The sequence below is a fragment of the Heptranchias perlo genome, chromosome 2 (genome assembly GCF_035084215.1).
Source record: "Heptranchias perlo isolate sHepPer1 chromosome 2, sHepPer1.hap1, whole genome shotgun sequence".
NCBI classification, from domain to species: Eukaryota; Metazoa; Chordata; class Chondrichthyes; order Hexanchiformes; family Hexanchidae; genus Heptranchias; species Heptranchias perlo.
Genome location: NC_090326.1, coordinates 141,250,424 through 141,322,512, shown reverse-complemented (window position 1 = coordinate 141,322,512; position 72,089 = coordinate 141,250,424).

The window sequence follows — 72,089 nt, the reverse complement described above, 5'->3', positions numbered from 1 at the left end:
CGTCGGCCTTAGGAATGTCAGCCAGCTGGGGGCGCTGGCAGAGGCCCACAGGTAGGTCCTTGGAGGGGAGGGGGGTGGGTGGGGGGAGGGATGGGCTAGTAGTCCTCCTGCTCCTTCCACCTCCGTAAAAGAAAAGTAATCAATTTTTTGGCCTTATCCTGATCGGAATGTCAGTACACATGGGCTGAGCGTGTGCATCGCAAGCCTCACCCATGTGACCCTTAAAATTGCAATCAGGGTCCTAACTACGTCATTGGGACCACGATTTGCTTGTTTCAAGGAGGCCCTTTGGCCACCCAGCAGTAGAGCCCATGAAAGTTGCAGTGGGCCGATTATCAGGATTAACGGGACGGTAAGTCTACCAGCCCCATTTTTAGGCCCTTCCTGCCCCGTTAACGCCGATTTTCCCAACTGTAAATCGGCCCCTGAATGTGGAGAAGATTGGGCTAGGCCGTAACATGGCCCAAAGCTGGATAACCTGTCGACACTTATTGCCAAGGCTCACATATGAATGATGGGTAAGCTTTGACAATGAATGTTGGCAGGGTTAGTTCTTTGGAACCATGCTCCAGTATAAATCACCACCATTAGGATAACAAGTTAAAAATGGGATAAAAAGGAAAAACTGCTTCCAAAAAGGGACTTTGATTTGTTTGCTTTTCTAATCACTTATCTGTCCCATGAATCAATGGTATCATGATCTGAGATTATATTGACGTCATACCTGATCAAATTTACTCACATTGTAGTTAATTGTAAACCAGCGTTAGTTTTTCTTTGCTCTAAATTAAATTCCAGTTTAATCAGGAGTTGCGGGAAGCAATTCTACAAAAAATAAATTTGGCTAGGCTTGTGCAGAGTGAAAGAATGATTTTGGTCAGGTAAATTTCTATTTGTGACTAAATTGTCCACATGTGAAGAATTTCCTTTGGAGAAAACTATACTGACAGGCCTGGTATATATTTAGTTCTTACTAGATAACAGGTAGAAGCTGTCGTATCCCATCAAAGCTTGAAAGAAATAAATAGCACTTTGACCTAATCACATGGTAGACAAGTGGGAACTGACTGTCTGTCCCTACCATGATATGTTCATTAGCAAGAAAAAAGGAAACCAGAAATGTGAAAATAGAAGGGTTGGAAGTAATTACATGGTGAGGACTAATACAAGAGAAGGTGGAAGGAAAAACAGATATCTGAGTGTGTTTCAAGGTAGTGAGGTTGAGAAGATCTTGTCAAATTGATTCAAAGCGCATTTGTGTTGTAAATGGAAGCAGTTCGACAGTAAAGTGGGATTCCTGCTATTCTGAATTCGCCCCCTTTACATTGTTGGATGGATTCAGAGCAGTGACAGCAGCACTTGAACAATTGTGCATGTGGAAGATTTACATACCTGCAGATGCTTAAGGGGGGATAATTTTAACCTAACCCACCTGGTAGAAAATGAATGGGACTGAGTCAGCCACCCAATTTGACTTCTCATTGAAGTCAGTAATCAGAAGATCCTGGTTGGAGATATGGGCGGAAGGGGGACTCCGACTTTCAGCTCCAGTTTTCTCAGAGTCAAAATGGAGATGGTCTGCAAATCGTATTGCATTTGGCATCTCTCTTCACTCTCCTGGTTCCAAAAATATATATGAATGCCAACTGTTCCAGATAGTCCATCTGTATCCCTGATTATTTGTATTTTCTCTTAGAGCTGGCTGCCCCATCTGCCAGGTTGAAGTCTGGAGCCACATTTTCTGGCTTCCCAGCTGCTTCAGGAGCCAAGCAGCCAAGTCCCCCAGTCGAGTGAACCCTAGTCCTCCACATCAAGGTGATGAATTACTCACCTAAGGATCCACAGCCAGATTTCTGCTGTGATAAAGGTCCATGACAAGTTGGCCAAATAAATTAGTCCCTCAGGTAACTGTAGTGAACAGATTCCAATTTACGGCCTAACGCTGCAAAAAAACACAATGCTGGCCTGCGCAGGCGGACTGAGCCCATCCGATTATAAAAAAACCCGGTGGCAAGCAGCAGTTTGTGTTGCTACATATGGCCGCTTACATTTGCTGTCAGCAGTGCTTTGTTTATAGAGGTAGGGCACAAAGTCACCTCATAAGACCTGTGCTCCAGCTCAGTTATACTGTCCAACTGCCTCCGACTGCAAGTTCTTGACGTCGTGTGAGTGTGAGATTTGCTGTCACAGTTTTTGATGTCATGCCAACCCCTTGATATGTTACTGTCTTGTCACTCACTCCAGGTCAAGTGTTAACCAATATATAGTTCTCCAAAGATATTGCTGAGAGAGAAAATAATTAGCACGCTCTATGAAAATTGAGTTTGTTGCCAATTCTACTCTTCTTCTTGTATCCCTTTATATATTCTTTCTTACTTTCTGCTTTATTTGATTATTTTCCCCTTCTGAGTTTTTTCTGTCCTTTTATTCTATTCCGGTTTGTTCCTCCTTGATTTTATTGTAGTGTTCTCGAGCTCTGTTTTATTACTTCGGTGTATTTTGTTTTTGTCTTGCTTGTTTCTCTTTGTTTCTATTGTGCGTTTTTGTTTTCGAGTTATCTTATTTTAAATATGGTGGAGGCAATTTTATCCTAACCCGCCCGTCGGGATCACTTGCAGCACTGGTTTTACACCCCGCCCGATTTTACTCTCTATTGAAGTCAGTGGAGAGTGATATTGGACGGGGTGTAAAACTGACGTTCCACCCGATCCCATAGGTTTCCCGCCTGTCTTTCGAGCTGCACTTAAATGTTCTGATTGTTGGAATGTGATCTGATGTTCCATGAGCAGTAGCAGGAGCCAAGGCATAAGACCAGGGTTGGAGCACTTTATTCAGGTCTGTTCAAGGAGCTGGAATAGTGGCAAAATTGGTGGTGAGAGCAGAGGTGCTATGGTTAGCAATGGCAACAGTACGGATTGAAACCTGAGCAATGCATCCCTGCTCTCAGAGTAAGATCCACTTAGAATGTCACATGAATACATCGGAAGAGACGCCTTTAAAAACAGCTGGAAAAGAGAATTAGAGCTAAAATAAATGAGAGCTTTGGAAGAGTGGAAATTAAAGGACCATAGCTCGAAGAGAACAAATGAAATATGTTGGAGGAAGAGAGAAAAATCACAACAAAGGGCATTAAAAGAAGACTAGTCTGAGATGAGATCCGCCACGAGTCATGGTGGGAACTTGGGACCCAACCTCAGCTAGCGAAGGGGCCATACAGGCTTGCTCCAGGCAACTATATTGGCGAGTATTTGAGGCCTGGCATTAGGCAGTAGTAGCAGCCGAAACCCGGGGACCAGCCTCTCTCTTCTGGTGGAGGCAAGGCACAGTAAGTGTTGGTCTGGGAGAGAAGGAGGGAGGCCACAGGCAATGGGAAAGCTCCTACAGAGTGGTGTTGGTTCATAGTAATCACATGACTGTTTAATACTAACAAACATGAGTGAATCAGATGGCCAGGACTCAATCTGAAAATACTTTAATAAGTCAACTGCAATGACAGAAATTTACAAAGATTTTGAGCAGAGTTTTAAGCTGAACATTGTTATGTGCAGAATATTCTGAGTGCAAATTTCAACATGTATCCCAACAAAGAAAGAACTAGCACTTATATAGTGCCTTTGATGACCTCAGGATGTCCCAAAGCGCTTTACAGCCAATGAAGTACTTTTGAAGTGTAGTCACTGTTGTAATGTAGAAAACAAAGTGAGGGGCTTATTACATATTTCGTCATACCACACTGCCCATCAATGTTAATTGCATACATTTTAACATGGATGACCTGTGAGCTTAAAATAAATCATAATGATGTACTGTGATGCATAAAACAGGATAATTGTCAAAGGAAGAAAATTCTTCGGGGAGAAATAGGGTGAAACTCAGATATTTAATTGGTTTCAGAATGGAAGATTTCTACAGCCAAAAGCCAAACAGAAAGAAGTTGTACCTGTTCTTCGAAGCAGCGCAGCTGTGGTATTTACTCATGATTTCCTAGGGCTACATTCCTCTGTAGTTTCCATGGGAAACTGCCACTTGTTGATGTTTTTATTGGAATAAATCTGTATGGGAAAAAGCCAGATCCCCTCGGGGGCTTGAAACGTCCCTGCGAGAAGTAGATATTACAATAATATCGTACCTAAGCAGACTTGTCAGTGTAATACTCTTAATACAGCATGCCCTGTTTCCTGAACTGCTGCCAAATCCCTTTTCATCCCAGATCTCTGTGTGATTTGCTGCGCCCAGAACCAGTAGATCTGATTGCTTGAAGGTAAATTTAATAAAGTTTAAATGCCAGCGTTTTTTGTGAAAACAAGAACAATTTTCTTGTAATCATAAACCGCAATAAATTATATGTGATAGCTCAGATTTTAGAAGCCTCTAAATGTTGGCATAAATGTTATTTGAAACATAATTAAATATTCTGAACCTCTTAAGGGTCATAGTGTTCTTTATCTGAAATGTCACAAGTGAACACTACATGAAAAGATCATAAAGGTTTATTCAGATGCTTTAGAAAAGAAAACATTTTTTATTTTTGACATTCCTCTTCACATCAAGAAGAATAATTTTACAGAATGTATTATTTTTACACTGCACTCCACCCTCATTATAATGTTTTTCATTGGGAACTGAGCAGTTTGCATGTTATAAAAAAATGTATGCTTTAATCAATGTCCCAGCACTGAATCTCACATGACAAAGTCAGGAGCTAAGGTCCAGCAGGCTTAAAGTGATATCATTAAGAGCCTCGAACTGAAAATGGCTCATCTCACAAAATAAAGCACATCCATAGACACTAGCCTGTAAACAGAATATAGTATGGTGGAACATTATGTACCCAAAGTAATTAACTGCCTCAGGCCTAAAATCATTGCCCACACCAGGATCCACATGTACAGTCCAGTGTTATCCATTAAACAGAAGTTGGTTCAGTGTGATGTTGTGGTGAACTGGAATCTTATCCTCCCTTCCTATACATTCAAGTATCCACCCCCGGTTTTTAGTCCGAACAGAAAGTGTGATATCCCATTGACTAATAGTAGAAGCCCAGAAATTACTATTGGTCATATAAGCAAATTAATACTTAATATTTACGATAGTGTAGTGGTTATGTTACTGGACTAGACAATGGGGTAAATTTTAATGGGTGGGTTGGGGATGGGTGGGGAGTAAAATCCTCCATTTTCAGAGCGGGACCGCATCCTGACTCCAACACTCCCACTTCTGGGTTTAACCCAGGCAGGTCTGTGTGCGTGCGGACAGCAGACACCAGGATATCCCACCCCCACTTAAAAGGGCAATGTACCTCATTGAGATACTTGAGGTACTTAATATTTTGTGTATTGGACAATTAAAATGAATTTAACCTTACCTGTTTGGGTTTCCAATCGCTTCCCATTCACATCAAGTGAAAGCAGGCGGGAAGGACTGGATCCATGAGGAGAGCCTGGAGGAGCAGGAGTGGTTCAACCAGGCCCAACAAGCTCACCTGGCCAACAGGACTCCCGCGATCGGCCGACCCCCACCTCCCCCCCCACCGATGGTGGACCCTCACCTACCTCCGACTCTTCACCCGACCTCCAATCTTCTTCCCGGCCCCCCGACCTTCTTCCCAGCAGCCCCCCACCCGATCTTCTTCCTGGCCCCTCCTCCCCCGATCTCTTCCTCAGCCCGCTGGTCTTCTCCCTGGCCCATGATCCTCCCCTCCTCACCCTCCCTCCGATCCCTGGCTGCTGCAGCAGGCCTCCCTGCCCAAGAGCCAGCCAGTCTGTCAATCAGGCTGGCTGCTGGGCGCGAAACCCGGAAGTGCGATTGATTGGCCTCATTAAGGTCGGGATCGCCCACTTACCTTTCGGGTTTTGCACCTGGAAATCTTCCCCCCCCCCCCACCACCACTCCCTTCCTGAATCGCAGTTAAAATTTACCCCTGTGAGTTCAAATCCCATCATGGAAGTTTGAGAATTTGAATTCAGTTTTAAAAATCTGGAAATAAAAAGCTGGTATCAGTAAAGGTGACCGTAAAACTGTCGGATTGTCATAAAAACCCATCTGGTTCACTAATGTGCTTTTAGGAAATGAAACCCACCATTCTTAACCAGTCTGGCCCACGTGTGACTCCAGTCCCACACCAGTGTGGTTGACTCTTAACTGCCTTCTGAACTGGCCCAGCAAGCCACTCAGTTGTATCAAACAGTTCCAGTTCATAAGAAGGCCCACCACCACCTTCTCAGGGCAATTAGGGATGGCAATAAATGCCAGCCTTGCTAGCGATACCCACATCCCAAGAATAAATAATAAAAATTTGCATGCGGCATTGCCCTGTCTGCTATTTTAATACAGGGGTGAACCACTTTATTTTAAAAGGGTTAACATTTCTGTTAAAATAGAGAAATTTCATACGAATGCAACAAGCATCCATTGCTAATATCGCACACAGTGATTTTTAGGCAATAACTTTCAGCCTGGACTTTAGACCGTGCTAAAAATTCAAAAATTCAAAAAAGCTTATGGCCATTATAACAACAGAGCAGTTTACGAATTGATAGACAGAGGCCAGGAATTTCCTCGGAGCTGCTCCTACTTTGTAAGTTCAACGCAAGTGCGGCCAAAATCCCGTCCATGCGCGCAAGTTGGGTTTCCACCGCACCTCCGGCGAAGTTACGGCGGCAAAGCAGCAGCAGCTCCGAGGAAAATCCCTAGCCAAAGTTTGAGTCGCTTCTTATATCCATTCATGTATTTTACTTTCATGCTGTGGATTGCTGTTGATTAGGTGGCAGGCTATGAATTTAGATTTACAACACAGTATTCAAGCACTATCTTGAACCTGACATATTTTCCTTTCAAAAGCACAAAATAACAAATTATAAGTTGAGAAATGCAAAGTATAAATTACATCAAACTTGTCGAACTGTTGCTGGCCATGCAATTGTTGCCAGCATAAACAACCCAATGTTGCATTTTTTCCATGCAAGTCAACAGACCTATGACTCAGTTCACAAATCAAGATAATAGACTACAATCACAGCATTTAGAGTGGCTTATATGGGACTACGTTCAAAGCAGTTCTTAACTGTGTTCAAAAGCAGCAAGCACACTGGGCTAACTACTATGTCACAGTTTCCTAAACACCCTGAGGGAAATGATTCATACAGCCCTTGAAAAGAGCTGAAAACTCTTCATTTACACGACGCTCTCAGTGGGGACGGGCCTTTTAAGTTACTTTCTTGTTTGCAGAGTACAGCAAGACTACTTCAAGCAAAATTAGGAACTGAGACATATAGGGTTCCACAGCCTGCCCATCTGCAAATATACATTGGAAGTTAGTCCTATGAAATAGACACCTTTCAATTTCCTTTCACTTCACCTTATAACTGATCAAATATTTACTTAAGTTGATTTAACCATGTTGCCATATCTTTTGGCAGAAATAAAGCTCTGGAGTTAGTTAAATATAAAAACCTTGTTGTCCCATTGTTTGTTTTGCTTGCAGAACAACGCTCTTTTAACATTTACTTCACAACAGTTGACAGTCATTTTCAGCTGCTTTATTAAGGGACAGCTAACTGATCTTCCCCACATAGCATTGTAGGTAAATGCACTGCTCACTGTGGGACTAAGCCATACAGACTGGGATCAGCCCAGGTTTGATCCTTGGCCTGTGCTGAGTAAACTGATCTCAACCAGGGTGGCAGTGGGAAGCACTGTGATTAGCCTCAGCTGGAAAGGAAAAAAATAGTCTGGGTTCCTGCTTCTGATCATTTTCCAGTGCTCACAGCACTGTCTCTGTATGTCTGTGTGTCTGTGTTTGTGTCTGTCTTTGTGTGTGCCTGTCTGTCTTTGTGTGTGTGTGTCTGTGTGCGCGCACAAGTGTATGGGTCTGTCTGTCTGCCTTTGTGTGTGTGTGTGTGTGTGTGTCTGCCTGTCTTTATGTGTGTGTATTTGTCTTTGTGTGTGTCTCTCTCTTTGTGAGTGTTGTCTGTCTTTGTGTATATGTGCGTGTGTCTGTCTTTGTCTATGTGTGTGTATCTGTCTGTCTTTGTGAGTGTGTGTGTGTCTATCTTTGTGTGTGTGTCTGTGTGGGTGTGGGTGTGCCTGTGTGTGTATGTGTGCGTCTGTGTGTACGTGAGTGTGCCTGTGTGTGTGTATTTGGTGCCTATGTATGCGTGTGTGTGCCTGTGTGCGTGTACGTGTGCGTGGGTGTGCATGGATGTGCCTATATGTGTGTGTGCCTGTCTACATGCACATGTGACATTGGGTGAGAAAAAGTTTAGGCTCAGTTGTGATGCTCCCTGATACAATAGCTCCCCATACTCAGTGTTTAGGTTCAAGATTGACCAATTTATTGAAGGCTGGTGACTCCTGTGGAACAAGCATAATTCACCGCTTTCAGCAGAATAGGGCAGAAAATTAGGGGAAAAATAAAAACATTTACAGGAAATTATATAATTTTTCTGTAATAAAGCTTCATGTTGAAGTTATCCCGTATTTGTTACAAACTCAAACCAATATAAGACAGCCTTCTGGAAGAGATCTCACATCTCATGGCTTTAGTCTGCTTGGTAGTCTCTCATGTTACACTGTCAAATTTGTATCGATGCTCAGCCAAAACCACTTTACATTGACACAAAAGTGACGGCATAATTGCGCCCTTAGAATTAATATAACGCAGAATTGAAACTTTATGAAAGAAGCCAAATGTGATAGGGTATCGAGAATTACATATAATTACATAGAATGTACAGCACAGAAACAGGCCATTCAGCCCAATTTGTCCATGCCGATGTTTATGCTCCATGCGAGCCACCTCCCACCCCTCTTCATCTAACTCTATCAGCATAACCTTCTGTTCCTTTCTTCCTCCCCTTAATGCATTGATGCTATTCTCCTAAACTACTCCTTAAGTTCCACATTCTAACCACTAGGTAAAGAGGTTTCTCCTGAATTCCCTGTTGGGTTTATTAGTTGGGAAATGATCCACTGACCAACAATTACCCCGAGGTGACACCATTTCATCGAAAAAATGACATTTAGAAATGACCGCTTAGTCATCATTGCAAATGAGATATTATTGTGACACTATCAGTGATACGCTAAAAGTCTAGGCAATTTGTTAAATTATCAACATTTTACACTGGCTACTGAAGTGAAGGATAAGATTAAACTGGGCCCACAAAACCAAAGTAAATATTAATCACATTGGATGTATCACACAAGTGTTTTGGTCCTGCAAAATCCTCAATTAAAATAATTTTCAGAAAGTCATGGAATGATGCAGCACAGAAGGAGGCCATTTGGACCATTGTGCCTGTGCCTGTTCTTTGAAAGAGCTATCCAATTAGTCTCACTCCCCTGCTCTTTCCCCATAGCCCTGTAAATTTTTCCACTTCAAGTATTTATCCAATTCCCTTTTGAAAGTTATTATTGAATCTGTATCCACCACCCTGTCAGGCAGATCATAACGACTCGCTCCATAATTTTTTTTTCCTCATGTCACCTCTGGTTCTTTTGCCAATCACCTTAAATCTGTGTCCTCTGGTTATTGACCCTTCTGCCACTGGAAACAGATTCTCCTTATTTATTCTATCAAAAGCCTTCATGAGTTTGAACACCTCTATCAAATCTCCCCTTAACCTTCTCTGCTCTAAGGAGAACAACCCCAGTTCTCTCGTCTCTCCATGTAACTGAAGCTTTTCATCCCTGGTACCATTCTATTAATTTTGGTGTAAATTCAACAGCTGACTTTTAATGCAGTTTTGAATGGTGAGGTTCGCTCCATTGCTCAGTACAGCTGTAAAGTGTAAGGACTGTAAGCTGGCCCAGGTTATGAGTTTGGTAATGAGTTGCCCAATGTGCTGGATATGAAATGCAAACCAGCTGTTGGAGAGAACTGCTTGTATTTGGAATCGACCGGGTGCAGCAAACACGGTGTAGTATGACAGGCTACTGTGCGGTATTTTCTGCAGACAAAAGGTCCAGTGATTCAAACATCTTTTAGCCAATTACCCAAATGCTGTAACTTGAGCAAGTAATTTATTATGACAGTCCAGTGTGACACAAAGAGAGTGTCGTACAGTTAGAGGCACTGTCCTTCAGATGATGGTGGATCCAGTGGACGTTAAAGATCCCATGGCAGTGTTCGAAGAAATAAGGAGTTCTCCTGGTGTTCTGGCCAAAATTTATCTCTCAGTGAGCAGAACCAAAAACAAATGAACTGGTCATTCATCTCATTGTTGTTACTAGAGTCTTGTGTGCAAACAGCCTTCAATTTCTACGGGTGGGGTACCTTCCACTCATCCACTGGAGATCTCTGCATCATCATGCAGGGAGCTGCGAGGGCCTGCATTCGGCAGATGACAGATTTTCATCGCTTCACCTTTGGCAGCCTCGGCCCTAAACTCTGGAATTCCCTCTCTAAATCTCTCCGCTTCTCTATCTCTCTCTCCTCTTTTAAGACGTTCCTTAAAACCTACATCTTTGACCAAGTTTTTGGTCACCTGTCCTTATATCTGTCCATATATATTTGGCTTGGTGTCAAATTTTGTTTGATGGTGCTCCTGTGAACGCCTTGGGAGGTTTTACTACATTAAAGGCACTATATAAATGCAAGTTGCTGTTGTAGTTGTTGTTAGTACTATTTTGCACATGAAACATAGTTCAGCAAATATGCTACATTGTTAAATTTAGAAATAATTTTAAACCATCTTTTTCTGTAGGAACACAGTAATGGGCAGGTAATAAATAAGAGAATTACATTAATAGTGGAGAAACACTTATTTCACTCCTGAGACAAACTTCATCATTCATTCAGATCTCCAGCATTCATGAATTATGAGTCACTCATGAATTAAACCCAGTAACACCAGTATTCTCCAGATGTTAAAAAAAAATTAAGCTACTGTTTTCCCTGAGTAACGCTAGAGGGTTCAATTTGATGTTGACATCACATTGCTCCACTCAGCAATTTCCAATTCCTAGAATTCAACTCAACTCAGTTTTTTCAGTCTTTTCCTTGAGGGGGACTTTAATATTCATTAGTCACAGGGGCATTTCTAACAAAGGCAATTAACTTGTGTCACATGGTCAGAATGAGCTAGATGCTTTTACGGTCAAACCTCACAGGGCGCATATATCAACTAGCTATACTTTAACTCTACTTGGAGATCAGTCAATATTCCCAATGCACTTGGCCTCTTTTTCAAATCGATTAGGCCACTCTCTACACAATGGGATGTAGATCAAAGACACAGTTTATCTCCCAGTGTGATGCAGCCTATTAACTGTGGCTTAAGCGAGTCTACAGTTCCTTCACAAACACTTTGCTCCTCTCTTTTGATCTCCTCCCACCCACAATACCAAGTATTTCAATTTTCAATAGTATGGATACCAAATATTATACTTGCTCTGTAACAACAGAACATTGTGGGGGCAATTTTAAATGGGTGTGAAATTGGTGGAGCAGCTGTTCTGCCCACACTTTCATGCCGGCATGAGGCATGAGCCATTTTGAGGCCTGGGTCTCCTGGTCCTGCCAGAAAAATATTACGTTTCTGGGGCTGTTTCTTGAGTCGCCTCCAGTAGCCCTTTTAAGGACCAGAAAGAACAGAAGTGGCCCCCAGGGCCCTGCCTCCCCAGCCCCAAACTTGTCTCTTCCTCCCAATACCAGCATTGGCTGCAAAATCCCCTCACCAACTTTAACTTTATACGAGGGACTATTTCTTTGGGTCCCCAGCCTCCTCGGGCTCCCAGCTTGATTTTTGCTCTTGCCCATTGATGCTGATGTCACTCCCACACTGCTAAATGAGGCCCATGTGTTAAAATGGACTAGGCCTCCCACTGCAGTTCTGGTGCTTGTGGCCTATGTACCCTGCCAGCTTCCCACCAGGGAATTAAAATTCCCCCTCAAGGATGATTCTCATAGATGTTCTGTGTATCGCCTCCAGGATCTGATTGTCTTGTTTTTGTCTTGGTAACCAGAATTAAACACAGTGTTCAAAGTGTAGTCTGACGAGAACACTGTACAGTTTAAGCATGAGGTCCTCTGACTTGTACTCTATTGTTTTGGCTCTGTAATTCACCATTCTACTTGCGGTGTTGATTACTAATCCATAGTGATTACACATGCAAGTCTAATAATGGTCCAGATTTTCCTAGAGACACGCATAATTATAATGGCGCATCTTTGTTGCGGAACCCTTGAAGAGCGCACATAAAGGGGAAATTATGGACTAAGTGACATACGCCAACATTTATGGCCAACATTTATGGCGTTCCATATTTTCTTGCGACTTTTACGCCTCTCCGCCATTACCCCACGTCAATAACAAATAGAAGCTCATTTTCATAGCCCCGCATCCCGCACCGAAAACAACCGCGATTGCGAATTTGCTGGATTTTTCATCATTTTTTATAGCTAATAGATTTTTTTTTACATCTAAGTTACATGGAAACTACAACACAGAAACAGGCCATTTGGCCCAGCTGGCCTATGCCACCACATATGCTCCACACGAACCTCCTCCCTCCCTACTTCATCTAACCCTATCAGGTTACCCTTCTATTCCTTTCTCCTTCATGTGCTTATCTAGCTGCCCCATAAATGATTCTATGCTATTTGCCTCAACTAGTCCTTGTGGTAGTGCGTTCCACATTCTTACCACTCTTTGGGTAAAGAAGTTTCCCCTGAATTCCCTATTGGATTTATTAGTGACTGTTTTAGATTTACGGCCTCTAGTTTTGGGCTCCCCCACAAGTGGAAACATGTTAAAATTAATTGCTGAAATGATTAAATACGGGCCGGTGCGAGGCTAGGGAACAGGTTTAGCACACCCGCGGAATCTCCACACTCAAATTCATGGCATACTCTCAATGGAAGCAGGCAGACCGATTGCACAGTGAAGAGATTGGCCTTGGTGGGAGGAGCACTTTGGATGAGCACCATACTTGGGATTCTCATTAAAAGACCATTTTAAAACTTAAAATTGCCGCCCAGTCAACATATGTGTGGAATTGTTGGGGAAAAGATGGCCGCGCTGCTTCTGTTTTGCCGGCAACCTCGCTGCGGCATAGTCCAATTACAAATGCAGGAAACTATGGAGGAACGTAGCAACGGCGAGATTGGGCCCTAGACGGCTAAATTTACAGTCTAAGTTGTTGATCCGGCTGTTGCAGAAAAATCTAGGCCAATGTCTCTCATCTTCTCTCTTAGCCATTGCAGCACAATTCCTGAAGTACTTATATCACCTTTTATTTCCCCCCTTTTTGCAGTACATTACATTTGTCTGTATTAAACTTCATTTGCCATTGCTCTCACAAAACTGTCTAGCACATTTTATGTTTGACCTCCTCCCATTCAACTGTCCCTTCCATTTTATTATCTTCTGTGAATTTGAGCAGTTTGCATTGGGCTCTTATTTGAGCACAGGGAATCAAACCAGGGACCTTACTGGTCCAAATGAATCAGCAGCGGTATATTTAACCACTAATCCATTAGAGGAAGCTTCTTAATTATCATCTTTACTTAGGTTTTAATGAACATCATATACCATGTAATGATACCCAATGTCTGCTCCTCAGACATCTACAAGGGAGCAGTTAATGAACTTTCAGAAGCAAATAAATAACATCAAAAATTTAAAAAAACAACAACGATAAGGGAATTAGAAGTTACTAAGATTTATTCAGGAGCTAATGGCATTTTAATTTTCTTCAATTTTCGACCGAAGTACTTAGAGGGTCCATGAAAGGTATTGCTGTCTCTCTAATGTGTATGGTAATGCTTCAGTTAATTTAATACTATGTGCACAGCCTGCACATCGTTCATCACCGCTTTGCAATCTGATGTGCTTTCACCGCTAGTGAATGCGGTGATGCTTTCAAACCTGCCGGATTCAAAAGACAATTACAAAATGCCTTTCCTTGATTCGGACTCTACGGAGGTCATTTTAAACTATGCCGCTAATCGGGTAGACGGTGGGCCGCTACACCCGCCCGATGGCACCAGTCGGAGGCCCGAACCATTTTCATAGCCGGGCATCACCTGCAAATTTATCTGTTCAATGAGCACTGACAGGTAGCTTGCCATTCGGAGGGGGTGGGGAGGGGGAGACTAATCTGGCGGTTTCTTTGCAGGGCTGAGCTGGAAGTCAGCTCTTAAATAGAGTTGGGGGTGGAGGGCCCAGTAGCGGGCTGGAAGATACTTGTGGGGCTAGGATGAGCATTCTGAGGATGCAGCTCTGGAAATAAAATAAACAAAACAAAACGTAATATAAGCGCACAAAAATCAATGCCTCAAGATCCATGTAAGAGTTTCCCGAGCTGCCTGCTTCAGTCCCTTTGATGACCGCTGGTTCGCCCATACAATGCACAGTTCTATCGGGCGGAGTGTGCGCTCCATCTGGTGGAACACCCAAATCGCATTGGGGTCCTACAAAATAAGGTTTCCGCCTGTTTCAGGCTGGAGTGCTAGCTGCCCATTTCAAGGCCTGTTCGAACATTGAGTCGAATGGACCTTGGGATGGCCATTGAGAGAGATTTTTTAATAAATAATTAATGTGATTACCTTCATGTTTTCTAGCATAAACGGTAGGCAGATGAAAATCGCCTTCTACTTATCTTTTTGTACATAGATGCATCCATACAGGCACTTCTAACAAAATGATTGAACTTTATAGGAGCTTGGGGATTAGATACATTCTTTTATTGCAGAAACGTTTTATCACACTCAATTCCCTTTAGGGTCAGGATGTTTTATCATACTTCTCGTATTTAATCTGGATATACCATCCCTCCATATAATTATTCAGAATAGTTACCCTTAGGCCAATACTTACTGCACCTGCCTGACCTTTCCTGGGCCTCTAATGGGTATAGTTTGACATTCTCTGACCCAACACTGCAAGTGATGCAAATGCATTGCTATTGTTGCTGGGAACTGGAATAAACCTGTTCACTGAAGCAAAGCCATACATGGTTATTAATCCTTTGATGAACGCAGTAATAGTTCAGGAATATTAAAAGATTACAGTCTTCCAGTGTTATTTTATGAGGGATGGTCAATTCTGACAAAGCATCTGTACCCAAGATGTTAAACGTCAACCTGCTGTATATTTCTAACATTTTCCATTTTTATTTCAGATTTCCAACAGGTGCAGTTTTTTTTATTTTCTTTTTGCATCGATGGTGTGCATTTTGCTATTTAGGAATTTTTTGTAGCCGTTAAATGGAAGAAATAACGTGCATATTTTGAAAGCTAAAAAAGGTCTCCCAGGGCCTACAGGATGAATTACTTCCCTTTTGCAGTTTATAGACTAATGGAAGGTTGGGAAGGACAACAGAGGTGTGCCCAGTCCTGAGCTGGGCTTAAGCCAAAGAAATACTTCACATGCCTATTACAGATCTATTCCTGACTGCCTGTTGTGTTAATACAGCACAGTTTTTTTTTTAAATGACCATGTACAGAGATTCCAAGGAAGATGAAAATCACATTTAACAACAACATCAGCAAGCAGTTATTTTCAGAGGATAAACAGTACAAAGAAAACCTATACATTGGCTTCCATTACTGGCTGATTACGATTCGGTGAAGCGCCTTGGGATAATTTTCTACGTTAACGGCGGCAAGACGTTGTTGTATTTTGTTGAGAATGTGTCTCAGCTGTTGTAAACAGGAAGGGGTAGACTCTCTGCGATACGTGTGGATGTGAGCAGAATGTTGAGGCAAGGGCTTTGCGCCTGCCTGAGTAGGACACAATTAGCGTTGACAAACCTTCTGGGGTTGGCAGATATTCACTGTGAACACACAGTTGCAATCGCTGGGAAATCGCAACTTCCCGGATCGGATATCTGGCCCCTGCTCCTGCTATTGAAAGGGCTGCATGAGCCTTTTAAAGGGGAAGGGAATTTTTTGAACATCAAAATTTTTTTAGAAAAGATGTTCTACTTTAGAGTGGGACTGACGAGGAATACACGGATGTATGGATGCATCAGTTGAGGTACTGAGTCAAGAAGTTTCTCACTCCTGTGTATGCTCCCTGTAGTAAGCCATGCATTGTGCAAATGCAGTCTCCAGTGGTGGCATCAAATTAGGAAGATATTTTTGGACCTAATGAAATCAGCCAAAGTAAATCTACCCATCAGCATCTTCGACGAAGCAGATGCACGATGTATAAAATGTTCCATCACACAATACTGACTGCTGGCCCATGGAAAGCATTCACACGAGCTTCCAAACTTTTGAATGTTTACCATGCATTCTCACTGACACTCTTGGCACACTTGACGATCTTAAAACTGCTTCACATAAAAAATCCTATTAACACAATCTAGTGGCATGATATGTGTTCATGTACTCATGCATAATGGGCTGTAGGATGGGCATCATTGTGTTTGCAGGGCAAGGCAGCACATAAAAAAAACAGGTAGAATTTCAATGCCCTGTTATGTTTTTAATTAATTCTCGGGATGTGGGTGTCGCTGGTAAGGTGGCCATTCCCTACTTACCCTTTAGAATGTAGTGGCGGGCCTTCTTCTTGAACCATTACAGTTGTGTGGTAATGGTGCTCCCACAGCGCTGTTATGTAGGCAGTTCCAGATTTTGACCAAGCGACAATGAAGGAAGGGCGATATATGTCCAAGTCAGGATGGTATGTGACTTAGAGGGGAACTTTGAGGTGATGTGTTCCTATGCATCTGCTGTCCTTGTGCTTCTACAACAACAACAACAATAACTTGCATTTGTATAATGCTTTTAACATACTAAAATGTCCCAAGGCACTTCTAGGTGTCCTTCATACTGCTGTGGCTTTTCAATAGGAAAGGTGATGAAGTATGGCCTGGTGAACAAAGCTTCAGTGATCTGCTGGTTGCATCTATTTTGTGGATTGACCAGACAGATGCCCCCAAAAGGACACAGAAGCATAGAATTTGAGGACAGTTGCGACCTTGACTGATGGTGCCAACCCTGTGATGAAGGTTATCTGCAGGTCAGCTTGCAGGAGGTGGCACCACTCTATCATTACTTCCCGGTGAACCTTAGCCTGTGAATGTATTTCTCTTGTGACAGTCCAAGATTCCTGCGACTGGATCTGCAAACTTGGCTTAGTGGATAAGTACAGGGTGGGCAGGGGCAGGGGTACCGCCCTGGCATTCCTTCCATTCATATTTTTCGTGTATCTCCAAAAAAACACAGGGATAGATTTTATATCCATTTTCACGATTTTGGTTGCAGCAATCATGAGCTCAGCAGTTCAACTTTGAGATACTTGCTGAGAATTGAGGAGATGACTGACTTCCACCAAACGGTTTATAAGGGCCACCTCCACATATCACACCAATGGAAATGGTGCAGCTGGTCAGAAAATTGGCCCAATGTGGTCATAGCTAATGTAGTAAATAGTAAATCATAGAATCATAGAATGGTTACAGCACAGAAGGAGACCATTTGGCCCATCTAGCCTGTGCCATTTATAAGGCTGACTAAATGCAAATGACTTCATCAGTCATGAATTATGACTCATATCACTACCAGCCAAGACATAGGGCTCGATTTTACCAGGCCTGCGGGTTTCCGGCGGGTTGGGTTTCGGGAGCGTGGTCAACACGCTCGGTGAAATTAGTGGGTTGCCCGCGCGATCGTAGCAGGCAACACACTAATAGGAATCAATTACCTGCTCCTCCGGGGTCCGCGCTGCTGGTCTGCGCATCGGGCGGGCTGCGCATGCGCAGTACGATCTGTCAGCTGGAGGCGCTCTATTTAAAGGGGCAGTCCTCCACTGACAGATGCTGCAACCAATGGAACAAATTACAGCATGGAGCAGCCCAGGGGGAAGGCTGCTCCCAGTTTAATGATGCCTCACCCCAGGTATCATCAGATGGGGTGAGGAGGAGGGCGAAGACAGAGATCTTGCACCCGGCGGGCGGGAGGAAGCGGCCAGCCTCTGCCAACAAAAAGGCCTGGCTCGAGGTGGCAAAGGGGGTCACCTGCGCAACCAACATATCGCCCACCTGCATACAGTGCAGGAGGCGCTGCAATGACCTCAGTAGGTCAGCCACAGTGAGAACACGAAGTCTTTCCCCTACACTCCGTCTGCCACAACACTGCCCCAACCCCACATCTCCTTCGGCACCGCCAACACTACTCTGTCACATCACCCCTCATACCCACTCAAACCCCATCCTCATCTTACCTCCACCTACTCACCTCGCCAGTACTCATCCTGCCACTAACACGCGACCCAATCCTCATACAATCTCATGGCTCTATCCCATACTCACCCTCTCGTGCATCTCCCTCATGGCCAGCCTCACTCAACCTGCCACCACCTGTGCTGCAGCCACAGGGCATGCATCACATATGTGCAGTAGGCAGCGTAAGGCAAATGTTTTGTGAGTATGAAGGGGGTGCACAAGGGTGTCGGAGGGTTTGCCATGGGTGTTACCTATATTGAATTTCAGAGCAACAAACAGCACACGTTATATTGGCGCCACCACTGCCATGTCTCCGCGAATCCTGTCTGTTGTGTCCAATAATGCCCGCTCCTGGGTATCACTATGAGGACCCACCACTGATGCCACCCATCGTGTTACTGCAGAGTAGGTGCAGGTGTATTTGCAGGGCTCGTCCGCGCAGACAACTGAGAGACATCCGAGGTGTAGCCGGCTGCACCCTGGAAGGATGTGGAGGAGAAGTTGTGGAGGACAGTGGTGACTTTGACAGCGACAGGTAAGCAGTTGGTGCTGGGGCCAGCCAGGAGCCGCTCGGCATGAAAGAGCCTGCAGATCTCCACGACTACATGTCGAGCGAATCTGCGCCTCCGTGTGCACTGCTGCTCGGAGAAGTCCGGGGAGCTGCGCCTCGGTCTGTGGACCCTGTGGCGAGGGTAGTGCCCTTTGCGATGCGTCTCTCTCTGCGGTAGCCCTCCCTCCTGCTGTGCAGGTGGGCGTGCAACAACACCGTGTTGGGGGGCTCCACGTCTCTGCGGCGGACGGCGTGGACTGCGAGGCTGCTGGGGCTGGTCATGCTGTTCGTCCTCCGAGGGTGTCCACGCACCACCCATCTGGCAGGTGTTGGTCTGAGGGGTTGTGCAGGGTAGGTGGGTGGTTCCTCGGACTGGGGCTGCAGTTTCGTGTCGGTCTGTCCTCTGGCTTGGCGGGGGGTGGTGGGGGGCAGGGGTTGCCCTATGTGACGCGGTGGCCTCCTGCGTGGGTGAGGGCTCTCCCCCGTGGGGTGCACCTTGGCACCTGCCACAGGCTGCTGGCTGCAACACACCTAGTTGGAGAGAGACTGTTTCCCCCAGTGTGGGAAACACTCTGCGATGCAGGTAAAATCCCACACTTCCTCTTTTGACAGCTGATTCAGCTCATTAACTGACCTCAACAAGCAAGGTAAGTACTCTCAAGTGGAACCCCGCTGGCTTTAATTGCCTGCGGGATTCCCACCAGCGGGGGCCACGCAGACAGCCCCGCACGTCATCGGGGAACCCGGAAGTGGTCGGGATCGCGGCGCGATCCAGTCACGTGACCGCATATCGGGATTTTCGGGGCCCCCCCGCTGGAAACCCGCAGGAAACCCGACCCTAAAATCGAGCCCATAGCCTCCATTTATTGCCAGTGTGTATTAAAAAAGAATTATTGTCATTATTGCCAGTGAACTATACAATCAAGCATCTAGTTTATGATTGTGATGAGTGGCCACTTAATAGAATTGAAACATTATACTGGAATTATAAAATCCCATGGAATATCCACACATTTGCACACCAGAGCATATATATATATATTTTTTTTTATTCGTTCACGGGATGTGGGCGTCGCTGGCAAGGCCGGCATTTATTGCCCATCCCTAATTGCCCTCGAGAAGGTGGTGGTGAGCCGCCTTCTTGAACCGCTGCAGTCCGTGTGGTGACGGTTCTCCCACAGTGCTGTTAGGAAGGGAGTTCCAGGATTTTGACCCAGCGACAATGAAGGAACGGCGATATATTTCCAAGTTGGGATGGTGTGTGACTTGGAGGGGAACGTGCAGGTGGTGTTGTTCCCATGCGCCTGCTGCCCTTGTCCTTCTAGGTGGTAGAGGTCGCGGGTTTGGGAGGTGCTGTCGAAGAAGCCTTGGTGAGTTGCTGCAGTGCATCCTGTGGATGGTGCACACTGCAGCCACAGTGCGCCGGTGGTGAAGGGAGTGAATGTTTAGGGTAGTGGATGGGGTGCCAATCAAGCGGGCTGCTTTATCTTGGATGGTGTCGAGCTTCTTGAGTGTTGTTGGAGCTGCACTCATCCAGGCAAGTGGAGAGTATTCCATCACACTCCTGACTTGTGCCTTGTAGATGGTGGAAAGGCTTTGGGGAGTCAGGAGGTGAGTCACTCGCCGCAGAATACCCAGCCTCTGACCTGCTCTCGTAGCCACAGTATTTATATGGCTGGTCCAGTTAAGTTTCTGGTCAATGGTGACCCCCAGGATGTTGATGGTGGGGGATTCGGCGATGGTAATGCCGTTGAATGTCAAGGGGAGGTGGTTAGACTCTCTCTTGTTGGAGATGGTCATTGCCTGGCACTTATCTGGCGCGAATGTTACTTGCCACTTATCAGCCCAAGCCTGGATGTTGTCCAGGTCTTGCTGCATGCAGGCTCGGACTGCTTCATTATCTGAGGGGTTGCGAATGGAACTGAACACTGTGCAGTCATCAGCGAACATCCCCATTTCTGACCTTATGATGGAGGGAAGGTCATTGATGAAGCTGCTGAAGATGGTTGGGCCTAGGACACTGCACTGAGGAACTCCTGCAGCAATGTCCTGCGGCTGAGATGATTGGCCTCCAACAACCACTACCATCTTCCTTTGTGCTAGGTGTGACTCCAGCCACTGGAGAGTTTTCCCCCTGATTCCCATTGACTTCAATTTTACTAGGGCTCCTTGGTGCCATACGTTCAAATGCTGCCTTGATGTCAAGGGCAGTCACTCTCACCTCACCTCTGGAATTCAGCTCTTTTGTCCATGTTTGGACCAAGGCTGTAATGAGGTCTGGAGCCGAGTGGTCCTGGTGGAACCCAAACTGAGCATCGGTGAGCAGGTTATTGGTGAGTAAGTGCCGCTTGATAGCACTTTCGACGACACCTTCCATCACTTTGCTGATGATTGAGAGTAGACTAATGGGGCGGTAATTGGCCGGATTGGATTTGTCCTGCTTTTTGTGGACAGGACATACCTGGGCAATTTTCCACATTGTCGGGTGGATGCCAGTGTTGTAGCTGTACTGGAACAGCTTGGCTAGAGGGGCAGCTAGTTCTGTACATTGTGTGCTGCAGGAAATATCGCTTTTTCATTTAGAAATTGACGTGAAATGCCAAGATCCACAGTGAAAGGGGAGGAGATAAGATAAAGTGAATCAAAAAAAAATGATACCAAGAAGCATAGAAAATCTCAAGGCTGGAAAAACCATGGCTTGGGTTTTCTGATTACAATGCCAATGGTAACCCATTCATTTTAAAGGTTTATGATTGGCATTATAATTGAAAAATTCAGGCCTCCAGGCCCACCAGAAGTGCCGAATGGATGATCCACCTTGGCCTCCTGCTCTGATCCCCATGATCACAAATGTTAGGGGCATGATTTTAACCCTGAAGAATGGGTGGGTTGGGGGTGGGGCAGTAAAAATGTTAAAAGTTTGGAACGGGAACGAGTCCCGGCTCCAACCCGCTGAAAAATGAGTTTCACCCTGATGAATCTGGGTGCGTTTGCACTTCGGAAACCCAGAAGTCCCACCGGCAATTAAAACCGACAGGATGATATTTAAAGGGGGAATTAAGATAGTTTGTGGGGATTGAGACAAACAAACGATTTTAACTCTGACTGAACATACCTCCCATGACCCCTGAAATACGCCACATAAATGGAGGAGAGTTGCAGCCGGCAGCCGTTTGGACATTGAAACCGGTGATTGACAAATGGGGATAAAAGGTAAGTTTTTGCAGCAGGGCAAGCAGTTCACTCAGATAAACATTTGACTGGGAATTCTTAGTGTTTAGACTCAGATTTCTTTGTTCATACTCTGAATTCTTCTGTTCAGACATATTTGCCTGCATTTGGACCCCCTCGAACTGACACCATCAGGATGGGGGGGTTGGGGGGGGGGCGTTCAGTGGATATATTCAGCATTAAATCCACGCCAGGCACAGCATGCAGTTCTGGGAGTTGCAGCTCCACAAGACAGAGGTGCACCACAGGGACCTGCAAAAGAGCAGAGAGGGGAACAACGGAGAGGCCAATATCGCAGGAGAGGGTCTACACACAGAGGCTGAGCTTCCATGACCTTTCTGAGGAGCAGTGCCTACAAAGGCTCAGATTGCGTCCCCAGGTGGTCGCAGACATGTGCACACTCCTTCATGCAGAGTTGCTCCCGACTGGGCCTGGTAGCCATGCATTGCCCGTTGCAGTTAAAGTCACCACTGCCCTCAACTTCTTCCCTTCCAAATCCTTCCAGGGCACCACTGGTGACATCACCAGGATTGCTCAGTCATCTGCCCATAAGTGTATACGACAGGTCACAGATGGCTTGTTTGCCAGGGCATCCGACTACGTCAACTTCCCCATCAACGACATCAGCCCGACTGAGAGGGGAGTGGGTTTCCACTCTCTGGCTGGGTTCCCATGGGTATGGGGCGCAATTGATTGCACACACGAGCACCTCCAAATGAGCCAGGACTATTCATCAACAGAAAAGGATTTCACTCCATCAATGCGCAGCTGGTTTGCGACCACCAGAAGAGGTTTCTGCAGGTGTGTGCCAAATTCCCGGGCAGCTGCCAGGATTCCTTCATTCTGCGCGAATCCAACATCTCGGCCCTCTTCCACGCACAAGACACTAAAGGGCTGGCTCCTTGGAGACAAGGGATACCTCCTGCAGACGTGGCTGATGACACCTGTGAGAAACCCCACCAGTGAGGCACAGCAGCATTACAACGACAGTCACATCACCCCCAGGTCTGTTATAGAACAAGCCATTGGAATGTTGTCGATGCACTTCTGATGCCTGGATTGATCTGGGGGATCCCTTCAGCACCCTCCAGCGAGGGTGTGTAGAATAATACTCATGTGCTGCGTCCTGCTCAACATCATTCAACAGAGAGGGTTACCGATGGATGGGGTCCCATGTGTTCCACAAGCAGTTGCAACTGCCATCAACATTGAAGAAAACGAGGAGGAGGAGGAGGGTGATGATGGGCGAACCATTGGCGAAGCAATGTCTCATCTGGCTTCTCTTCATGCCAGGGAGTCATTCATACTTGATAGATTCTCATAGAGAGATTTGCAAAGTGATTACAGCGAAGCACTCAGACCATCTGTAATGACCACCACAACCACAACCCCCCCACCCCCCCACCCAGGTTGCACAAAACAGTCATAACAGTGACACATACACCCAATGCAAACACACCCAATGGGTGGCATCAAGTATCACCTTTCCTTGGCAACCACATGTAAGGGCTCTTCCACGAAAAGGACTCAAGAACTGGCAAGATGTGACAGTGGTGGTGAGAATCATAACATTTAATGTGATATTAACATAACTGTCAGACACCCTTGTGCATACCCTTGTTGATTACAAAACCTTCAACTTCCTCTCCCTACCTCTTCTACGTGTTGCATCCCCTGTGCCTGCAGCAGAGGTAGTGGTTGGTTGCTCAGATTCATGCCCGGACTGTTTAGATGCTTTCAACCTACGACCTCTGGGTTTTGGAGCCCTTGAGGGCCCCTCCAAACACTGCTCCACCTGCACCTGTGCAGAGACAGACTTGGTCATCAGGCGAGTAGGCAGCATTGTGGTTATCGGTTGAGGGGCGGACAACGGGTGAGACCAGGCAGCGCTTTGAGTGACATCCCCACTTCTATGTTATCTTTCGACATCATCTCTCTCCTGGGCCAGGCCCACATCATTCCTACCACTCTGCTGGACAACAGTTTGGAGGACATGTGTGATGCCTTATAAGGCCAGTGCTAATGTGTCTGTTCTGCCTGTCTAAGGCAGCAGAATGTTATTCGCCGTGAGTCTGCACGGCCATTGCCAGGGCCTGAATGGACTCATTTGTGAACCGTGCTTGAAGCTCAATGGAGGCTAGCATTCTCTCCATCAAAGACATTCCCACACTTACCTGCGCCGAGAATTCACTAGCGATGGAGTTGGACTCTTCCATCCTCTCCATTATTGTGGAGAGTGTGCATGGCACGTTTTCCACTCCCTTGCAAAGTTGCTCCTGTACCTCGATCATTCTCCTTCTCAAGGATGGCCCCCAGGGTTCAGCATCTGTGCCAAGTTGAGCACAGCTTGGAGAGAAGTGCGCCCACCGACGCGGACTCTCCACCGGTGTCCCTGCCACCAGTGTCTGCTCATGCTCATTTGTGTGTGTGGTGACTGACCAGGTGACAACCCAACTACCTTTCCAACCACTGAGGTGTGAGCATTTGCACTGGTGGATGGCTCACTAAGATGTGATGGTACGCCCTCAAAGGCAGGGAGCTCCTCTGAGAACCACCATGTCTTCGGTTCGCGAAGCCCCTGGAAGAGAACATACAGCAATATTAAGAATCATCGCAGAAGTAATGTTGTGATAAGTATACTGAGGTGTGCAACAGATCAATCATTGATAACATCAGTCCTTGTTGTGTGTGAGGGATGTTAAAGTTCTGTCACCAGACGTTTGAGGGTTGCCAGTCTCGGGCTTCAATGTCCAGCACCAAGAGTGGCTCGGTAGCACTGCCACTGACCGAGCTGGCCGAGTCCTGAAGGACATAGCTGCCACACTGGGCCTGCAGCAGGTGGTGAACGAACCAACACAAGGGAGAAAATTACTTGACCTCGTCCTCATCAATCTAACTGTCGCAAATGGATCTGTCCATGACAGTATTGGTAGGAGTGACCGCCGCACAGTCCTCGTAGAGACGAAGTCCCGTCTTCGCACTGAGGACACCATCCAACGTGTTGTGTGGCACTACCACCGTGCTAAATGGGATAGATTCAGAACAGATCTAGCAGCTCAAAACTGGGCATCCATGAGGCATTGTGGGCCATCAGCAGCAGCAGAATTGTATTCCAGCACAATCTGTAACCTCATGGCCCGGCATATTCCTCACTCTACCATTACCAACAAGCCAGGAGATCAACCCTGGTTCAATGAGGAGTGTAGAAGAGCATGGCAGGTGCCTAAAAATGAGGTGCCAATCTGGTGAAGCTACAACTCAAGATTAAATGCATGCTAAACAGCGGTAGCAACATGCTATAGACAGAGCTAAGCGATTTCACAACCAACAGATCAGATCAAAGCTCTGCAGTCCTGCCACATCCAGTCATGAATGGCTGGACAATTAAACAACTAACGGGAGGAGGAGGCTCTGTAAACATCCCCATCCTCAATGATGGCGGAGTCCAGCATGTGAGTGCAAAAGACAAGGCTGAAGTGTTTGCAACCATCTTCAGCCAGAAGTGCCGAGTGGATGATCTATCTCGGCCTCCTCCCGATATCCCCACCATCACAGAAGCCAGTCTTCAGCCAATTCGATTCACTCCACGTGATATCAAGAAATGGCTGAGTGCACTGGATACAGCAAAGGCTATGGACCCCGAAAACATCCCGGCTGTAGTGCTGAAGACTTGTGTTCCAGAACTAGCCGCGCCTCTAGCCAAGCTGTTCCAGTACAGCTACAACACTGGCATCTACCCGACAATGTGGAAAATTGCCCAGGTATGTCCTGTCCACAAAAAGGAGGACAAATCCAATCTGGCCAATTACTGCCCCATCAGTCTACTCTCAATCATCAGCAAAGTGATGGAAGGTGTCGTTGACAGTGCTATCAAGCGGCACTTACCAATAACCTGCTCACCGATGCTCAGTTTGGGTTCCGCCAGGACCACTCGGCTCCAGACCTCATTACAGCCTTGGTCCAAACATGGACAAAAGAGCTGAATTCCAGAGGTGAGGTGAGAGTGACTGCCCTTGACATCAAGGCAGCATTTGACCGAGTGTGGCACCAAGGAGCCCTAGTAAAATTGAAATCAATGGGAATCGGGGAAAACTCTCCAGTGGCTGGAGTCATACCTAGCACAAAGGAAGATGGTAGTGGTTGTTGGAGGCCAATCATCTCAGACCCTGGGCATTGCTGCAGGAGTTCCTCAGGGCAGTGTCCTAGGCCCAACCATTTTCAGATGCTTCATCAATATGGAATACTCTCCACTTGCCTGGATGAGTGCAGCTCCAACAACACTTAAGAAGTTCGACACCATCCAGGACAAAGCAGCCCGCTTGATTGGCACCCCATCCACCACCCTAAACATTCACTCCCTTCACCACCGGTGCACAGTGGCTGCAGTGTATACCATCCACAGGATGCACTGCAGCAACTCACCAAGGCTTCTTCGACAGCACCTCCCAAACCAGCGACCTCTACCACCTAGAAAGACCAGAGCAGCAGGCACATGGGAACAACACCACCTGCACGTTCCCCTCCAAGTCACACACCATCCTGACTTGGAAATATATCGCCGTTCCTTCATCGTCGCTGGATCAAAATCCTGGAACTCCCTTCTTAACAGTACTGTGGGAGAACCTTCACCATACGGACTGCAGCGGTTCAAGAAGGCGGCTCACCACCACCTTCTCAAGGGCAATTTGGAATGGGCAATAAATGCCTGCCTCGCCAGCGACGCCCACATCCCATGAACGAATAAAACAAAAGGCCAGGCATTCTGTTCACTTATGCCCCTTCCTCTGCCCCTGTGAGGGCCATGATTTGTGGAGACCCCCCTTCAGTCCTCGCCCTCTCCCATGCATTTCGCGCTTTATTCCCCTACAAGGCGAGAAAGTACAGACATGTGAGTGAGTGAGGGTGACGTGGTCACCCGATGGATGCATTGCTTTGGTCAGGAAGACAATGAAGAAGATGCATCAGAGGATGACTATCAGACAGATTGCTCACATTGCATCAGGATTGGGATGAGTGGGAGAGGTGGGTGCACAGATGGGGGGGGGTGAAGAAGTGCACAGAAAGTGAAGGTAATTTGAGACTGAACCTTAAGTGGGTGTGAGGAGTAATGTGATGGAGTAGGGCTCACAGGGCAGTGTTGGGGTCGGGGGGGTGCGGGTATAATGTTCACCACAGAATTCAGGTGAATCAGTAGCTGACTCACTTTTTCTCACCTCGTTAGGTCATTAAATCTCTTTCTGCATTGAAGCCATGACCGGGGCAACCGTGCTTCTACTGCTGACCTGATCTGCCACCTCCAGCCACACTTTCTTCCTGACAGATCCAAGTTTCTTGCTCCTGTCGGCTGGATAAAGCACCTCTCTCCTGCTTCTCACTGCACCCAGCAATATCTCCAGGGCGGCGTCAGAGAACCTGGGAACTGACTTGGCTCTGGAACGTTGCATGTTGATTTTAGTCTCCATTCTCCTTCATAGTGTATTGTTGGAGTGGCCCTTTAAAAAGTGGGCTTTAAACGTGACATGCAGGTGCGCAGTCCGCCCGCTGCACAGCTTCAGGACGCGAAACCCAGAAGTTCAGTTACGTGGCTTCAATTGAGTCGCAGTAACTCGGGAAACCACACAATTTTTTCTTCGGGTTTCCCACCCGATCATTGACACCCCCCCCCACCCACCACTAAGATCCCGCTGCCATGTTAAAATCATGCGTCAGGTTTCAGCCTATTCAATTCACTCCATGTGACATCAAGAAATGGCTTAGTGTACTGGACAAAGCAAAGGCTATGGGCACCGACAAAATCCCACCTGTAACGTAGAAACATAGAAACATAGAAAATAGGAGCAGGAGTAGGCCATTCGGCCCTTCGAGCCTGCTCCGCCATTCAATATGATCATGGCTGATCCTCTATCTCAATACCATACTCATACTGTAGCGCTGAAGACCTGTGCTCTAGAACTAACCGCGCCTCTAGCCAAGCTGTCTCTGAATAGTTACAACACTGGCATCTACCCGACAATGTGGAAAATTACCCAGGTATATCCTGTCCACAAAAAGGAGGACAATTCCAACCCGGCCAATCACCACCCTATCAACCTACTCCCAGTCATCAGCAAAGTGATGGAAGGTGTCGTCGACAGTGCTATCAAGCAGCACTTACTCACCAATAACCTACTCACTGATGCTCAGTTTGGGTTCTGCCAGGACCACTCGGCTCCAGACCTCATTGCAACATTGGTCCAAACATGGACAAAAGAGCTGAATTCCAGAGGTGTGGTGAGAGTGACTGCCCTTGACATCAAGGCAGCATTTGACTTATATGGCACCAAGAAGCCCTTATAAAAATGAAGTCAATGGGGATATTGGGGGGGAGAGGGTGTGGAAATCCTCCAGTGGCTGGAGTTATACCAGGTACAAAGGAAGATGGTTGTGATTGTTGGAGGTTAATCATCTCAGCTCCTGGACATCGCTGCAGGAGTTCCTCAGGGCAGCATCCTCGGCCCAACTATCTTCAGCTGATTCATCAATGGCCTTCGTTCCATCACAAGGTCAGAAGTGGACCGTTCATCTCCAACAAGAGAGAGCTTAAACACCTCCCCTTGACATTCAGTGGCAGTACAATCGCAGAGTCCCCCATCATTAACAGCCTAGAGGTCACCATTAAACAGAAACTCAACTGGACCAGCCACAAAAATGCTATGGCTACTAAAGCAAGTCAGAGGTTGAGTATTCTGTGGCAAATGGCTAGCTCCTGATCCGCAAAGCCTCTCTATCACCTTGAAGGCCTCATATCACTATAAATATGCATGCAAAGCATCCTTTAAATCTACTTCTCTTAAATATGGCAAACAAAAATGTGGGAAATCAGTTATACTTTCTAGCCTCATTGTAACACCGTCCTTCAGAGACATGCATTTTGTGCATTTGAATGAGGTTTTTGTTATAATAAATATCCCAGAATACAGTATAAAATGTAACACGAGGAACCTAGGTTCAGAAGCCTTACAACAGAGATAGTTTTATAATGGAGAGAATTATAATGAGGGTGTGGTGGAGCATTCTAATAGCAGTTATTGTCAACTTTACACAGCCTACATTCTGCATAACCAGACACATAACGAGGCAATTATTTGGTTTGTCAAGTAGTTTTTTAACAATTTCTACAGGAACTTGTTTGTAATATTTTTCTAAGTAAGATAGTCGATGTACAGTGGCATTGCACATGAAAAGTCACGACCAAGTGTCAGGTCCTGGCGGTGTTCCTGCTTGCGCCAGAGATCCTGCCACGAGGGGAGTGGAATTTGAGAGCTGCTGCAGGATTCGCCTTGCTTAAAGGGCCTCGTCTGCTCCCCTTCCTAAACAACAGTGGTGGCTCTTTGGGAACGTGATCAATTTTGCTGGTGTTGGAGAGCGCAATTGCTCTCCCTGCGATCAGCCGCACTCTCCGTGAAGGGCTGCTGAAGATTTAAATGCTCCCTTTTGGCCCTAGCTGTGCTGTTGTTTACTCATTTTCAGAGAAGCTCGGGCCTTTGAGTAAAATTATTAATGAAGACACTTGAAGATATGAAAGATAATTTTCTAAGCTAAATCCCACTGTTGTGTGAAATGTCATCTGTTCAGTGTTCATTATGTTAAAAATACCAGAGGTGAATTTCCATGAGGCCTCTTCCACAATAATTCCCGGGGAAGAGCCCCGGAAAAACAGAGTTCCTTCTGGGGTTTCCACGGATCTTCTGCTGAAATTGTAGCAGACCAGCAGGAGATAGGGTTGCTGACTGAGCTCTTCCCTCCCTTCACTCTGCATGCTGCATCTGCACTCACACCAGGCCATGGTGGAAGGGCCTAGAGTTTCCATTTGTTTTCACTCGTTGTATCAGCACAATCCGCCAAACCAGTGAAAAAGATCGTGAAATTTTAAGTGTAAGTGAGTTACGCCCAAAACTCACTTACGCTTGAGTTTCCGCGATCTTTTACACTGGTTTGAAAATTACAACGCCTGAAGCTGGCCCCGCCCACAAAACTGGCCACGCCCCCAATTCGGAATAATGAGGGTGCCGACTTTCTGCCCGTTTGCGGCTGTTCGAGGAGGGTCTTCAAATTGAGTCTGTTTTCTTAGTAGGCATGTTTTAAAAATTTTTGCATATTAAAAAATATTTAATTTACCAAGAAACTGACTAGCGTACACCAATGAAACTAAGAAATGGTTTGGTATAGTTTTTTTAAGCCATTTTAAGTGAATTTAAATCAGGTGCCTCACAGGACACTTATTAAAAATGTTTATTTTTTGTGACAAACCCTTTTCAACTGTATTAATAAAACTGCATCACACTTATATACATCAACGAATATTTTTTAATGCAAAGAAAAAATAAATGATTACGTTCCATTACGTTGCCCGATTGTGATGGCTCATGGCAGATTTTCCATTTGTGATTATGCAAATGCATTTTAGCGGAAACTTGAACTGTAATCTAACCAGCGCAATTTCAAGCGCATTGTGCGTCCAATTTCCTGATTGAACCCAAAGCAGAAACTCTACTCCAAGATCTCCATCTCGTTACAAACTGATACTCACCTGCCCTCGTAACAGTCACAAACAGCAGTCTGTGTTCATCTGGCCACAACTGGAAGGCCTTTCACCCTCCTGCTAATTGCTTCCACTGCAGCCACTCTCTTATGCAAGAGTACCTCCCCATCTCTCTCCAAACTTGCTGCTTCTCCCTTTCGACATGCTTTCCAGATGAAGAAGCCTCACACAGCTGTACAGCAGTTCACACCGACGAAATACTAACTTTAGCAGCTTTATCTGCAGGACTGGGAGGGCCTACCTCCAACTACCCACTCACTCAGATGGAGAAGGAAGTGATCCAGATCTCGGGGCAAGGATCGGCCAGAAGCATTGGAGATGGTGAGGCTTGTGCGAGCCCGCAGCAGGATATCTGCCTTTATTACTATAATTTCCCTCCTCCTCCTTTGTCTACCGTTATCTTGCTAGAATCATTCCCATTCCTCCTCTCCTCACTCGCCTTCCCTGAAATAAAGAATTAAAACTTCCTAGAAACCTCTCAGTTATTATGAGTTCTGGAGTTGCAAATCCTTCCACACCACTCAACTAAGACTTTTAACAGAAGAGCTCCCCACTTTTGTCTGTAGGTGCTGGCCCCCTTAAATCAAGCTGTTCATTTCTGATTCCAGCCTGTAGCACCAAAGATTGCTGGGCGTTCCCAACCCTTGGCGTCATTTCATTTCTCGCCAATGAAAATAGCATCGGGGCCCTATTCACGTCATAAGGCCTCGATCTGCATAACATTATCAGCCGGCCGCCTAGGTCGTCTAAGCTGAGGACCCTGGGAAAATGACGCTTGCAGCGCTCTCGAGAGAGAGCTGGGGCAGTAAGTCTTTCCCCTCAATTTCTGTTTCCGCCAGGTGAGAGACCTCAAGATTCAGCCCATCATTTCAATGGCTGGATGAAGCTTAAAAAATGATGTGAGCTAACAGGTCAGCAAGGCAAGAAGAATGTGAGGTCAAAGCTTTCTTCCATTTTTGTTGTTATTCTGAAGCTTGCTAAAATCTACTTATCTATAATATATTAAAAATCTTAAATCTGCATGCACTTCCTGTCAACATTTTTCATCAGATGTCCATATTTATAATGGAAACTGCCTATCTAAACTTGTAGTACATTAAAAGTCTTTCAACTAACATGTACTTTCTGTTTGTCGTATTTTTGCTGTCAAACGTTTGCCATCACACTTTGTTGATTGACTCAAATTAAGACAGCAGCAAATCACTGAATTATTTTTAGTGTCTTTTGATAACTTCATTAAAGTTTGCCCTTGAAGGACTCAGGCTCCCCTAAAAGTTTGGGTGAGAACTTCAGCCTCTTAATGGTATCTATTCAGTTGTTTTTGAAAATTATTTGAATAAAACTGAGAGGACAAATTTCAAAAACTTTATTCAGGTAAAATATATTTTAGTACTTTTTTTTAAACAAGAAGGTTGCTTGTGCGTGTGAGAGAGAAAGAGAATAAAAAGATCCATTTCAAACATGACGGATTGTAGCGATTGCGTGCCTGTTATGGCTTTTGTTTGTGTCCATATTATAAATGTTTTATAAGCATCAGAATTATATCAAGTTATCGAGTGGTTAGAATCTGGAATGCACTGCCCAAGGGGCTGGTGGAGACAGATTCAATCATGGCCTTCAAAAGGGAACTGCACAAGTACTTGATAGGAAAAAAATTGCAGGGCTATGGGGAAAGGGCAGGGGAGTGGGACTAGCTGGATTGCTCTTGCATAGAGCCGACGCGGACTCGATGGGCCGAATGGCCGCCTTCCATGCTGGAACGATTCTATGATTCTATGATTCTCTCACTGCTGACAGACAGCAGAAATCCACCTGTGACTCAGACTCTACAGTACAGGACCTAGTTCTGCCAAACTTCAGGTTTCTCCTCCACAGCGATGCCAGGTCTAAGGACCCTCCCATGCTCCCCAACCTCAGAACTCCCACCACAGTGCTGCCAAAATCCAGGATCCCCACCCAAGTTCTGCTAAACACAGGAGCACACCCTCACTGCTACCAACGTCCAGTACTGTCTCCCCACTTTCCACTCCCCCACCACCAATGGAGCTAAACCCCACTTCCTATCCAGTACTCTTAAACAGAAAATACCTACCTCCAAATGATAATTTATACATGATCTTGCAGTGTATGCTTAGCTTGAAAAATGCTAAGGAATAAAAATCAAATACACAAGTAAAGGAATTTCACGGGATAAGAAACAGAGCCATGGCATTTGATGTAAAAATCCCAGTACACCAAATAATAAAAAACAATTTATTGAGTCATTGTAAATTAATAAATCCTACATGACATAAACACCCCTATTATAAAACAGCATATCCCCAACTCCCCATCAGTAAATTCACAGGAAATCTAATATCATAAATCAGCATGGCCCTGCAATTCCATACGCAGTCTCTCCAACTGTAGCTTCAGCAGAAGACCAGGAGGCTCCCCACAGAATAATGATGTAAATGGGTGATATCAATTCAGTCGCCCGTTCAGTCTCCCAATTTTCATTTCCATTGAAGTGTTAACTTAGGTGCTTGAAAAGTGTGAAAATAGCTTTATTACAGATGGGTCCTAGTTCTCCATTTCATTTTCATTGCCGCTGATGGAAACTTTGGAAGCAAAATCACACACAGCCGCCATCTGGATTTGGTTCTGCTAAATTCTACAGAATAGGGATTATTGTTGAGACGAGCAAATATACCGCAGGTCTTATCTCCGTGTAGTTTCAGACACCCAGGGGCTTTAATTTCTCCACAGTCATGACAGGACAATAAGAGACAGACTCCTGGGAACTGTATCTGTAATCAGCTGGTTGGGAATTCAATATTGTAACCTCATATAAGATAATGGGATGAATAAGTCAGGAAAAGGAATGGGCCGAGCTAATGCAGATTTAGCTAACCCATAAATCTGTTTGAGGTAGTATTGTACTCGCAATAAACCATCTCATATATTGACTCTCATTTTGGCTCAAGTTTTAGTCTTAGATTTACAGTTTCAAATGACAATATGCAGCCTGTGCTTATTCATCAACCTTAGGTGGACAAGAAAAAGGCATCTCGTACCAAATCTGGCATGCATGTTCTGAGCCATGATCTGGAGTGCATTTGCAGCTTTCGCAGTAAAAGAACGGCCACTCAAGACAAGACGACGTTACTCCAAGGTTTCCTCCGATCTTCCGCTGAACTTTTGGTGGGGGATGGGAAGAACCCCCGCGGAAATTCCAAGAATACAAAAGAAAGTAGCTTCCAGTTACGCCTTTGCTTGGCAATAGTTAGAAGTACTGGTGACAGAAAAAGGTAAAGGATCACCTCTCTAGACAAGAAAAGAATACAAACAAACATGAAAATGAGGAAGATAATGAGTTGGCTGTGTTCAGAAAGTGTCTGTTGAACTACTTTCTGTCCTGTGTAGGTGCAACAATTGTAATTAAGGAGATGTGTCCCTCAACCCAATTTTTTGGCGTGGGTTGTGTCCCCACTCTTTGATAGAACTGTAGAAATTTACAGCACAGAAGGAGGCCATTTTGTTCTTGGCTTCATCAATCCAAAACGAATCCCATTTTTATTGCCCATGCACAGTAGGTGGAGGGATTGTGACGAGAATAGAATTTTCATCCTGTGGACATTTTGTATGGGTGTCACTTTAGAATTGTGACAGCTCAAGATGGACTCCAAGCAGCATAGTTTAAAAAAAACGTATCTGGTGTCTCTGATACTTTAATTGACTCATAGCTAGAAAACTCTCTTGGATCTGCGATGGGACAGGCAGGATATGATTTCCAATTACTGTCAGGTGTTAAAAACAAAGAAGGTGTTCTGGGACCAGAAAAGCAGCAACTTAAGCCCCCATCACTTTACCAAAGTGCCAAAAAGTTAAAAGACTTTGATTGCTTGATGATTTCAAAAGAAATAGCATTACCTAAATTTCCACAGAATAAATATAAGAATTAGATAATCTGTTATCAAGTGTGATTTAGGAGCGGTGTCATTGTTATGAGCCAAGACATCAATGTTGCTTTAGTAGCTAATTCATAGAATCATAGAAATCATAGAAAATTTACAACACAGAAGGAGGCCATTCGGCCCATCATGTCGGTGCCGGCCGAAAATGAACCACCCAGCCTAATCCCACTTTCCAGCACTTGGTCCGTAGTCTTGTAGGTTACTTTTTAATTTGATGAGGGTTTCTGCCTTTACCACCCTTTCAGGCAGTGAATTCCAGACCCCCACCACCCTCTGGGTGAAAAAAATTTCCTCAGCTCCCCTCTAATCCTTCTACCAATCACTTTAAATCTATGCCCCCTGATTATTGACCTCTGCTGAGGGTAATAGGTCCTTCCTATCCACTCTATCTAGGCCCTTCATAATTTTGTACACCTCAACCGAATCTCCCCTCAGCCTCCTCTGTTCCAAAGAAAACATCCCCAGCCTGTCCAATCTTTCCTCATAGCTAAAATTTTCCAGTCCTGGCAACATCCTCGTAAATCTCCTCTGCACCCTCTCTAGTGCAATCACATCCTTCCTGTAATGTGGTGACCAGAACTGTATGCAGTACTCAAGCTGTGGCCTAACCAATGTTTTATATAGTTCCAGCATAACCTCCCTGCTCTTATATTCTATGCCTCACTCAATTCATTCAACACTGACGGGTGATGTCATCCTCCAAAGTTGTGCTTCAAAATCTAAGGAAAAAACAGCCTTATAATTGAAGGGTCTTCTGTTTTCTATTCACAGGTTAATAGCATATGAATGCTTAACTAATTCATCTGAAATTACTTGGTTTGCTATTTAGATTCACACAGAGAGTGGTGAATGTTTGGAATGGACTGCCAAGGGTGGCAGTGAGGGCAGATTTTATCATCCAATTCAAGAGATGGTTAGGAAGTATCTGGCAAACAACATGATGGAGCAGTATGAGAGATATTTCCTAGACATTGGGACTGTAATTTTTTTACACCTCAGTGCATTCCTAGGTAACTCTTTTAGCAGAGGCGTTAACCGTCTATTTTAAACACATTAAACATTTGTCACGATGTCAAATTTTCCAGTCCTGGTGCTTAAGCTGTGCTGCGAGCTTTATCCTCATATATAGAATCATAGAAGTTTACAACATGGAAACAGGCCCTTTGGCCCAACATGTCCATGTCGCCAGTTTATACCACTAAGCTAGTCCCAATTGCCTGCACTTATAGAATCATAGAAGTTTTTATAGAATCATAGAAGTTTATGTAGGAATTGTTAATCCTAGAAGGTCTTCTGGAGGTCAACAACAACAATATGCATTTATGTAGCGCCTTTAACATAGTAAAATGTCCCAAGGCACTTCCCAGGAGCATTAACAAACAAAATTTGACACCGAGCCACATAAGGAGATAGTAGGAAAAAGCTTGATCAAAGAGATAGGTTTTAAGAAGCGTCTTAAAGGAGGAGAGAGAGGTAGAGAGGCGGAAAGTTTTAGGGAGGGAATTCCAGAGTTTAGGTTGTAGGCAGCCAATGGTGGAGCGATTAAAATCAGGCAAGGATTGGAGGACCGCAGAGATCTCGGAGGGTTGTAGGGCTGGAGGAGGTTACAGAGATATGAAGAGCAATGCCATGGAGGGATCTGTAAACAAGGATGAGAATTTTAAAATCGAGGCGTACCCAGACCGGGAGCCAATTTAGGTCAGCAAGCACAGGGGTGATGGTTCAATAGGACTTGGTGCAAGATAGGATACGGGCAGCAGAGTTTTGGATAAGCTCAAGTTTGTGGAGGGTGCAAGTTGGGAGGCCGGCCCGGAGAGCGTTGGAATAGTCAAGTCTAGAAGTAACAACAGTTAGCCTTATTGTATTCAATGTGAGCTCCCAGATTGAATTTCTAACCAGGTTTTCACTTAATGGACTCAGGAAATCTGGCCCTTACATGGCCTTTGTGTACCAGCAGTAAAAATTCCCATGGACTGAAAAATAAACCCTCCTTATCCCACAGCGTAATTTCAAGGTGTGTGTTTTACAAGAACTTGCATAGAGGTCCTAAATTTCAGACTCTGTTTTGATTTAAGTAGCCAACACAGTTTATTTACAATGTAATTTGTTTCCATTAGTAACTTTCCAACTTTTGGCTTGTGCCAATAATTTTATCTGTAAATAAACATGGAAAGAAGTTTTTAGTCTGCATTGAGTGCTCCATTTTTTTGGTTTCCAATGTGATGAGAGAATGTGATGAACATCCAACGTATTCATAAGGAAGCACTTTAATATGATTCGGGGTTATTTGTTCTACCTGTATTAATGATGACTGAGTCTGACTATAGTGCTCCAACTGCCACTCCAACAGAGATCAGCTAACTTAGCACAGAATGAACTTGGTACCTTCCTGATCTGTATAAATCAATTCAACACTAATTCAAACAGACTCAACATCTGAGTTTCAGGGAAGCATCCCATACTTTAGAGTGTAAATACTTAATACAGGCAAGAGAACTACATTTTTGCATTATTATGAAAATCTGTTTACATCATATTTCAAGACATCAGTAAATTCTGCCATAATAATACAATTTTTTTTCTATTGTTTTGCCCTCTCATTTTCTGCAATGCAATGTGGTGCACAATAAAAGAGAAGATGGAAACATGTAATTATGTCACATAAGTGCCAGTAAAGTCATTTCACCTATTTTATAATGAATCATGTGCAGTGAATGGCAGAATGACATTATTCCATTCCTTCATTACATATTAAAAAAACTTTTTAAAATGACATACACGATCAACTAGTTGACTTTATTGGGGTCAAGTATCCAAATAACGTATTTAGCATTTTTAATTTTAATTTAGTCATAGCCAGTGAAAGCCAAAAATCAGGAAACAAGTGCTATTCAGTGCAGGACATTGGGAGAACATGACAATGGTTTGAGGATTTCTAAAAACAAAGCAATGTGAGAGTTGTATTATTTCCTTGCAGTTTACATACAGAGAGAGCACAAGTGATCCAAGTTCTAGACTAAGAGGGATGTACTAGGAATACAGTACAGCAGGAATGTTCAAGCTGCTATGAGTCCTGAAACTATTCTAAGCTTACAGCTGGAAGAGGTCGTCAAAGAAGAATGTTTAAGGGCAGCACATTGTAGTCATTTAAGAAACATCTAGATGCTGTAATGGGAAGATTGTTGAGTTGGTTTGGAAGGATGAGATCACATGGGCCAAAGGGCCTTCTTCAACTGAACATATCTTTTGAAAATGGCCACTGGATCTGTGCTGCATCACGCATAGTTATTTCTTTCTCATTGCCCTGTCCCCACTCCCCAAGTTATGATACATTGATCTGAAAGTGCACTGAAGTCCATTTAAGTTTAATTTTAAATCTTTGAACAGAAATATAAAGCACTCTTGCATTTTATCAAATGGAATACAATAAAACAGTGCCTCAAAAGCCCTGTAAGTAACCTATGGTGCTCTGGCTGACAGACCCTCAGGAAACAAAATTCAGCCCAAGCTGTCTGAACATAAAGAAAGAAAGAAGAAAGAACTTGCATTTATATAGCGCCTTTCACGACTTCTGGACATCCCAAAGTGCTTCACAGCCAATTAAGTATTTTTGACGTGTAGTTATTGATGTAATGTAGGAAACACAATGGGCAATTTGTGCACAGCAAGGTCCCACAAACAGCAATGTGATAATGACCAGATAATCGGTTTTAGTAATGTTGGTCCAGGGACAAATATTGGCCAGGACATCGGGAGAACTTTCCACATAGCTTCCAGTCTAGGTAAAAAGAGATTGAACTGATCAAAACACAATTCTGGAAGCATAATAGGCATTTTACTATTCTTGTTTAACAGAGTGATGTTTAAAAGAAATCTTTAAAATTGAATACAATTGAATTTACACAGGACTAAAAAGTAATATATTACATTCATTGGGTTATCAAGAATGGCTTACCAACATCTTCCAGATTTCCTAAAGATATAACATACTTGATTTGATTTTTAAAGTCTATTCTCCAATTAGCCTAATCTCCATACATGTATATCTTTGATCAGTATAATATGTTAATTATTCTCTTGCAAATTGTTCTTTAATGGAAGATGGGAGGCTGGCCAGGAGAGCAGCATTGGAATGGTCGAGTCTGGAGGTGAGGGTTTCAGCAGCAGATGGGCTGAGGCAGGGGCGGAACCTAGCAGATCATCTGAAATGTGATCTAATATCAGTGTTCTGGACCATGTCATTCAGCAAATTGATTTTACATAATCTTTAAACAAAGCCCACAGTGTTAGTTGTTTTTGTTTTTGGTGGTACACGCTTCGAGGCAAACAGTTTCAAATGAGCTTTTAGCATCCTGTTTTGCAACTAACTTCTTCCAAACCAAGCTTATAAAAAGAACTCATTGCAGACTTTCAGAATTACTTCTTTGTATGTTTGAAACACATATATTTTGTTAGATAACCTTGTCAAAATGGATTTTCTGTAAATTATGAAACAGAAATTCATATAGAACTAAAACATGTTTCCAATTTTTTCAGAATAAACCATTGATTTGAGTCCTTCCTTATTTTGTGTAGCGTCATAGGGCTCGATTTTAAAAGGACACAGGATGGCAGCGGGAGTGGGGGGGGGGCGTCAGTGGGCTCGCGGCAAACCCGACTAAGTAAAATTTACCTTTCCCCATGCGATCGCAAGTTAATTGGTGGCCATTAATCTTGTTTCTGGGTTTGCCGTCCGAAAGCTGCGCAGCGGGTGGACTGTGCACCCGCATGACAGGCTGTCAGCTGGAGCATCTGGATTTAAAGGGCCATTGCTCCAATGGATTTTGCTGGAGTAAAGAGCAAGAAGACCCAATGGAGCAGCACAGGGGCAAGGCTGCTCCAAGATTCAGCGATGCCTCACTTCTGGGGTGAGGAGGAGGAGGATGGAACTATTTTACCCGGCTGACAGGAGGAAGCGCCCTGCATCTGCCACCAAGAAGGCCTGGCTCAAGGTGGCAGAGGAGGTCACCAGCAGTAGCAACATCTGCCACACTTGGGTCCAGTGCAGGAAGCGTTTCAATGACCTAACTAGGTCAGCAAAAGTGATACTCCTGCATTCCATGTTCCACATCACCAACCCCCCGATTCATTCTGCACTGCCAACACTACTTCATCACATCACTCCTCACACCCACTTAAGGCTCATCCTCAACTTACCTTCACTTCCTCAGCACTTCCTCACTTCCCCATTTGTGACCCCACCACTACCACTCACCCCAATCCTGATCCAACATGATGTCTCTGTCTAATACTCACCCTCTGATGCACCTCTTTCACAGTCAGCCTCACCCAAAGCAATGCATTCATCGGCTGACCACTTCATCCTCACTCACTCACACGTCTGTACGTTCTCCCCTTCCAGGAGGAGAAAGCGCAAAATGAACACGAGAGGGCGAGGACTGGAGGGGGGGCCACAACAAATAGTGGTTCTCACAAACATGGAGCAGGAGGCCCTGGAGTCCTGGTGCACTCTCGATTGCCTGTCCATCGGGGATGCCGAGACTGGCACCCTACAAACGTCTGGTGACACAACTTTAACATTCATCACACACAATATGAATTGATGTTAACAATGATTGGTATGTTGAACACCTCAGTATGCTCATCGTAACATGGCACATCTGTGATGATGCTTAATATTGCCTTCTGTTCTCTTACAGGCCCTTCAACGAGCGTAGTGATGGGTGAGGGCGATTCCTCAGAGGAGCGTCAAGCCTCTGAGGGCGCACCGTCACATCTTAGTGAGCCATCCACCAGTGCAGATACTCACACCTCGGTGGGTCCTGGTAGTCAGTTAGTTGGGTTGGCACCTGCTGAGTCACCACACACAAGTAATCACAAGCAGACACTGGTGGCTGGGACAGCTGTGGAGAGTCCACAGCGGTGGGCACACTCCTCTCCAGGCTCTGCTCAGCTGGACGCACATGCAGGACCTCAGGGGCCATCCTTTAAAAGGAGAATGATTGAGAGACAGCAGCACATTTGGGAGGTACTGGAACAGGTGCCATGCACACTCTCCACAATAGCACAGAGGATGGAGGAGTCCAACTCTTGCATTAGTGGAATGGTGGCACAGGTACATGAGGGAATCTCTGAGGTAGTGTTGCAGGAATGTGAGCAACTTTTTAAAAAATTCGTTCACGGGATGTGGGCGTCACTGGCGAGGCCAGCATTTATTGCCCATCCCGAATTGCCCACGGGAAGGTGGTGGTGAGCCGCCTTCTTGAACCGCTGCAGTCCGTGTGATGACGGTTCTCCCACAGTGCTGTTAGGAAGGGAGTTCCAGGATTTTGACCCAGCGACAATGAAGGAACGGCGATATATTTCCAAGTCGGGATGGTGTGTGACTTGGAGGGGAACGTGCAGGTGGTGTTGTTCCCATGTGCCTGCTGCTCTTGTCCTTCTAGGTGGTAGAGGTCGCGGGTTTGGGAGGTGCTGTCGAAGAAGCCTTGGCGAGTTGCTGCAGTGCATCCTGTGGATGGTGCACACTGCAGCCACAGTGAGCCGGTGGTGAAGGGAGTGAATGTTTAGGGTGGTGGATGGGGTACCAATCAAGCGGGCTACTTTGCCCTGGATGGTGTCGAGCTTCTTGAGTGTTGTTGGAGCTGCACTCATCCAAGCAAGTGGAGAATATTCCATCACACTCCTGACTTGTGCCTTGTAGATGGTGGAAAGGCTTTGGGGAGTCAGGAGGTGAGTCACTCGCTGCAGAATACCCAGCCTCTGACCTGCTCTCGTAGCCACAGTATTTATATGGCTGGTCCAGTTAAATTTTTGGTCAATGGTGACCCCCAGGATGTTGATGGTGGGGGATTCAGCGGTGGTAATGCCGTTGAATGTCAAGGGGAGGTGGTTGGACTCTCTCTTGTTGGAGATGGTCATTGCCTGGCACTTATCTGGCGCGAATGTTACTTGCCACTTATCAGCCCAAGCCTGGATCTTGTCCAGGTCTTGCTGCATGTGGGCACGGACTGCTTCATTATTTGAGGGGTTGCGAATGGAACTGAACACTGTGCAGTCATCAGCAAACATCCCCATTTCTGACCTTATGATGGAGGGAAGGTCATTGATGAAGCAGCTGAAGATGGTTGGGCCTAGGACACTGCACTGAGGAACTCCTGCAGCAATGTCCTGCGGCTGAGATGATTGGCCTCCAACAACCACTACCATCTTCCTTTGTGCTAGGTGTGACTCCAGCCACTGGAGAGTTTTCCCCCTGATTCCCATTGACTTCAATTTTACTAGGGCTCCTTGGTGCCATACGTTCAAATGCTGCCTTGATGTCAAGGGCAGTCACTCTCACCTCACCTCTGGAATTCAGCTCTTTTGTCCATGTTTGGACCAAGGCCGTAATGAGGTCTGGAGTCGAGTGGTCTTGGCAGAACCCAAACTGAGCATCGGTGAGCAGGTTATTGGTGAGTAAGTGCCGCTTGATAGCACTGTCGACGACACCTTCCATCACTTTGCTGATGATTGAGAGTAGACTGATGGGGCGGTAATTGGCCGGATTGGATTTGTCCTGCTTTTTGTGGACAGGACATACCTGGGCAATTTTCCACATTGTCGGGTAGATGCCAGTGTTGTAGCTGTACTGGAACAGCTTGGCTAGAGGCGCAGTTAGTTCTGGAGCACAAATCTTCAGCACTACAGCTGGGATGTTGTCGGGGCCCATCGCCTTTGCTGTATCCAGTGCACTCAGCCGTCTCTTGATATCACGTGGAGTGAAACGAATTGGCCGAAGTACTGGCTTCCGTGATGGTGGGGATATCGGGAGGAGGCCGAGATGGATCATCCACTCAGCACTTCTGGCTGAACATGGTTGCAAACGCTTCAGCCTTGTCTTTTGCACTCACGTGCTGGACTCCACCACCATTGAGGATGGGGATGTTCACGGAGCCTCCTCCTCCCGTTAGTTGTTTAATTGTCCACCACCATTCAAGACTGGATGTGGCAGGACTGCAGAGCTTTGATCTGATCCGTTGGTTGTGGAATCGCTTCGCTCTGTCTGTAGCATGTTGCTTCCGCTGTTTGGCATGCATGTAGTCCTGAATTGTAGCTTCACCAGGTTGGCACCTCATTTTTAGGTACGCATGGTGCTGCTCTTCTACACTCCTCATTGAACCAGGGTTGATCCCCTGGCTTGTTGGTAATGGTAGAGTGAGGAATATGCCAGGCCATGAGGTTACAGATTGTGCTGGAATACAATTCTGCTGCTGCTGGCCCACAGCGCCTCATGGATGCCCAGTTTTGAGCTGCTCGATCTGTTCTGAATCTATTCCATTTAGCACGGTGGCAGTGCCACACAACACGTTGGATGGTGTCCTCAGTGCGAAGACAGGATTTCATCTCCACAAGGACTGTGCGGTGGTCACTCCTACCAATACTGTCATGGACAGATGCATTTGCGACAGGTAGATTGGTGAGGACGAGGTCAAGTAAGTTTTTCCTTCGTGTTGGTTTGCTCACCACCTGCCGCAGGCCCAGGAGCTATGTCCTTCAGGACTCGGCCAGCTCGGTCAGTAGTGGTGCTACCGAGCCACTCTTGGCGATGGATATTGAAAGTCCCCCACCCAGAGTACATTCTGTGCCCTTGCTACCCTCAGTGCTTCCTCCAAGTGGTGTTCAACATGGAGGAGGTACTGCTTCATCAGCTGAGGGAGGACAGTAGGTGGTAATCAGCAGGAGGTTTCCTTGCCCATGTTTGACCTGATGCCATGAGATTTCTTGGGGTCCAGAGTCAATGTTGAGGACTCCCAGGGCCACTCCCTCCTGACTGTATATCACTGTACCACCACCTATGGTGGGTCTGTCCTGCCAGTGGGACAGGACATACCCAGGGATGGTGATGGAAGAGTCTGGGACGTTGGCTGAAAGGTACGATTCTGTGAGTATGGCTACGTCAGGCTGTTGCTTGACTGGTCTGTGGGACAGCTCTCCCAATTTTGGCACAAGTCCCCAGATGTTAGTAAGGAGGACCTTGCAGGGTCGACTGGGCTTGGTTTGCCGTTGTCGTGTCCGGTGCCTAGTGGTCCGTCCGGTTTTATTTTTATTATGACTTTTTGTCGTGAGATTTTACAACTGAGTGGCTTGCTAGGCCATTTCAGAGGGCAATTAAGAATCAACCACATTGCTGTGGGTCTGGAGTCACATTTCGGCCAGACCGGGTAAGGACAGCAGGTTACCTTCCCTAAAGGACATTAGTGAACCAGATGGGTTTTTACAACAATCCGGTATTTTCATGGCCACCATTACTGATACTTGTATTTTAATTTCAGATTTTTATTTAATTAATTGAATTTAAATTCGCCAGCTGCCGTGGCGGGAATTGAACTCATGACTCTGGATTTTAGTCCAGGCCTTGGGATTACCAGGCCAGTAACATAACCACTATGCTACCGTACCCGGTGGATCTGAGGTAGTGTCGCACGTAACTGCTGAAATGTCTGAGATAGTGTCGCAGGTAAGTGCGGGAATGCCTGCAATGGGGAGAAGGCTAGCCTCTGTTGAGCTTCAAGCACGGCTCACAAATTAGTCCATTCAGGCCCTGACAACAGCCGTTCAGACTCACAGTGAACAACATTCTGCGCCTTAAACAGGCAGATAGAAATTTTACAACTGGGCTTTCAAGGCATCTTACATGTCCTCCAAACTGTTCTCCAGCAGGGTGGTAGGAGTGATGAGGACCTGGTCCAGGAGAGGGATGATGGCAAAAGGGTGCATGGAAGTGGACACGCCACTCAAAGCGCTCCCACGTCTCACCCGTTGCCCCCTCTCAACCAGCCCACACAATGCTGCTTCCTCTCCAGGTGGCCGAGTCTGCCCCTGCACAGGTGCAGGTGGAGCAGTCTTTGGAGAGGCCCTATGGACTCCAAAAACCACAGGGTGTCGGCCAAAAGCATCTAAGCAGTCCGGCAATGGACATGAGCAACCTGCCACTACCTCTGCTGCAGCCAATGGGGATGCACCACGTGTAAGTAGTAGGAAGAGAAAGGCTAAGGATTTGTGATTACAAAGGGTGTCTGACAGACTGTCATATTTTTCATTTATATTTGTTTTTTGTTAAAGTCACATTAAATGTTATCATTCTCACCACTACTGCCATGTCTTGCCCATTCTTGACTGGCTTTTGTGATAGTGCCCTTTCATGTGCTTTATCATGAATGGCAACACTTGATGCCACCCAGTGGGTGACTTTACAATGGGGGTATGTGTAGGTCCAGGACTGTTTTGTGTGTGTGTTTGGGGGGTGGGGGGGAGGAGGGGGGGGAGTTGCTGGTATTGGCGCTGCTCTTTCCAGGTGGCGTGAGGACTGGACTCTTCTCACTGTCTGATCTTACGACAACTGTTCACATATGAGTGACTCCTCGGCCTCACGAGCAGCCAGGTGAGTCACTGTTCTACCCATGGGTTCGTCCTCCTCCTCCTCCTCCTCCTCAACAATGTAGATGGCAGATATGGATGGTGGATGAGGAGATGGGGCCTCCTCAACCGGTACCTCTCTGTGTTGCGCCATGTTGTGCAAGACACAACACAATACTAAAATGTGACCCACTCTCGCTGGTGTGTATTGAAGCGCTCCCCCAAAACGACTGAGGCACCAAAATCTCATCTTCAGCAGTCCTATCGCATGTTCAATTATCGACCTGGTGGTGATGTGGTTGTCACTGTATAGACGCTCTTGGTCACTGATGGGGTTCCTCAGAGGTGTCATGAGTCACGTGTGCAGGGGGTATCCCTTGTCCCTGAGGAGCCAGCCCTTAAGGGTGTTCGGTGCGTGGAAGAGGTCCAGGATGTTGCATTCCTTCAGAATGAATGAATCGTGGCAGCTGCCGGGGAATCTCGCACACACACGTGAAGAAATCTTTTGCAGTGATCACAAACGAGCTGAGCGTTGATGAACAGTCCTGGCTCATGTGGAGGTGCTCGGATTGTTATATGCGTGCAACTGATTGCACCCTTGTACCAGTGGGAAGCCAGCCACAGAGTGGAATCCCACTGCCCTCTCCGTTTAGCTGAGGTCATCCATGGGGAAGTTGACATATTGTGAGGCCCTGCAAAACAAGCCATCGGTGGCCTGTCTTATGCACCTGTGTGCAGACCCCGGCGATGTCACCGGTGGCACCTTGGAATGATCCGGAGGTGAAGAAGTTGAGGGCAGTGGCGACTTTAACAGTCTCGGGTAATGAGATGCCGCCAGGCCCAGCAGGGAGCAACTCAGCATAAAGGAGGCTGCAGATGTCTGCGACCACCTGGTGACTCACTCTGAGCCTCCGTATGCACTGCTCCTCAGAGAGGGCCAGGAAATTGAGCCTCGGTCTATAGACCCTCTGACGAGGGTAGTGCCTCCAGCGACATCACTTCCTCTGTTGTTCCCCTCTGTGCTCTTGTGCAGATGCCGGTGACGCAGCATTGTGTTGTGGAGCTACAAGTGGTGGAAGTGCACGCTGTGCCTGGCAAGGATGGTGATGTTGCTCGTCCTCGGATGTACTGGTGAATGCAGCCATCGGGCCCCACCTATCCTGATGGTGTCAGTTTGAGGGAGTCCGAAAAGTGGTAAATATGTGTAAACAGAACAATTCTGAGTGGAAACCAAGAATTTTCAGTCCAATCACAAAATCTGATAGAACTTAGTCCCTACTGCAATAAGTCACCCTTTATCCCCATCTGTCAAACAGGCATTTAAATGGCCAAATGGCTGCTGGCTGAAACACGACTCCTTCACCATGGCGTGTTTCACACGGCATGGTGAAGCAGCATTGAAATCACTTGCTTTCATTGTAAATTACATTTATTCATTTTTAAACTACTTCAACTAGCTCATTTGCTGCTTTAAATATCATCCTGCCAGCTTTAATTGTCAGTGGGACTTTTGGGTTTGGGAACGGCGCGCGCACCCAGATGACTCTGGGTCGTGCGCGTTCTTCAGCATGTTTGAGCCGGGATTTCTGCCCGCTCCAAAAAACCACGATTTTCTTTGCCCCCCACCTGCCCCCAACGCACCCGGACTTTGCTTTTAAAATTGAGCACATAGTGACAATTATTTATTTTCAAAGGTGTTTTTTTTCTCCTTTGTCTCTGTGGTTTTCTTGCATCATCCTATAGAAGGTGGACAGGTAAAGTTGTCCCAAGCCTTCATCCAGTTACATTACTGAAAGAATGTGGCCCAGACTTGGATGATTACCTTGCTTCTTTTTTCCCGCTCTCTTTCAAGACAGGAAATGTCTAACCTATCATGCACCATAACGAGGAAGTGAGGAGCAGAGTTCCTCAGATCAGGTAAGGACGGCAGGTTTCCTTCCCTAAAGGACATGAGCGAACCAGATGAGTTTTTACGACAATCCGGTAGTTTTATGGTCACCGTTAGTGATACTAGCATTTTATTCCAGATTTTATTTAATTAACTGAATGTGCCACATACGAATTCCCACCCCCACCCTACCAACCAACAGTGTGGGCTGGCCGTCTGTTGCCTGGCCTCTGCCAATGCTCCATTTCAATAGTGCCCCTCACATAGGAAAACATCTCAGGCTGTTTAAAAGAAGTCAAGGAGACTGTCAAGTAGGATACAGGAGGAGAGCACTGAATTGAAAAGAAGGTCTAAGAGATAAGTCTTCAAAATACTTTTGAAGGAAGAGGAGAGAGGTAACAAACCAAGATGGCTTTGGGAGAGAGTTCCAAAAAAGCTGAGAGATAGTTAACCTGATCTAGAAGTCAGAAATACCCAAGACCAGGTCACAAGCAAATAAACTGGAGACGGTCGTTTAGCAACACTTCAATAGAAGACGAATAGAACAACATTAAAGGTATAATGCTGAGAATGCAGGATAACTATATTCCACAAAACCAAAAAGTTCAGATTAAACAAACGTGACTCTAAATGGATCGACAAACAAATTAAAATGAGATAAAGAAGAAAAATGGTGTATACAAATCCTGCAGGGAGACAGGAAACATACATAGAAACAAAGAAAATAGGAGCAAGAGTAGGCCATTCAGCCCTTCGGGCCTGCTCCGCCATTCAAAATGATCATGGCTGATCATCTAACTCAGTACCCTGTTCCCGCTTTTTCCCCATATCCCTTGATCCCTTTAGCATTAAGAAATATATCTATCTCCTTCTTGAATACATCTAATGACTTGGCCTCCACTGCCTTCTGTGGTAGAGAATTCCACAGGTTCACCACCACCACCACCAGGAGAAGGGGCTCCATGGATTCCTAAAGAAATTGCAGAAACATATTAAAAAGATGATCATTGAAGCAAAGAGAGACCTTGAGAAAAGCAAGAGGGCAGTCAGAGAAGAGGTGAAAACCATAACAGATCCAATCAGGCTTGAGACTGAGGATGAGCACAAAATAGTAAATATTCTAAATTAATACTTCCTCCAAGTATTCACAAGGGAAGATGTAAGCAACATGCCTTCTCCAAACAAAGATATCGCAAGTGAAATCAATTACTTTGCTATGTATGAGATTGAAGCTCTAGACAAGCTAAATAGGAAAATAGGGTCAAACCAATAAATCCCTAGGGATAGACGATATTTATCCCAGACTTCCATCTGGGGAAGAGGTTTGTGAAGCACTGATGATCATTGTGAGGGAGTCATTGGACACTGGGGAAGTACCAGTAGATTGAAATAGGCTAATATGAGGCCCTTGTTCAAAAAGGGTGACACTACAGACACAGGCAACTAAAGACCAATTAGTTTTACTTCCATTCCATGTAAAATGATGGAATCCATTACTAGGAGCAAATTTGAGGATCACTTTAATAATAACCTAACACTAACAGCAGTCAGCATGGATTCAGAAGGGGAAGATCCTGCCTGACCAACCTCTCCAATTTTTTTCATGAAGTGACAACCCAAGTGGACTGTGGTGTACCTCGTCTTCCAAAGGGCTTTGGCAAAGTTTCACATGAAAGGCTATTAATTAACCTCAAAAGCTGTAGAGATTTAGGGTAAACCCTAGAAATGGGTAAGAAACTGGTTGAAGGGTAGGAAACAATGAGGAGGTACTAGAGGAGGTAGGTCAGAATGGAGGGAAGTACTCAGTGGGGTGCCTCCGGGCCTTGCTGCTATATTTTTACATAAATGACCTGGATTCAGAAACTCAAAGCAAAGTTGTCAAATTTGCAGATGATACCAAACTGCGAAAGGCACTGGAATCAAAAGAGGTGACTCAGAAACTACAGAATGAGTTGGAGAAGATGTATAAGCGGGCAGAATAATGGCAGATGAAATTTAATGCAATCAAATGTAATGTACTACACAATGGCCTGAAATTTCTGATGGCGGGTGGGTTTTAAACTTGACCAAACCTAACATGGTGCTGTCTGCTTGTGAATCCAGTGTTGTGACCGGTAGGCAACTGGACCACAATTAAACGGTAACTTTTCTAACTTGACTTGAAATCAATGGGCAGAAATTACTTCAGAGGCCTCCTATTCCCTTACATGTGATTTGATCAAATATTAAATGGTAAAGATATTGTACAGATCCTGACACTGGCTCTGCAATAGACAGGAAATATTTATTTTGCTCCTCAGGGACTACTGCAGAGTGCTTCAGTTTATATGTTCCATTTATGTCTAACGAGCCTAACCATAAATCGGCTGATCGTGACTGGCCTGTAGGCTTTAACAAAATCATAAATTGAATAGACTACAAAACATGAGTACAATAAAATTGTACAATTTATAGAACAAACGGAGAGCTTTACTTGTTAATGTAGCATCGAAGTGGGGAACGGGGGAACGGCAGAATTTATTTTCTTCAAAGAAATGCTTAATACCTACCTCACATGCTGCTAATTCTGTTACATGGAATGATTTTGAGCAGGTTCTGAAGAGGGGAAAGAATCTGCTGTCTTGCTACATGGAATGTATTACCACAGGTGTCCAATGAGGCCGGGTCGATCACGACACTTGAGCGAGAACTCAATAAACACTTGAGGAAGAAAATATTAAGAGTACCAAATATTAAAGAGTATTAATAGGGTTAGAGTAGAGAGCAAGGAAGAGGAACTATGGTCATCAAGGCATGAATAGCCTCCTTATATGTTGTATTTTATATGATAAGCGCTTGTGCTATTAAGTCCTGAAAAAGACTCAACTGTCCCGTAAAAGAAAATGTTTTCTCCCCCCCTCTCATTTAGTTGATTATCACATTAGAATAATTGGTGCTGTCTTAACTTTAATTGGGAAACAGCTGTTCTCTAACGATACATGCACTGGTGCAGTCCCCTTATGACACTTACATAATCAGTCAGCATCTGTTTCCTGTTTTTATTTTTACACAGTCTTACAGCCTCTCAATATTGATAAATTGGAACAGAAGCTTTTACCGAATTGCCTTTCCTTTGCTGCTGTCTGAATGTACACAGTGGAAATAGCGCAGTCATTCAGCGGGATAATTGAGCATTACACCTCAAAATCCAAGAATCAGAGTCAAGCCACTTGCTATCGAAATTGAAGTCTGACTCTCTTAAGGAAACAAATTCCAGTTAATTTGTTAGTGTATTACATAGCGAGCGAAATCATTACCTTATTAGACGGTCTGGTTATAAAATCCATTAGTAGATAGATTGTTCAAACACGGGAATAAGATTGACAGAGGCAGCGAGCTTGATTCCCCTAATGGCACGAACGTACAGTTTGTGTTGTGTGGCAACTGAATACATTTTAAAATGTAAAAGAATTTTCTTTATTATTATGATGGGATCAAATTCAGCTACTAATGGTAATAATGAATATTCTAGCACGCTTTATCCTAAAAGCAGGGAGTTGAAAAGTAATTAAAGCTGTCGTTTGCAACTTATGCTTTAATCAACTCAGTTCACTGTTCCAGCATAAAATATGCTGGAGCTTTTTGCTATTATCACATTAATACACATTGACCCAGACACAGAGCCAGGTTAGGATAGAGTTCCTTCAGGACATTGTAAGACTGTATATCAGTCCCGCATGTTAACAACATCCTATGAACAAAGTCGTATTTCATAAAAGGACTGCGAAGCAATTATAAATATGTTACTCGAGGAAGTTTCAACGCGATTTCACAACAACCCATATCAATAGCACAATGGGCTGGAGATGAAGGGTCAGGGTTAGTCCTTCACTGCCCTTGGCATATGTACAACTTAAAAGATAAATAAAGCTACAGGGAAGTTTACTGAATTAAATTGTTTGTAATTTTTTGTGCGGTATATAAAAGCTATTTGTTTAGAGAGGAAACATAACTAAGTTGTCCTGCTCATCTGGCTGCATTTGAAAAGATTCAAAAGGTTAAGGATTAAAGAATTACCTCAATGTATACAACAGTACAATGCAGAGTATTTCTCAGTCGTTTCTAACATAGTCGAGTTAAAGAATACACTAATACTTTAGCAGCATTGAGAGTGCAAGGAGATACAAATGAATATTCAGGACAGGATGAGTTCACCAAAGGCCTATTGCAGAAGAGCAGTCTGGGGATAGAAAAGGCCATTGTGAGCGAGAGAAAGACTAAGAGAATGGTGCATACAAAGATAAGTAGAAGTTCCAAAGAATTCTCTATCACTCCAAAAATCACTGGGGTGCACTGAGTACCTCAAACTCACTGTTGGCCTTGGATCGCTGTACCAGACTTTCTGGAGAGCAGGGGCTTGATTTTAACATGGAGGCGGGATTTTAACATGGCTGGCTGTCGGGCGGGAAGGTCGGGGATCGGAGAAGAGAGAGGATGGGATTGTGGGCCGTGGAGGACATGGGGGGAGTGGGAGGGGGGAGCTGATGCCAGGAGGACATTTTAGTGGAGGCAGGGTGGTGGTGATGCCAGGAGGAAATCGGGGTGGCTGATGCCGGGAAGAGATTGGAGGTCGCACGAAGAGGTTGCAGAGATCGGAGGTCGGTTGCAGATCGGGTGAAAAGATCGGAGGTTGGAGTTGGGGAAGGGGCACCATCTGGTCGCTCCATGGCCTCCTCCCCTCTCCCCCACAACCCCCCCCCCCTTGCTTCTGCTCCGTTAAAGACCCATCTCAGGCTCAGCTACGTGGAAGAGCTGCCAGATTTCCCCCCCTCCCCCCAATCAGCGAGCTGCCTTACAGCGCTCGTTCTGCCCTGGCAGCTTGTCGATATTATTCTAATGTGGCCCAACCATGAAAATGGTTCTGGCCACGAACGAGCTTCATTGGTTGGGCGGGGCAACTGCTCTTCCCACCAGCCCCCCGACGAAGGCCACACACAAAAATCGGCCCCTGCAAATGCAAACCATGTTTTTGTTGTTATTTTGTTTCATTTTTGATTTCTTTTCCAGTTTTCTCCCCTGAAGCTTCCGACTCGACTTGGGGTTTGCTTCCACAATCACCGACACCTTGGTGCCATTCTTTGTGCGAGGGCCTGGACAATGAGTCATGGCTGATTACCTGATTGTAGGGCAGCTGAGCTGAACGCTGTTCTCATAGTGGCATTAATGACTTTAGTTTACATAGAATTACATAGAATTTGCAGCACAGAAACAGGCCCTTCCACCCAACAGGTCCATGCCGGTGTTCATGCTCAACACGAGCCTCCTCCCGCCCCTCATCAGCTAACCCCATCAACATAACCTTCTATTCCTTTCTCCCTCATGTACTTATCTAGCTTCCCCTTAAATGCATCCATGCTAGTCGCCTCAACCATTCATAATGGTAGCAAGTTCCACATTCTTATCACTCTGGGTAAGTTTCTCTCAAGTTTCTTGCCTGTTGATCCGTCCAGAGGAGAGCTCAACTCACCCACACCCAGGTAAATAGTGGCGAGCAGAATCAAGAACTGGTTGCTGGTGCCGGCGATGTGCTGTGTGGGAGGGAAAAGCCAGTTGAGATGGTTCTCTGTGCCACTGGAGGCATTCGAGCCATTTCATTTATATTACAACGCTGTTTGGGACTTGGGAATTGGGTCTGCTCCCAGCAACAGTGTTGTCGTCATTTTTTGCTTTCAGAAACCTAGTTGAAGAGCAAAGACTCAGTGTGAAGGACACTAGCAAGGTTGAAAACAATAGGAGAGAAGGCAAGATAAATCAAGAAGCGGTGATTAGATACGTTTACGATTTAAAAGCCTGTAGATTATAAGAGGAAGGCTGAGGGAGGTAAAGGATATGATATATCCTTTTGTGCTCCAATTATCTCTGCTTGTAGATCCAAGCATCTACTGGAGACAGTTAAGGTCTCTCGTCTCCTCATTAGGTAGTATTGTCCCATTGCTAATCTGATTCATCTCTCCATTCATTACTGTATGAGTGTCAGTTTTCCCCAAAGATGGGGCACTTGGTGAATGTTCTAGGTGAGTGATTTAAGAAAAGAAAACTACATCACCCCTGTGCTCACTGACCTACATTGGGTTGTAAGGCTCGAGGAGATTACAGAGACAGTCCTTGTGCTGTCTCTGTAATCTCCTCGAGCCTTACAACCCTCCAAGAACTCTGCGTTCCTCCAATTCTGGCATCTTGTGCATCCCCAACTTACCTTCACCCCACCATTGGTGGCCCTGCCTAGGCCCCACGTTCTGCAATTCCCTTCTTAAACCTCTCTGCATCTCCGTCTCTCTCTCTGCCTTTAAGATGCTCTTTAAAACCCACCTCCACCTGTCCTAATGTCGCCTTCTTTGGCTCAGAATCAATTTTTGTCTGATTCCACTCCTGTGATGCACCTTGGGGTGTTTTTACTACATTGAAGGCACTATATGAATGCACGTTGCTGTTGTTATTATTGTGTACATCATGAGCAAGAACAGTTAGAATTTGCCACTGTGGGCTCTGGAAACCGTCATGGCCATTGAGCATGAAATGAATGTCCAAGTCATTGTGGCTCCAAGTACTTTCTTTAATTTTGTTTGAATGCGGACTCTGATTTCTCCCATTGACTTTAATAGGAATCCAGAGTCAAAATTAATAATGCACAATTTACACATGACAGTCCCTGCAGGTTTGGAGGCAGCTTTTGCATTTGCATAATTTACTTTTGATTCTAAAGTGTTCAAAAATCAACATATCTTATTTTCTTAGCTATTCTACAGCTACGATAGTCATGAGACCTTTAATTTACTCCACATACCAAGGCACTGGTCTGGAAAAGATAATATGCAGGTCTGCCATTGAACAAATTATATAAAATTTGCATAGATATATTGACTTCCCACCAACATGTTCATTTTGGCCTCAGAAGGATAGTTGCTAAGTATACGAGTATGCTTTTGTACTTGGCATAACCTCAACTCTAAATTATTTTTTTCTATAATCACTTGACGTTCCACCTTTAGCTACAATCTCTGGAGGCAGCATTAGAGGCTGTGAAGCTATTATTCGTTAAACAAGCTATTTTTTTCCCTTCAGTCTACACCTAAAGATGTATTAAATTACTGCCCACAGTAATGCTGACATTACCTTTTTTGTCTGAAAGTGAGGTTTCCTGTATGCTGGTGTAAACTATAGTGATTTGAAAGTCAGCCTCATAAATCCTCTATAAATCTAAATTGCTGTTGGAACGTTTTAATTATCTTCTTTCCTTCCAGATTTTTGTCACCTCATTAATAATAAATAATTTAGACTCACTAACCCAGATTCCTCACGTCAAGTATCACCTTGGTACTGAAACTCATCAGAGAACTAAGTAGAAAAGGATAGAATCGTTTATTTTACCTAAAACCCTGCCCTGTCCCATACCGTTCCCATCAGACATGATTGATCTCAAAAAGGACGATGGTGTTTCCCTGAAGAAGGAGATGATTCAAAGGGGATTGTGAGGTTGAAGGAATGGTACAGAATGTAATGAATAAGAAGACTGAAATGTTCTTCGAGGTCAAGAATGGGGGAGGGGAGAGGAGGGGGGCGGGATGCTACTTTTAACAGGTTTTGGATCAGCAGAACAGTTGCAATCTAACTTACCTTACTATGTAAGAAAAGCTTTTTGTGGTATATATTAATAATTTTGACTTAAATGTAGGGGGCATGATTAAGTAGTTTGCAGATGATACAAAAGTTGGCCATGTGGTTGATAGTGAGGAGGAAAACTGTAGACTGCAGGAAGATATCAATGGACTGGTCAGATGGGCAGAAAAGTGGCACATGGAATTCAATCTGGAGAAGTGAGAGGTAATGCATTTGGGGCGGGCAAACAAGGCAAGGGAATACACAATAAATGGGAGGATACTGAGAGGTGTAGAGGAAGTGAGGAACCTTGGAGTGCATGTCCACAGATCCCTGAAGGTAGCAGGACAGGTAGATAAGGTAGTTAAGAAGGCATATGGAATACTTTCCTTTATTAGCTGAGGCATAGACTAGAAGAGTAGGGAGGTCATGCTGGAACTGTATAAAACACTAGTTCGGCCACAGCTTGAGTACTGCCTACAGTTCTGGTCACCACATTACAGGAAAGATGTGATTGCACTAGAGAGGGTACAGAGGAGATTTACGAGGATGTTGCCAGGACTGAAGAATTTTAGCTATAAGGAAAGATTGGATAGGCTGGGGTTGTTTTCCTTGGAACAGAGGAGGCTGAGGGGTGATTTAATTGAGGTGTATAAAATTATGAGGGGCCTAGATAGAGTGGATAGGAAGGACCTATTTCCCTTAGCAGAGAGGTCAATAACCAGTGGACATAGATTTAAAGTGATTGGTTAGAAGGATTAGAGGGGAGCTGAGGAAATTTTTTTTCACCCAGAGGGTGGTGGGGGTCTGGAATTCACTGCCTGAAAGGGTGGTGGAGGCAGAAACCCTCAACTCATTTAAAAAGTACCTGGATGTGCACCTGAAGTGCTGTAACTTACATGGCTACGGACCGAGTGCTGGAAAGTGGGATTAGGCTGAGTGGCTCATTTATGGCCAGCCCGGACACAATGGGCCAAATGTGCCGTAAATTTTCTATGATTCTATGATTCTATGATATCAAGACTTGAGCCCTGATTTTAACTCTGGGTGCGAGAGTGCGGAGTAGGGGCGAGCGGCGGCGTCAGGCCCTGGCCAGAGGGAGTGACATGATGGCCGAAGGGCGGGAATGAGAAATTTGCCCTGCAGCAGGCCACTGCCGGAGACCCGAGGGAACAGTCCCCTGCAGGGTGAGTGATGAGTGAGGGGGTGTCCAAGGCAATTGCAGTTGCAGGATAGGAGAAGGGAAGCCTGGGCTAGGGGAAGCCCTAAGCATTGCTTGTGGGCGGGGAGGGGAACATTCCTACTCCTCCTGCTGGCCCGCCTGCAAATCTTTAAAAAGACGTAAAACGTTACATACTCGGCCCTCTTCTGACACTGGATCCAAATTGCGGCAGCTTTCCCAGGCGCAATCGGCTCCGAATGGAGTCCGAATGACGTTGATCGGGTTGTGGTCAGACGGGTCGTCCACAACCTTTGAATATTTATGAGGCCCAAGCCTGCCCTGGGATGAGGACCTCATTCACCTCCCAAAACTGGCCGGTGAGAGTGCAACGTGAGATATGGATAGTGTCGTGATTTTAACCCCCCAGCATGCCCCGTTCTCAGGCACAAGGTTAAAATCGGGGCTCTGCTAACCATTTGCATATATTAGGATATTCCCATGAATTTATTGCTGTACGGGCTGCATCCATGTGGTTTTGATTGTAGTACTGGAGATGCCAGCTAGCAAAACTGACAGGCTACTTCCTACAGTACATCCTCTTCCAGCCAATGAGGAAGAATGATCTCGGAGGTTACGATCTTCTTCTCAACAACCGTTGCTCTGTCAGATATGAAATTCCTCCCGTACAAGCATGGTGTAATTTTGCATATCCAAACATTAATTTTCCCATCACAGCAACTGAGATAAGTCCTTATTGTTGTTTAAAAATACATCTGCTGGCTGGCAGTCCTGTGAAGGCATCAGCATGCTAGTGCCTATGTTGGAATATACCACTTAGAATTACATTGAATTACACACAATTTACATTCGGCCCAACAGGTCTATGCCGAGGTTTATGCACCACAAGAGCCTCCTCCCACCCTATTTCATCTAACCCTATGAGCATATCCTTCTATTGCTTTCTCCCTCATGTACATGCCTAGCTTTGCCTTAAATGCATCTATGCTATAATACATTTCCAAGTACTAATGGTATATTTCATGCAGCCTTCCTGTAGTTGTACATCTGGCTAATCATCAAAAATCTGGTGGATAAGTTATTGGTGACATTATAGTGGTATAGAATCATTGAAATGTAAGTGCAGAAGGAAGCCATGCCTGTGCTAGTCTCCCCACTAGAGCTGTTCACTCTAATCCCATTTCCCTGCTCATTAATATATGTCTTCCTCAATTGTTCATTAAATTCTCCCCTGAATGCTGATTAATATTCTGTTCTACATGTTCCTCCACCTCCTGGACCCTCACTGTTAAAATTAATACTCATCGCATCATCTCTTACTGTAATTAATTCCTTCCCAGGATCTCAAAATTGTGACATTCCTTATCTCATTCAGCCTTTCCTTCCTTCTATAGTCAATAGGCTTTTAACACTTAGCTGGCCACTACTTTTTATTTACCTCAGTTTCATCTTATGGATGCTTCAAATTCTCCTCATTACCGCTGGGCTAAGGAGGAAAGTTTTAACCATATTTCCCATTTTTGATCGTTATCCACTTACCGGAAAGGTGCATGTCTGTGTGTACATATACACATCTGTGTGGGTGTGTACTTTAGATGAGAACAGAATTCATTGCTTTAAACAATAATAGTCTCCTACTTTAAGGCTGTGACCTTTATTTTCTGAGATTTCTCAATTAAAAAGAAACAAATCTTTGTCATTCCTTTTTAACGAACACTTAGAAAAGATGTTAAAGGAAATCAGTCACTATCAAGAAGTACTTGACAATTTTGAAAACGATGTCAAATGAAGAGCATTTGGACAATACTTACGGGATTGCCCACTGATTCCCCTTCTAGCTGCTATCTCTGCTCTTCTCCCATCAGTAACAATGAGGAATTGTATTAATCTCTCCACCCCCCCCACCCCCTTTACTCCTAAAGACTCTTGTGACAAACTGGTGTATGCTTCCATGTGTGGCAGATAGCCTTCAGTATGGGAACCGAGCCCTGACCTGACCTACTGTGCACATACACACAAGCACACTTTTCAGCCGGAGTTACTGGATCATAATCTGCAATGACAAACACGCTGAATATATAAATGCAAATTGTTGTTGAATTTCCATTTGTTAGCACAAGGGCTCTGAGTTATATCACCTTTATCAGAGACTTGAGCACAAAATCTAGGCTGACAGCCCAGTGCACTATTGAAGGAGTGCTGCACTGTTGGAGGTGCCGTCTTTCAGATGAGACATTAAACTGAGGCCCCGTCTTCCCTCTCAGGTGGATGTAAAAGATCCCATGGCACTATTTCAAAGAAGAGCAGAGGAGTTCTCCCCTGTGTCCTGGCCAATATTTATCCCTCAACCAACACCACTAAAACAGATTATCTGGTCATTATCACAATGTTGATTGGAGACCTTGATGTGCACAAATTGGCTGCTGCGTTTCCTACGTTACAACAGTGATGACACTTCAAAAGTACGTCATTGGCTGTAAAGCGCTTTGAGACATCCTGAGGTCATAAAAGGCACTATATAAATGCAATTTCTTTCTTTACTGACACCATCGCTGCGATCACCAAACTCAGTTGTTGAGTATATTCAAGACTGAGATCGATAGATTTTTGGACACCCAGCTATCAAGCGATGTGGGGATTTTTAAAATTCGTTCATGGGATGTGGGCGTCGCTGGCAAGGCCAGCATTTATTGCCCATCCCTAATTGCCCTTGTGAAGGTGGAAGTGACAACTGAGTGGCTTGCGAGGCCATTTCAGAGTGTGATTAAAATCAACCACATTCTGTGGGTCTGGAGTCACATATAGGCCAGACCGGGTAAGGATGGCAAAGTTTCCTTCCCTAAAGGGCAGTGAACCACATCGCTTGATAGCTGGGTGTCCAAAAATCTATCGATCTCAGTCTTGAATATACTCAACAACTGAGTTTGGTGATCGCAGCGATGGTGTCAGTAAAGAAAGAAATTGCATTTATATAGTGCCTTTTATGACCTCAGGATGTCTCAAAGCGCTTTACAGCCAATGACGTACTTTTGAAGTGTGATCACTGTTGTAACGTAGGAAACGCAGCAGCCAATTTGTGCACATCAAGGTCTCCAATCAACATTGTGATAATGACCAGATAATCTGTTTTAGTGATGTTGGTTGAGGGATAAATATTGGCCAGGACACAGGGGAGAACTCCTCTGCTCTTCTTTGAAATAGTGCCATGGGATCTTTTACATCTACCTGAGAGGGAAGACAGGGCCTCAGTTTAATGTCTCATCTGAAAGACGGCACCTCCGACAGTGCAGCACTCCTTCAATAGTACACTAGGCTGTCAGCCTAGATTTTGTGCTCAAGTCTCTGATAAAGGTGATATAACTCAGATGACAATCCGGTAGTTTCATGGCCACCATTACTGATACTAGTCTTTTTAATTCCAGATTTTTATTTAATTAATTGAATTTAAATTCCCCATCTGCCATGGCAGATGATTTGAATTTATGACCCCAGATTATTAGTCCAGCCCTCTGGATTACTAGTCCAGTAACATAACCACTATGCTACCATACCCAATAGGGCAGGAAAGCGGAGTTGAGGTGAAAGATCAGCCATGATCTTATTGACTGGTGGCGCACGCTCGAGGGGCCGTATGGCCTACTCCTGTTTTTATTTCTTATGTTCACTCAGTTGATGCACGGAAGCCAAAGAATGTAACAGAACAAAATAGAGGCTGAAATAACCGCATAAATCGAATATAAGGAAATAAATCGATTTGAGGACACTAGGCCTGAATTCTGCAGGTGTCCTTCTGCTCTAAAAGGAACAGCTTTTTGTGATGACATCTTCCGAGTCATGCTTTCTGAGCCTGTAGAATTCTACAGGGACAATTAAAGAGATGCAGTACAAAGCAACAAGTTTTTAATGGTTTTCAGATTAGCTAACACATTATGGGGAAAAAAAAATTGGCTATTAGCCCACGCATAACGGCCCCTACACAGGCAGGATAAGACTTTCATGAGGCCTGAGGACTTACCTTCAAGCAACGTTCCGAATCAGCGTTGACACGAGGATTCAATGCAATTCACTTTTTCCACTAGCGGGGGAGCCCCAATCTCTTAAAGGCAGGCTGTTTCTTAAAAATCTCTTAAAAGGTAGCTGGTACCTGTTATTTGCAGAAAATAACAGTCTGCTGTCTGCCCGGAGTCTGAACGGAGATCAGATATCGCACATGCAAAAAACAGATGCAGCTCCCGTCCCTATGTATACAAACTGATGAGTTATGTTAAAACATTGAATAAAGGTTGAGCACTACAAAATCCCACATCCTCCAATCTGCACACCAGACCTCACCAATCTGCCAATCTGAGTTGGTACCAGGCCTGTGAGAGTGCGTGCACCAAGGTTCTCTGCTGATGCACTAGAGACCTTGATGCAAGAGGTGGACAGAAGGAGGGACATCCTATAACCACGGGGGAGGGGGGGGGTGCAAGAGACCCTCCAAACATATACCCAAAAGGCAGCGGAGGACGCAGTCAATGCCAGGTGCACAGCATCATGAACATGGATGCAGTGCAGGAAGAAGTTCAATGCTTTGACATGAGTGGTCAAGGTGAGTGAGATCAACTATCAAGTGGCGTCTCCTACCAACTGCACCACTAACCGCATCCACTGCTCCACACACTACACCCCCGATCACCCACCTACCAACAAACTCTTTCAATCAGTACTCAACTTTTCCAATCAGATGCTTCCTCTCACCCTTACACATTACCACTGTTACAAGCTGCCCACCCACAATTCACAGGCCACACACACTGGCAGCTATTCGACCATGACAGGCGCATCACCCGGACACACATCCCGCTTTCTTGCAGGAGAAGGTGGCGCATATCAGGAGGCAGCAAGTGGCAGTGGCATTTAGCCCTTCGAGCCTGTTCTGCCATTCAATGAGATCATGGTGGACCTGTGAACTAACTCCATATACCCACCTTAGCCCCATATCCCTTAATACCCTTGGTTCACAGAAATCTATCAATCTCAGATTTAGAATTCACAATTGAGCTAGCGTCAACTGCCATCAGCAGAAGTTCCATACTTCTCCCATCCTTTGTGTAGAAGCATTTCCTCCTGCATGTCCTGTTTCTAAATGTTAGGTTATGTCCCCTAGTCCTAGTATTCAAGTATAGGAGACCTCCAAAAACAGTTACAAATGTCTCGGCAGCCAGAAGCAATACTCTAGCCACTAACCTGTAAATCCTGCATGGTCCCTTTAAATAGCGCTGATGGGGGTCCTCCTGGCACTCTAAGACATGCTCAGATTCCCGGGTTAAGACTATGTGTTGAGTTGAGCGTTAAGTCCCAAAATGGTGTCTATCACTTTAAATCAGCGTTGCACACTGATTGTATCTATTTTCTCCTTACTTTACATGCAGTCGGTGTTCGGTATTTGCCCATGCACTAACTCCTATACCAAGATGGCATCCGGTGCACGTCACTCTGGAAACGTGCATGCGCAGCCAAGGTGCCATCTTAAATGTTGGAGAGGCCGTGTAGCGCCGAAACAACGGGCGCTACACGGCCCAATTTAGCGCCCTATATTTTTCTTCCAACAGCTTGTATCAAATTTTTATTGACCTAAATCATTGCATCAAGTCACGTAAGATGGAATATAGCCTTGATAGACAGTGATCGCCCATTTGCACATATTAAAGGGCAAGCATTTCACTTGCTTTCAGTTTGCTTTCATTATTCCAGGGCTGGCTTCTGTTCCCTGTTGAAACAACATCAGGACTGGAAGAGCACTGAAGGAGTCTGGTGTAATGGTCCAAGCAACTGCACAACAGAAATGTCAATATGGTGGCACATGTCATTACACTGGTGCCTCCTGTTGCCTGGCTACAATTGCCTTACTTTTCAAGGATTGCTGAAATGAGACAATGTTTATATTGCCATTTTAACCATTCAGATTCACTCAATGAGCAAAGTGCCTATGACAAATTTCAAGATGGATTTTTAGTTTTTAGCTTTGAAGGCATACAGTCTAGATAGATAAATGTTTGACATTCATGTTTGTGTCCAGTACAAGGTGCAATGTGAAGTAAAAGGTCCAATTTTTATCCCAACTGCCTGGAGGGAATGGGGCAATTGGGGGGTTAGAATAGCAGCTGGGCGTGATCCGCTGCGTTCTTGATGCATTAGTGCCAGCTGCCATTTTAACTCCTGGGTTTTTGGCAGTGTCTGAGCCGTCCACCACAGGCAGGCAGGGGCCTCAATAATAGTTAAATGTCGGGGTCTGATGACATCATTCGGACCAGGCACGATTTTAACTGCTAATTGCGGCAGTGATGGAGAACATAAAGCTGAGACCAACTCAAACGCAGGTAGAAGTTTGAAAGAGTGACTTCGGAGGACAGCGGGTTGGTAACTGGTTGGTGAGTAACACATTTTTTTGCTGTCTAAGCAAGGAGAGTAGTTTAAAGTAGGAACCCATAACTTACTAATACTTTAATAAATTAACAACTAAACTAGATAAATTAATTTTAAAAATAACTAAAAATAAACCAAGTGAATTAATTACATAAAAACCTGAAGTAAATAAATAAAACAAGGTTAGATAGAGATGGGAGTGCAGGTGGTGTGTCATAACTGCAGCATGTGGGAGTTTGTAGAGAGCAGCGTGATCCCAGGCAACCACATCCGCAGTAAGTGTCTGCAACTCGAGGAATTTTAGCTCAGAGTTGTTGAGCTGGAGTCCGAGGTGCAGACATTGCAATGCATCAGGGTCGGGGAGATTTACCTGGACACTTTGACCCAGGAGGCAGTCACACACCTTAGGTTAGGTAGTGGTTTAGATTTGGTCAGTGGTCAGGGACAGTAGGATGTGACTGCGAGTCAGGCAAGTAAGGGGACCCCAGATGCAGTGGTGGAGCAGCCTCAGCCTTTGCCCTTGTCCAACAGGTACTAGGTACTTGCTACTTGTGTGAATGAGAACAAAGACTGCAGGAAGGATGGGCAAATTGACCACAGCACCATGGTACAGGAGGCCATTCAAGTGAGGGGAACAAAAAGGAACGTGGTATTGTTCGGGGATAGTGCAGACAAGGGGATAGATACTGTTCTCTGCAGCAGCGACTGGGAATTGCCTGCCAGGTGCCAGGGTTAAGAACATCTCCTCATGGCTGGAGAAGAACTTGAAGCAGGAGGGGGAGGTTTCAGTTGTCGTGGTCCACGTAGGAACCAACGATATAGGTAGAACCAGGAATGAGGTTCTGCTGAGGGAGTTTCAGGAGCTAGGATCCAAATTAAAAAGCAAAACCTCAAAGGTAATAATCGCTGGATTACTATCGAAGCCACGAGCAAACTGGCATAGGGACAAAGAGATTGCATGGCTGAAAGAGTGGTGTGGGGAGCAGGGGCTTCAATTCATGGGGCACTGACACCAATACTGGGGAAAGAGGGAGCTGTTCCGTTGGGAAGGGTTCCACTTAAACCGGGCTGAGACAGTGTCCTGATGGATCGAATAACTAGGGTGGTAGATAGGGCTTTAAATTAATAAGAGGGTTAAAGTAAGGGTAAATTTATAACTCTAAAGAGAACGGTCAAGGCCGTAGAGCAGAGTTGCGATTTGGGTAAAAACAAGCAGAGTTTGTCAGGAAGGGACAGATAGTTTAACAAAGGTAATAGGGCATTAGTGACTAAGATCATATCAGGGAAAAATAGTAAAAAGTTAAAATTAAAAGCGCTATATCTGAATGCACGAAGCATTCATAACAAGATAGATGAATTATTTGTACAAATAGAGATAAATGGGTTTGATCTGGTAGCCAGTACTGAAACGTGGTTGCAGAGTGACCAAGGTTGGGAACTAAATATTACAGGATGCGTGACTTTTAGAAAAGATAGGCAAAATGGAAATGGAGGTGAGGTAGACCTGATAATAAAGGATGTGATAAAGGCAGTAGTGAGAAAGGATCTTAGCTCAGAAAATCAGGATGTAGAATCAATATGGGTGGAGCTAAGAAATAACACGGGGCAGAAAACGCTTGTGGGAGTAGTTTATAGGCTCCCTAACAGTAGTTATAGTGTTGGACAGAGTATAAATCAGGAAGTTAGAGGAGCATGTAACAAGGGTAATGCAATAATCATGGGGAACTTTAATCTTCATATAGACTGGGCAAACCAAAATGGCAAAAGTAATTTGGAGGACGAGTTCATGGAATGCATCCGAGACAGTTTTCGAGAACAATATGTCGTGGAACCAACCAGGGAATAGGTTATTTTAGATCTAGTATTGTGTAATGAGACTGGGTTAATTAGTAATCTTATAGTTACGGATCCTCTGGGGAAGAGTGATCATAATATGATAGAATTTCATTTTAAGTTTGAGAGTGATGTAGTTAAGTCCTAAACTAGGGTGTTAAATTTAAACAAAGCCAATTATGTAGGTGTGAGGTTCGAGTTAGCTAGGGTAGATTGGGAAATTAGATGAAAAGATATGACAGTAGATAAGCAATGGCGAGCATTTTTAAAAAAATCATATTTCTCAATGAATATACATTCCCTTGAGGAATGAAAACTCCACAGGGGAAATTATCCAACTATGGCTAACGAGAGACATTAAGGATAGTATTAGATTAAAAGAGGCTTACAATGTTGCCAAAAAGAGTAGTAAGCCTGAGGATTGGGATGGTTTTAGAAATCAGCAAAGGATGACCAAGAAATGGATAAAGAGGGAAAAAATTACTCGCAAGAAATATAAAAACAGATTGTAAGAGCCTACAACTATGTAAAAAGGAAGAGATTAGCAAAAGTAAAAATAGGTCCCTTAGAGCCTGAGACAGGAGAAATTTAATGGGGAATAAGAAAATGGCAGAGATGTTAAACAAATATTTTTTATCTGTCTTCACATTAGAAGACACAAAAAAACATACCGGAAATATTGGGGAACCAAGGGTCTAATGAAAGGGAGGAACTAAAAGTAATTAAAATTAGTAAAGAAAAAGTACTGGAGAAATTAACGGGACTAAAAGCCATCAAATCCCCTGGACCTGATGGTCTCCATTCTAGGGTTTTAAAAAAGGTGGCTGCAGAAATAGTGGATGCATTGGTTTTGATTTTCCAGAATTCCCTAGATTCTAGAAAGTTCCCCGTGGATTGGAAGGTAGCAAATGTAACCCCGCTATTCATGAAAGGAGAGAGAGAGAAAACAGGGAACTAATTATAGGCCAGTTAGCCTGACATCAGTAGCAGGGAAAATGCTAGTATCTATTATTAAGGACAATTAGAAAACCATAATATGATTAGGCAGAATCAACACAGCTTTATGAAAGGGAAATTGTGTTTGACAAATCTATTTGAATTTTTTGAGGTTGCAACTAACAGGGTGGATAAGGGGGAAGCAGTGAATGTAGTATATTTGGATTTTCAAAAGGCATTCAATAAAGTGCCATATAAGAGGTTGTTACATAAGATTAGGGTTCATGGGATTGGGGATGATATAATAGCATGGATAGAGGATTGGTTAACGGACAGAAAACAGAAAGTAGGAATAAATGGATCATTTTCAGGTTGGCAGGCTGTAACTAGTGGGATGCTGCAAGGATCAGTGCTTGGGCCTCAGCTGTTTACAATATATATCAATGAGTTAGATAAAGGGACCAAATCCAATGTACCCAAGTTTGCTGACGACACAAAGCTAGGTGGGAAAGTAAGCTGTGAGGAAGACGCAAACAGTCTGCAAAGGGATATAGGCAGGTTAAGTGAGTGGGCGAGGAAGTGGCAGATGGAGTATAATGTGAAGAAATGTGAAATTATCCACTTTGGTAGGAAGAATAGAAAAGCAGAATATTTTTTAAAAGGTGAGAGACTAAGAAATGTTGGTAGTCAGAGGGATTTGGGTGTTCTTGTACATGAGTCACAGAAAGTTAACACACAGGTACAGCAAGCAATTAGGAAGACAAATGAAATGTTAGCCTTTATTGCAAGGGGGTCGGAGTATAAGAGTAAAACATAGAAACATAGAAAATCGGAGCAGGAGTAGGCCATTCGGCCCTTCAAGCCTGCTCCGCCATTCAATATGATCATGGCTGATCCTCTATCTCAATACCATATTCCCACTCTCTCCCCATACCCCTTGATGCCTTTTGTGTCTAGAAATCCATTGAACTCCTTCTTAAATATATTCAGTGACTTGGCCTCCACAGCCTTCTGTGGTAGAGAACATCCAGGCTTGGGCTCATGAGTGGCAAATAACATTCATGCCAGACAAGTGCCAGGCAATGACCATCTCCAACAAGAGATAGTCTAACCACCTCCCCTTGACATTCAACGGCGTTACCATCACCAAATCCCCCACCATCAACATCCTGGGGGTCACCATTGACCAGAAACTTCACTGGACCAGCCATATAAATACTGCGGCTACAAGAGCAGGTCAGAAGCAGGGTATTCTGCAGCGAGTGACTCACCTCCTGACTCCCCAAAACCTTTCCACCATCTACAAGGCACAAGTCAGGATTGTGATGGAATACTGTCCACTTGCTTGGATGAGTGCAGCTCCAACAACACTCAAGAAGCTCGACACAATCCAGGACAAAGCAGCCCACTTGATTGGCACCCCTTCCACCAACCTAAACATTCACTCCCTTCACCACCGGCACACAGTGGCTGCAGTGTGTACCATCCACAGGATGCACTGCAGCAACTCGCCAAGGCTTCTTCGACAGCACCTCCCAAACCCGCGAACTCTACAACCTAGAAGGACAAGAGCAGCAGGCACATGGGAACAACACCACCTGCACGTTCCCCTCCAAGTCACACACCATCCCGACCTGGAAATATATCGACGTTCCTTCATCGTCGCTGGGTGAAAATCCTGGAACTCCCTTCCTAACAACACTGTGGGAGAACCGTCACCAAAAGGACTGCAACGGTTCAAGAAGGCTGCTCACCACCACCTTCTCAAGGGCAATTAGGGATGGGCAATAAATGCAGGCCTCGCCAGCGATGCCCACATCCCATGAACGAATAAAAAAAAAGAATGCCACAGGTTCATCACCCTCTGAGTGAAGAAATTTCTCCCCATGTTGTAACTTCTATGATTCTATCTCAGTCCTAAATGGCCTGCCCCATATTCTAAGACTGTGACCTCTCGTTCTAGACCCCCCAGCCAGGGGAAACATCCTCCCTGCATCCAGTCTGTCTAGCCCTGTCAGAATTTTATACGTTTCAATGAGATCCCCTCTCATTCTTCTAAACTCGAGTGAATACAGGCCGAATCGACTCAATCTCTCCTCATACGACAGTCCTGCCATCCCAGGAATCAGTCTGGTGAACCTTCGCTGCACTCCCTTTATGGGAAGTATATCCTTTCTTAGGTAAGGAGACCAAAACTGCACACAATACTCCAGGTGTGGTCTCACCAAGACCCTGTATAACTGCAGTAAGACATCCTTACTCCTGTACTCAAATCCTCTTTCAGTGAAGGCCAACATACCATTTGCCTTCCTAACTGCTTGCTGCACCTGCATGTTTGCTTTCAGTGACTGGTGTACAAGGACACCCAGGTCCCTTTGTACATCAACATTTCCCAATCTATCACCATTTAAATAATACTCTGCCTTTTTGTTTTTCCTTCCGAAGTGGATAGCTTCACATTTATCCACGTTATGCCGCATCTGTCATGTATTTGCCGACTCACTCAACTTGTCTAAATCGCCTTGAAGCCTCTTTGCATCCTCCTCAAAACTCACAATCCCGCCTTAATTTTGTGTCGTCAGCAAACTTGGAAATATTACATTTGGTTCCCTCATCCAAATCGTTGATATATATTGTGAATAGCTGGGGCCCAAACACTGATCCCTGCAGTACCCCACTAGTCATTGCCTGCCACCCTGAAAAAGACCCATTTATTCCTACTCTCTGTTTCCTGCCTGTTAACCAATTTTCAATCTATGCCAGTATATTACCCCCAATCCCATGTGCTTTAATTTTGCACACTAACCTCTTATGTGGGACTTTATCAAAGGCCTTCTGAAAATTCAAATAAACCACATCCACTGGTTCTCCCTTATCTATTCTACCAGTTACATCCTCAAAAAACTCAAGTAGGCTTGTCCAAACACGACTTCCCTTTCATAAATCCATGTTGACTTTGTCTAATCCCGTTGATATTTTCTAAGTGTTCTATTATCACATCCTTTATACTAGACTCTAGCATTTTCCCTACTACTGATGTTAGGCTAACTGATCTGTAGTTCCCTGTTTTCTCTCTTCCTCCTTTTTTAAATAGAGGGGTTACATTTGCCACCCTCCAATCTGCAGGAATTGTTCCATAATCTATAGAATTTTGGAAGATGACAACCAATGCATCCACTATTTCCATGGCTACCTCTTTTAGTACTCTGAGATGCAGATTATCAGGCCCTGGGGATTTATCGGCTTTCAGTCCCATTAATTTCTCCAGCACTATTTTTTTACTAATACTAATGTGCTTTAATTTCTCCTTCTCACTAGTCCCTTGGCTCCCTAGCATTTCTGGGAAGTTATTTGTGTCCTCTTCCATGAAGACAGAACCAAAGTATTTGTTTCATTGCTCTGCCATTTCCTTGTTCCCCATTATAAATTCTCCCGTTTCTGACTGTAAGGGACCTACATTTGATTTAACTAACCTTTCTTTTTACATACTTGTAGAAGCTTTTACAGTCCACTTTTATGTTCGTTGCAAGTTTACTCTCATACTCTATTTTTTCCCATAAGACCATAAGCGATAGGAGCAGGAGTAGGCCATTCAGCCCTTCGAGCCTGCTCCGCCATTCAATGAGATCATGACTGATCTGATTTTTACCTCAACTCCACTTTCCTGCCTTCTCCCCATATCCTTTGACTCCCTTGCTGATCAAAAATGTGTGTAACTCAGCCTTGAATGTATTCAATGACTCAGTCTCCACAGCTTTTTGGGGTAAAGAATTTCCCTCTTAATCAATCTCTTGGTCCATTTTGCTGAGTTCTCAACTTTTCCCAATCCTCAGGCTTGGTTACTTTTTCTGGCAACTTTATATGACTCCTCTTTGGATCTAATACTATCAATAATTTCTTTCGTTCGCCATGGTATTTCTTGTTTATCCTTTCATGTTTTTGTGCCAGAAAGGAATGTATAACTGTTGCAATTCATGCATTTGTTCCTTAAATGTTAGCCATTGCCTATCCACCATCATGCCTTTTAATGAAGCTCCCCAATCTATCATAGCCAACTCACTCCTCATACCTTCATAGTTTCCTTTGTTTAGATTTAGGATCCTAGTTTTGGATTGGACTACTTCACTTTCCACCTGAATGAAGAACTCTATCATGTTATGGCCACTCTTCCCTAAAAGACCCCGTACAACAAGATTATTAATTAACCACTTCTCATTGCACAATACCCAATCTAGGATGGCCTGTTCCCTAGTTGGCTCCTCAACGTACTGGTCTAAAATAACAATCTCATACACACTCTAGGAACTCATCTTCCACAGTATTATTGCTAATTTGGTTTGGCCAATCTATATGTAGATTAAAGTCACCCATGATTACTGTAGTACTCTTGGTACATGCATCTCTAATTTCTTGTTTGATGCCATCCCCTACATTACCACTTCTGTTTGGAGGCCTATAAACAACTCCCACCAATGTTTTCTGCCCCTTGGTGCTTCCTAACTCCACCCAGACTGATTTTACATCTTGATATTCTGAGCCAATATCCTTTCTCACTATTGCTCTGATTTCATCCTTTACTAACAACGCCAGTGAATCTTTGGATTTCTCTAACCCAGAGGGCTGTGGATGCTCAGTTGTTGAGTATATTAAAGACTGAGATCGATAGATTTTTGGACACTAAGGGAATCAAACGATATGGGGATCGGGCGAGAAAGTGACGGTGAGGTAGAAGATCAGCCATGAATGGCGGAGCAGGCTTGAGCGGCCATATGGCCTGCTCCTGCTCCTATTTCTTATGTTCTTACGCTAGAGCCGCAAGTGAAATCTGGCAATGGGCAGGAGCGGGGCCCAGAAGAGGCCAACACAAGGACGGTTTTTAAATTTTTTATAGGTTTCCTTGTGGACCGAGAGGAGCATGAGTGCTCCTCCAGGCTCCACAAGGAAACCTTGGACCTTCCCTACCCCAGGCTTCCCATATTCTTTTCCTCATCGCGATCGCATGCAGAACCCCCCGCATACACCAACCCCCCTCCCCCCCACCACCCCGTCTTCACAACAACACTCTGGCAGCGACTTGCTGCCACCCGAAAGCCTGCTCCTGTCCCTTCCCCGCTCTTCATTCCCACCCGGTTTAAGCAGGAGTCAGCATTGCGTCATTTAAACGAGGCCTGCGAGTTAAAATGGTCTGGGGCTCCAGCTGGCTCTGTCATGGGCCTTTCCCACCCGCATCAGCCCCCGCATGCCACACTCTCGCCCCAAGTTAAAATTGGGTCTAAAATATCGACCGAAACTTTCCTTTTCTCACAGATGGTTTTGATAGTGGAGTTCTTCAGAGTTCTATCTGTCTAAACAGGAAAAAGCACTCAGACCTGACAAAACAAAAGTAAATAAGTGAAATGATTGCCCTTTAATGCATCATTGCTTCACTTGATATCACTGAATGAAAATGGAAAACAGCTCTTTTGGCTTTTCCCCTTTGAAAAACAAAGTCCCACCATACATAAACTACAACTCGTCAAAAACTCCGCCACCCACATCCTATTGTGCACCAACAGCTCTCAGCAATCACTCCTATCCTTGTTGACCACCAATACCCGTCCCTATCTACCGAACCTCTTCGAACCCTGTGCACCAGTGTAGATGCTCCACTCATTTGACTCTGGCTTCCTGTGTGTTATTCCTTTGATGGGGGAAAGCATTCGGTTCACTCAATGTAACTCAATGGGCCCGATATTACCATGGCGGCGGGTTCACGGCTGGGGGGGGGCGATTGGGCGCGTGGGTAACGCGCCCGGTGAAATCAGTCTGCCCCGCGCGCAATCGCAGGCTGATTGGATCCACTTACCTCTTGTTTCGGGTTCCCCACTGCTGAGCTGCGCGGCGGGCGGACTGCGCATGTGCAGTAAGGTCTGTCAGCTGGAGGAGCTCTGTTTAAAGGGGCAGTCCTCCACTGACTGATGCTGCAAGAATAGGAAAAATTACAGCATGGAGCAGCCCAGGAGGAAGGCTGCTCCCAGGTTTAATGATGCCTCACTCCAGGTATCATTGGATGGGGTGAGGAGGAGGGGGAGGACAGAGATCTTCCCCCCAGCGGGTGGGAGGAATCGGCCTGCCTCTGCCACCAAGAAGGCCTGGCTCGAGGTGGCAGAGGAGGTCACCTGCACCACCAACATATCGCCCACCTGCATACGGTGCAGGAGGCGCTGCAATGACCTAAGTAGGTCAGCCAAAGTGAGTATACTTACTCATTCCCCTACACTCCGTCTGCCACATCACCGCCCCCACCCCACATCTCCTTCTGCACTGCCGACACTACTCTGTCACATCACCCCTCACACCCACTCAAACCTCATCCCCATCTTACCTGCACTTACTCACCTCGCCAGTATTCATCCCGCCAATACCACTCAACCCTATCCTCATACAATCTCATGGCTCTATCTCATACTCACCCTCTCATGCATCTCTTTCACAGTCAGCCTCATTCAACCTGCCACTACCTGTGCTGCAGCCACAGGGCATGCATCACATATGTGCAGTAGGCAGCGTAAGGCAAACGTGTCGTGAGCATGAAGGGGATGCACAAGGGTGTTTGAGGGTTTGTCATGGTTCTTACTTCTATTGAATTAAAGAACAACTCACATCACACATTATATTGGCACCACTACTGTCTTTGCGAATCTTGTCTGGTTTGTGCAATAATGCCCTTTCCTGAGGATCACAATGAAGACCCATTGTGTCACTGCAGAGTGGGTGTAGGTGTATTTGCAGGGCTCTTCTGTGCAGTCGACTGAGAGACGTTGGCGATGTCCCCGGTGACACCCTGGAAGGATGCGGAGGAGAAGTTGTTGAGGGCAGTGGTGACTTTGACAGCGACAGGTAAGAAGATGGTGCTCGGGCCAGCCGGGAGCAGCTCGGCATGAAGGAGGCTGCAGATGTTCATGACTACATGTCGAGTGACTCTGAGCCTCCGTGCGCACTGCTGCTCAGAGAGGTCCAGGAAGCTGAGCCTCGGTCTGTGGAACCTGTGTCAAGGGTAGTGCCCCCTGCGACGCATCTCTCTCTGCGGTTGCCCTCCCTCCTGCTGTGCAGGTGGATGTGTCACAGCACTGTGTTGTGGAGCTCCACGTGTCAGAGGTGGACGGCGTGGCCGGCGAGGCTGGTGATGCTGTTCGCCCTCCGAGGAGGTCATGACTGCAGCTACGGCGGCCCCCATCCAGAAGATGTACATCTGAGGGGGTCCGCAAGGTAGGTACATGTGTCTGGACACCGGGGTAAGTGTGCAAGTTGGTGAATTTTCTTGTTACGAGGAGGAT